At 38.0% G+C, this 72,089-nt stretch overlaps 1 protein-coding gene across 2 annotated transcripts; it reads left to right on the top strand.

Moving 5' to 3' along the window:
- The first annotated feature begins 48,619 nt into the window (after positions 1–48,619).
- On the top strand, positions 48,620–70,369 carry LOC140238083 (aspartate--tRNA ligase, cytoplasmic-like). Of its 2 annotated transcripts, none has more exons than XM_072318007.1 (14): positions 48,620–48,670; positions 57,659–57,746; positions 58,534–58,621; positions 59,113–59,205; positions 60,220–60,322; positions 61,523–61,625; positions 62,212–62,355; positions 63,289–63,400; positions 64,365–64,499; positions 65,677–65,768; positions 66,158–66,360; positions 67,169–67,292; positions 68,352–68,463; positions 69,197–70,369. In XM_072318007.1, exons 1-14 carry the CDS (start codon positions 48,642–48,644, stop codon positions 69,358–69,360), a joined length of 1,590 nt encoding a protein of 529 aa, XP_072174108.1. In that variant the 5' UTR covers positions 48,620–48,641; the 3' UTR covers positions 69,361–70,369. The 2 variants fall into 2 exon arrangements, with proteins under 2 accessions (XP_072174108.1, XP_072174109.1); XM_072318008.1 differs by lacking the exon at positions 48,620–48,670 and adding an exon at positions 53,908–54,123.
- Positions 70,370–72,089: the final 1,720 nt, after the last annotated feature.

The raw sequence follows: 72,089 nt of genomic DNA, 5'->3' as shown, positions 1-72,089 counted from the left end.
ACGTGTGCTCTTTTGTTCAAGTAATGTACTTCGTCAATGTTTTGTTTCCGTTGTTTCGTGTTTTTTTTTTCTTTCTTTGGTTGTTGTTTTTTGGTTACCCATAGATAAGATTTTTGCGTATCGTTGGGGTCGTTGCTAAGATGAATGATATAGGGGAAAGAATACAAGTTTCAAGTTTACTTTCCACATCTCATAAAAAGAAAAATGAAATCAATGTGATTTCATGTGAGCATAACAAAATGTACACACAGAAAAAACAATGCACTCGCGGGTCGTTAGAGTTAACCACCTTCATTGCCAAAACACCGTGGGGGTTCCGGGGGTAGAAATTATGACCCCGGTATAGCTAAAAATGGGGCAACTGATGTTGCGTATCGCAGCATTGTTTTCCATGTTCAGACTGTGACAGCGATATCGACGCTTTATTAATTACAGCTCAACGCTTCGTAAATTTTCGATCGACCACAAACGCATCACGTGCCCATCATAGAACATCAAGAGGACAATGTATCTAGCAGTTACAAATGATAAAAACGACAATAACGATAAAAATAGGATAATTTATTTTCGTTCTGAAACCGAAACCTGGGTGAGAATTTAGAGAACCTGCCAGAAGAAAAAGTGCGAATGCCTTCCGTGGGAAAGATTCCCACTGGGGAAAGATTTCATGACAAAGGGCGGATACGCGCACATTATGCTGATCCCTCATTTTTTCCCCGTTTATCATCTTTTCTTTTCTTTTTTCTTCTCTCTTTTTTTCCATCATGTTCCGACACAGTTAAAGCAAAATGCCAATCCTACAGAATGACTACATACGCAAGCGAACAAATAAATCACGGTTGACATGTGTGATTAGTTTCAAGAATTAGAAGTTTCATATTTCTATTTCTAATGATATTTTTGTTACGAAACCGTGATTTTTTTTTCCACAATCATGCTTACGCAACTTAGATGAAAGAATTATATGTCATATTGGCCTAACAGTCGCCTATTGCCCTGCACACAAACATATAGCAATTCATGCTAATCAATGAAACGACAAGAGGGGGGGGGGGATCCTTAGCATAAAAACTGTTGTAGAGGGGAGTTGTTTTATCTTAGTCATAAGATATTACATAGACTGAGGGTGAGGTGTTGTATGAAGGTGATAACATGACTAAAATACATGGTTTTCATATTTTCTTTACCAGCCAATAGTAGACATTTGAGGTGATGACGCCATTGCCTCATTGCCAAATTGAAATATGTGATCGTGACCGACGTCATTACTTTCTGAGTGGATGTGAACCTTTAAAATACTGGGTTTTTTCGTGATCGAGTATAATGGAACTCGTTTCTATACCACTATGTCTATTTCATCTTACTGCAGCTTTTTTCATGTCATTGTCAACCTCAGCACGCGAAGGTGTGTATTTCTACTTTTTTTTTTCTTGTTTGTGTTTTTTTTTTCTTTTCTAGACGGGAACGTTCCCACATGAGCCTATTCAGTCGAAACGTTTCTTGCATCAGAGGGGAAAAAATAAATGAATATCATAATAGGAGCTCTGATTTAACGACTTAATCTCTCATCATCGGACCCATCTTCTGTGCTTTTATGAGTGTGATGGTACTCCTATTCACTCTAACTGCGAAGGATTTTTTATTTCAATAGACGGATCATCTTTGGGCTCGGCGTATTTGTCTTTCTTCTTCTTCTTCTTCTTCAGCGCTTGAAAATAGAATTTGTACTTTTGTCGGGTATTTGACCTACTGACTCAAAAGACACACTCATGAAGGAGCGAAATCAATAGGGGCAGGGAGATTTTTAAAGAAAATAACATTACCCTTAAATAGTTTATAATCAAGGTGATAACGCAAACCTTTAAGATTCATAGAACGTGAAGAAATTGAATAATCACATTTTATGTTCAATTCTTACACTTTCAACAAAAAAAAAGAAAGAAAGAAAAGAGACAAGAAGCAATTATGTCAACGTCTTCACGAGATCAAAGAGCGCGCAAACAATATACCTCCTCCATTTATAGGGTATAGAACGAAGTAGGCCTACAGATGACTGCGACTTCTCATGGTTCAAATAAAAAAAGGAAGATAGTCTTCCAGCAACAAGGAAAGCAAGGCACTATAGCTTTTCACACCAACTTCGCCAGTAAAGTTCAAATTACATTGGTGTACATTAGCGTTGTGGGCGCCACAACGCTAGCACAAGACAGTTAAATTGTAAATTGCCCAATTTGTATGTTGATGTATTATCATGTTTCTTATTTACTCCTTGAGGCTGCCATCACCATCAAGCACTTGCATAACATGGCAGGCTCGTGCATTTTTTCCTTCCTCTTTACCTGGAAACAAGAGCATCGTCGATCCCTTTGATATCGTCGTCGATATGTTTAAACTTTAGTTGTGATTATTGATTACTATATGAATGCATGTAATACTACTTTTTTTTTTCTATTCTGTTGTCAGATACTCGTGTTGCCATTTTCCTGTCTGATTTCCTTGAAGAAAAAAAAAAACCCAGAAATATATCAAACTGAAACTGAAACTTTTGCTTGTGTCTTAAAAGTTAAAGTAAGACTTTGTCTGTTACCAGTATTACTAAGAAATGGATCTCCGTCTTAACGTACAGCTACGGTTGGAAGAGAGCCCAAAAGTTTGTTGATTTTATTTTCCTCGTGATCCATCATTGCCATCTGCAGCTATCTCATTTTTATTTCTTATGTTATGAGGATTCTTCAAAATTGTGATGTAGTTTCGTTTAAGTCCTTGCTGATGTGTCAGAATAATTGTTTTGCTTTGCTCAATTCCAAGTTTTTAGATTCCATGTAAGATATAAATCGATGAATATATTGATTGTTTAGGCGTATACTTGTAGATTCCGTATCTAGTCATTTTCTTTGATTGTTCATCATCTTACACATTTATCTATCTATCTTAAAGTTTATGTCTATTTATCATAGTGCTTCGTTTATGCATTTATGCATATTTTGATTTATCTAGTTATTCAACATATTTCTTTAAGGGAAGAGGAATATCATTATCTCGGCTTATCGAAATAGGAGCTTTTGCTCGAAGTTTTTAAAAAATCTTAACACAATATTCCCCAACATCTTCTTTCGTACACGATTGATCGATGTTGAATTAATTAGCCTTTTTGCAGTCAGATCAAAACTGGTATAGGCCTATATACTTGTATGTTGCTACATATTGACATTTGCAGCCAATGAAATTGGATAGTTTAAAACAGGCAAATAAAAAAAAAGAAATGTCACAATTGCAAAAGTCAATTAATTATCAGTAGCCGATTGACTACAATCGTGCACAGAGTATAATTATGTAAACATCGTTATTACAAGAAACGGATGCTGTAATCACAATGGAACGAACTGTGCCGTAATGTGAGTTTAAAAAAATCACAGAAAATTGAAAGCACTTTTGGATACAGTGTTGTTGGTGGGGGGTTTTTTTGTGCCTACTATCGTGATTTCTATTTTTGTATTGCCAGGCAACTGATCGCACAAATCTTTGCAAAACCAGCTCATGCATGGTTTAAGGAAAGAGAAAATGTGAACATTTCTTTGGAAAATGAGGTGTCCTTTTTTTTTTTTTTTCGTGTGAAACTAATTTGAAGGACCCTTTATCGGGAGACTCAATGAGGCATATCGTACGCTCAAAAGACTTCTAAATGGAGTCATGATTGATGCGTGGAAAATTGGTGTTCTCTGAATATTGTACAGTCCAACTTTTCCCCCTCCCCCTCCATCACAAAGTAATAAAGTAACCATTAAGTATATACTCATGATCGTCTGACATCTTCATTCTAATTCAAACAACATTTTACCCCCTGTATTTTTTTCTTGAGAAACGCAGGACACAATAGAAATTCAAACATGTTATACTTCCCAGGTGGTGAGAAGACGTTTGCAGTGTTTGTGTAAATACCAGAATACAGCGCCGTTTTCCATTGTCATTGTCACGCCTACGAGCTATTTTTAGGAACATGGTTGCGCGAATGTAAACGAATCGTCCTTTATTTCGCTTCCACTTCTGGCGCAGAGAGTGTAAACAAGTTCCGTTTATATTTCAGAGGAAGACAATGAACTGAATAGAATGATTAATGACATCTTCCTGAGAAACAATAATTGCTCCAAGAGAAAGGACAGCCAATAAAGATTTACATAAGGGAACGAGAAAGAGAGAGAGACGGAGAGAGAAAGGGGGGGGGGTCGGGTGAGAAAGGGAGAGGGAGAGACAGGAACCTAAGGATCAGCTAGGCTGCTATCTCTACTGCGACTACTAACATCAGGCGCACTTCACGAGTTCGACATCCACGAGTACTACAGCCCACGAATCATACTGCCCACGAGTCGTACATCCCACGAGTTACACTTCTTACGAGTAACACAGCCCAAAAGACCCACAAGCTCGGCATCAAGTATACTAGGCCCAAGAACTTACGGTTCACGAACAAGACACTAGGCAAAAAGGCCCATGAGCTCGACATTGCATCACGGGTCTGTTTTACTTTGTGTCTAGCTCGTGGGTCGTAATACTCGTGAGCGTCTAACTCGTTGGAAGACCCCCTGACGTCTTACACTCTGATACTATCACTGCTACAACAACAACAAATACTACTTCTACTTCTGCTGCTACTACTTCTACTACTACCATTACTACTTCTATTAACTACAGCTATTACGACTATTTTTACCACTATGCTACAGTACTACATGTACTACTACAGCTGCTGCTGCTGCTACTACTACTACTATTGAAATATCTCGCAAAAAGTTAAAAGCTGAATTCCCACCTCAAGTAATACTATACCATCCCTATAAAATACACTCAGGTTTACCTTTGATAATTTAAGGTACCTACTTTGTTTCGTTTGTGTGAGTCTTTTGATTTGTAACAGAATTCCGTTTCCAAGAGAAACTGTTAAAAAAAAAAAAAAAAACCAAAACAAACAAACTACCTGCTGCCAAATTCTAAACCTAACTTAACTGAGAATTCATCCCAAAAATATCCACGTGAATTCAATGAATGTAAAAATAATGGTAGTACAAATCAGAAAAATTTGAGGGAAAAAAGGTAAATATGTTATTAAAAGTTATACTTTTTTCTGTAATACTCATGTTTCTACATCAAGAATACTAAGTAGGCCCTATCTTTCTTTTTTTTTTTGTCACTCCGAATTGCCAGATACTTCATAATGTCAAGCACCTTTCAGATTCATTTCCTCTTCATTAGTAATCTTACGCATGGGAGAAAACCGCTACAATTTTAGAACTAGCTGACGAGGGAGTATTGTTCTGTTATATACGGAACAGACAGTTTTCGACTATAATCTTAGAAACTATCAATATTCAGGGCATTGTCATTGTAAGTAGATACTAAATTTAGTAGCAATGCGGTGTTATACCTAACTGGATTTTCTGTCACCTTTTCTGTATTTGGGGCGTTAAATCTATTTCGATTGACAGAGATTTGTTCTGATTGGCGTAGCACATTAACCTAAGACATATATTCCGGATCCCTTTTAACTGAGCGCCACAATGGCTTCAAGCTGATCTGATCCTACAAAGAGGACATTGCCTTCATTATGACGAAAATTTTATTAGTTAAACCTTTACCAGTCTCAAGATACTGTCATCAGAAATAAGTCATACAGAGTCCTTATGTATGAGTAAAGATATCAAGACGTGCCAATACGATTTCATTACGTTTTTATAGTGTTTAAGAATACCGACACACCGTAATGAGATTCTTACAATGCAACAGTGCATGTATACCAGAAGTACCGAGTGCCTCACACAAAGGATCGCACAGGGTTTCATTGAAAAGACGCCCTCTGACATCATACCAGTTTTTCCCCCTCACTCCTGCTACAAGCCACAGAAAGAGTTCTGTGCTACAAGCTCCTCCCCACACTAATCACAAAGACATTATGGCAGCTCTAAATAGATATTAAGTCATGGTGCCATAGTGAATGGTACATTAATGTGGCACTATATAGACATGTATATGTATATGTGATTTTATATTTGTTATTCACATTTTTCCCAATTTGAATTGAGACAGCAGCTTGGTCTCATTAATTTTGGCGGGATTGCCTCCTGAGTGGCAGCACTGACGTCATTGGAGAGTGAGACCAGTGTCCTGAGTATTTGTGTTAGTTGCTTCTTCTTTTTTTCTTTTTTTTTTTCGTAAAACACGAATAGGACATTGTACTTTTGAACGTACCGGGCACGGGATGGGAACTAAGAACCTCCTGTGAAAGCGTCAAGAGCATCAGACGTAGTATTCTAAACGCAAAAGTGTGAGAAGGTGAAGCGAAAGACATTTTGTGAGAAGATGAATCGAAAGGCATTTGTGAGAAGATGAATCGAAAGGCATTTCTGAGAAGATGAAACGAATGGCATTTCTGAGAAGATGAAACGAATGGCATTTCAACGCATCACGACACTATGGAAACTTTGCCTTGAATTGGGGTATTTCGAATTCATGTACATTGTATTAGCTTTACTGCTGGGAAAAAAATGGGAAAATGTGTAATATAGTATTTAATGTTTAAACACAATGCCTCGTTTCTATTTTTCTTTTGCATTCCAGCAGAGTGCGGGAGAGAATAATGAATTGATGTGAATGATGGGAATGATGATTTCACTCAGAGTTGACTTTTACAGCAAGAATGCCTTAGGCCAACAAACCAAACAGATTAAAAAATTTCCCCCTTTTTTTTTTGGTATAACTAACGTGAAAAAAAAAAATCATACGCACGCACGCACACATACACTTACTCACTCACTAAAATACAACAGCTTCAGGGCTCTTTTGAATGTTGATCATACATGCGTGGCGTATACAATTTGTAAAGATTATCATCACGAGGAAGATGATGTCATCGTAGCCATGGAGTCGATGGAGACATTATATTTTCAAGAAGAGGAGTTCTTATTTTGTTATTTTTTTCTTACCATAAAGACAACTGGTACCTTGCGGTACCATTTGAAGTTAGAGAATGGCTCTTTGAGCTAATCAGAACGATATAATTCTTCACCTTTCTTCCACGAGAGTGACATCGTGAAGACAGCATTCGTTGTGATGATGTTTGTATGATATTAAATCGATGACACAACTTTTGCTCCCGCGACTATTGCTTCGGTCTTTATTTTCTCCAAGGGCTTAGGGTTAGGGTTTTAGGTTTAGTTTGATAGGAGGATTAGGATTAGGGTTAGAGTTATGTTTGAGGGTAAAATGTATGTTTGGCTTACCGTGCAGATATTTTACGGGGGCAATCGTTGCAGGGGAAATTCTGATGGAATCTGATAATTATATCAATGATTTCTTTAACACATCGATTTACCGCTATCTTGTTGGGCAAATTTGATTTATTACTATAATATTTGAGAAGGCACAGACGGATGCACACATGCACACGCACTCGCATTATGTATATATACAGTGTATATACAGCCCCTATTTTCCAGCATTTTATTTTTTGATCGTCAGCTATGCTAGTTTTGAACAGCTTTCGGTAAAACTGAGCTATCAAAAATTAAAGAATGCGTGAAGATATTATTAATATGACCAGTTCCGTACGTACAGGTAACATTCGAGATTGCTGATCTTTGATAAAAAAAAAGTTTGAGTTCAACTTTAAACATCCAAGTAAATTACACATCATGGATGTTATCAAATCCATGCAGGGTCTCAAAGCAGCAAGCATCATCGCATTTCAAAGAATTTGTAGTTCATTCTGGTTGACTCTTCTCGCAGGGTCTCAAAGCAACAAGCATCATCGCATTTCAAAGAATTTGTAGTTCATTCTGGTTGACTCTTCTCTATAAAAAGACCAAGCTTACGTTGAAATGGTGATGTTGAATCAGCACAAACATATAAGTCTATTCATCAGCTGATGGTCATGAAGAGCGATACTTGCATTGTTCAAGGTTCAAATTGAACATAAAGATATAAATAACTTCCATTTCAAAATGATTTCTTTTTGAAAACATTGGTGTCAACTTTTCTAATTCTCCCTACTCGACATTTATTAACGAAAACGAAAATAAATTGTTGCGATAAGATGTAAACGATTTGACATTTTCTCTTTTCCTATGGTTTCCTGCTTGTCTAAATAATGTGCAAGTTCCCCTCTCCCAATCATCAAAGAGTCACCAAAACAATGTCACACGCCAAGTTTATCGCACTTCCGTGAGGCGGAAAAAAAAAAACCCAGCCGTCTCACAGGGAGCGAAGATTCGCCGCGGATGTAACGCCTCTCATCGCGGGTCTGTTGTTTCGTCTGCACGGCTTTGACTTTTGGTCGGTGTCACGCTTCGTTTACAGTCGGTCCGGGCTCATAAAACATTCTCCACATGTGGGCCTACCTTTTTTTTTCACTCTTTTTTTTTTTTTTTTTTTTTGTGATCACGCCCTAACATTGTTTTTTTTATGACCCTGATAAAAAGTTTCGTCGTCGATAAGAACATAACGCATTTGGCATTTTGCCTTCGTCACACGGATGTCTCTTCTTTGGTCTGCGCCTCTTTCTCACCGTCTATCAAGAATACATCGGTTTCCAGCTACGATGTCACATTGTCACATGTCGTTTCAGAGATACTTTTCTCTTTTTGCAGTTAGTCACCGATTGTATCTATATTCTACTAACATCTTAAATGTCTTTAATGAGCTGATCGACGAAGAGTTGTTCCCATGGTAACTAAGTTACTATCGCAGTAGAGGGCGTCACGACACAGACACTTCAAATCGATCGTGTCGATGAGATAAATTGCAGCTGCAATGAATGGGCCAACAATTTTACTGCTACTAGGCCACATTGTAATAGCAATGATAGAGGGACTATTTAAGCATCGAATCTCATTTCTTTCTTCTAAACATCCGATTATGCCCAATAGTTAGTTTTCTATCAAATAAATTAATCAGGTAGTCAACAGCAAGTAGCAAGTATAGGGTTATTTGTAAAATTATGTTCCTAAAAACCTCGTTATAATACTGTTTTACTTGATACAATGTATATAGTTTAGTGATTTGTAATCGACATTATATGCTGCCTTATCTTATTTTTTCTCTTCTTGTTTATTTTTATTTGTATAATCATGTCTTTGATTTCTGTAATTTTGTTTGATGTTGTTTAATAAAAATTGAAAGAAAAAAAAAACGTTTGATGTCACACAAACAAATTCAAACATATCTGATCCGTATAATGTCACGGTGCAAACAAGTTAAGTATGTGTCTCAAAATAGAACGCGCCGATCAGATGTCCCTATATATATATTTTTTTTCTTTCTGCCACAGCTAAAAAAAAAAAAAGAAGTGTCAATAATGTATAGACCTTCTTATATGTGATTTTATCTTAAATTTGACTCTGGAATCCTCCTCTCTCCCCCCCCCCCCCCCATCCTCCTCCTTATTTTCCATTTTCATCTGGAAGAACATTGCCGTCCATCTGTTCTGGGCTGCTCCAAGGGGGAGTAAAAACACTGGCCGACAGAGGGAGGTTGCGACCCCGTTGCTGCGATAAGATCGACATTTTGACATGGCACATCATTTGGAAGAGGAAACAGTGGTAAATATGTTAGCTGTGACATCCGAGCGCGGGGTATCTGTCAGCGGGTGACCGACTCCATATCGTGTTTCAACACTTTATTTCTCTCTGATGGGCTAAAAATAATCTCGACTATACGCGAGCTCTAATTTCATGGTAGGCACATGGCAATGGGCAAAGAAGAGAGAGAGAGAGAGAGAGAGAGAGAGAGAGAAACAACCACACCCAACATAATGAAATCACATTTCAGCAACCCTCCCCCTCCCACCCCCAACCGTCGTTGATCTACTGTACACTGAAGAAAGAAATATTGTGCCAACAAGGCAGAAAAAAAAATGAGGTTGCTTTACTGTGTCCGCAAGTTTTAAAGTTTTAAACCTGCAAAAGGAGTCAGTCCATTTTATTACTCTTGGTAACCATCTCAACTGGAATTGGCCGTGATAACTGATAACTACAATAGACGAGATTGAGGGACACATGAAGCTCCTGAGAGACATAGAAATTTCCATTTTTTTTTAAAAATAAAAATATACTTTTGAATGGAACACTTATGATGTACGGGCAGGCTATCGCGTCGATCAAACGCGTTCTTGAGCAGATGCAGAAGTTGTATTAGTCGTATATACGAAAGCATTCTACAGGTCATGCTCGTTGGACAGGTGTAAAAGAAGCTCAGTGGTTCATCTTCTGAGCTATACGTGATCGCTTTTCATTCGTGCACCCCAACATATTATTAAAGGCAAAATTTACCATTTGCAGATGAAACAAAAACCCAGCATTAGTGCTTTAAAATAGTTCTAAAATGTGAGTCGTGGATAGAAACAACCACTGTAAAAAATTGAATCCGTTTAATCGATGTTAAGTGTTGTTAAATACACAAGATGTGAACAATAGTTACAACAAGAATGTTTCCAGACTAAACCGTCTACAGTTACGGTTTATTGAAAAAGACACTGATATCTCCTTATATTTTAGGCTTTATTGCAAACATTTTATATGGCAGGATGTTTTGTGACACAACAGACCTACTCATATGCATCGAATGTGATATCTTGAACATTTTTTTAAATCACTGCTCCCAAAGGTATAAACAGGACCTTTAAGTGTCGGTGTATCTTTCAGCTATGTCAGCTTTCGTGTTTTCAACTGCACACTCACCTGCAAGTCTGGAGAAACAGCAGACAAAACTTTGCTGTTGCTCAATAGTCTGTGTTCTCTGTAAACTTCGCCAGAAGACGACCATTATGGAGCATTCAGAGAACATAGCAAGCAAAAGGGTCGTACTAAAGTTGCAGTGCTGAAAAAACCCCACGCCAAACAAACAGACACTCACACAAGCACAAACAAATACACTCAGAGCAGCCCTCGAAACAGTCTTATAAAATGGGAGATATTGCGGACCAGTTAAAATCAAGTCTGAAAAGAAACAGTCAAATTTTGTAAGCACAACAGTGAAAATATGATGCAAGTTGCGCTACCTTTTGCAAAACAGTCGATGTTTGATAAGCAAATGAATGAACTGATGATGTCATCCCTTCATAATCTTCCATTCTTGTCCTAATCTCGTTCACAACTGAATTATAATCATGTCCCTATTTCTGCGAATGATTGTGCTTTAAAATGGCCGTTTATAAAAGCTCTCGCGCTGTCGTTTTTTTAATGAATGGTAGTGTGAGTCACATATCGTGACAGTTGTGAGGGAATAGAACCAAATACAAACGCCACTTTGTGAGCGCTCGCTTCTCTTACAATTACTACAAAGTCATGAAGCCAGGGGCCATTGACAGAGGCGTAGCTGGGAGGAAGCCCGTAAGTGTACAAAATGAATGTGCCAGCACGACTCCTACCCAGGCTACGCAGGCACCTGACCTCAAGTTCAGAGGTCACCAGCGTTGCTTGACCCCATGACTTCAACGCGTTCTACCGTAACTCTACATTCGCACATTATTCTCGTGAAAATAAACCCGCTCACGACGAACTTCCCTCACATAAATGTGCACGCCAAATCAGTGATCACAGTGACCATTTTGTACCGGTATATTGATATAATAGAATATAACATTATACAATATTGATATTATATTTTAGAGGTTATGAATGATTCGATTACCTGCGAATGAGAAGTTCGTTGTACTACTCATTCGAAATGGAAAGAAACAAGAACAAAAGTGAGCGCGATGAATGCTACCGTATATACCACATTTAACAACATCGATAATCAAGGGTAGAGGTTATTTTTCGTTAATTTTCTCGAAATTCTCTTTAGGGTTATGTCTGTAGAATTTAACTAGAATCAATCTGTACTGGAATCCAGCTGTCTTTGTGACAGTGGTATCTGGCATTTTAGGAATGCGACGAATTTTCACATTCTTTGGAGTGATGTTGTTCAGCATGATCCTGACAATTCAAAGGTGAAGCTAATGTAGTCATGAAGTTAAGTGCTAGCATTTTTTCAAGGGCCCTCACGCTGTTGTTTGTTGTGTCAGGCGCGAGTGAAAGAGTCAAAGCGAAGAGCGAGGGCCTTTGGAGATCTGCGTACATGGTCATTACTCATGACCCGGGAGAAAGCCTAAACATGCAAAATCCACGCTATCCTTACTGAGCACTTCAGGTCCTGACTAATTCAGTTAGTCGCTTCGACTAACAAAATTGCTGGATTCGTCCATTGGTCGTCATTGCAGTGCGAACAAAGTTCCACGGAGGCTTGTGTCAGTGAGAAGACGTGGTATCCCTCCCCTTCCCGACCTTTCGTGTCCAAGAAGACTAGAAGGCGAGGTGTGAGATCTTGTCCACTCGACTTCTCCGAAAAGGCAAGAAGGTAGCATGTGACAATTGACTTTTGTCTTTTTGCTTCTCGGTGTCACTCATAAATATCGAAGAATTTTGCTGATTGGTCATGAGCTTCGCAACCAAACGCTGGTAACAAATCGGTAATGCAAAGGCGCAAGTTCAGAAATTCGGGCGAGTCTGGAAAGGCCATCTTGCTGATGGAGTGACTCTCTGTGACGAACCTCTGCTGGCCTCTCTTAAATTGCGATTGCTACAGTGAGACGGACTTTGACAAATGCTGCATCTTCACAGAAATCATGTCGACCTTGGACCCGTCCAGCCCAACATTCAAGGACGATTAACAAACTTGTCAGTTGGGTGAAGGTTACAGTCAACATTCCGGGTCATATATCTTAAGCAATAAATCTGAGGAACTTTAGTCTTGTAAGCATACCAAACATACAGAAGAGACAAATATACATACATACAGACAGACAGACAGACGCAGATACACACACAAACCTAGTTCACCACGCAAATTAAATAATATAGCCACTAATTGTCATAAACAGAGAATACGAGATTATAATCGCCTCCTTCCCTGCCCCGAGATTGACTCACAGACACAAACAAACACACACATATAGGCCTACCAGCGTACACATCACTGATCAGTGTAAACATGTAAAAATACAAACAAACAAAATAGAAACATATGATGACACACGGGATACACTTGCACCTACGCATAAAACACCTACGCACACACACACACACACACACTCAAGAAACATCGAATTGTACGACTGTGGTGGTGGGATACCCAACTCCACACAAAATATTCCTTTTTATGTGTTTATAAAGTGTGTCACGAAGAAGTCCTCGTTACTATGAATAGCTACATCATGCAAACAAGTGGAACATACCGTGCCCTATATCAATAAAAATCGGGATTAAGGGGTTGGGATCGAAGGGGGTGGGGGAACATTCGTAACTTTGAATTTGTTATTGGCTGCGGGTGGTAGGAAAAGCCGCGATCATGTTGTAATGACGACAGATTTACCGCTCCGACTGGAGCTTCTTCTCGATGGACATTATTCTGTATTCGGTTCAGTTCAGTTATATTTATTTTTGCGACTGTTCGTGACACAAAAACCCGCTGAGGCATATGGAAGCATCAGACGACAATGTCATGGTTACGGCTAAAAAAGAAGAATAAAAAAGATCATGGTAGTCTGTTAAGATGCGCCATCGAATGCCAATCGACTCATGAATGTACTACAAGAAGGCAGGAGCCGTCTTCTTTCAATGGGGAGGGGAGGAGTGTTTGTCAAGGTAAACAGCCCATGTTCGGCTTAACTTTGGAACTGTTATGCAATCATTTTCCACGTGGCAGTACATACAAACGCAATACACATTTTTGATAATTAATTTTTTTTTCCACTTAGCATTTAACATGTCTAAGTTATTCAGCTCCTTCTCTATTTCTATGTAGGTTGTCTACTGTGTGCCAATTTCCACTCACAAATTGTAAGGCCAATACGCCAAATGCCCTCCACGGTGGAAATGAAATGGCCAGTTGCGCCCCGAGTTACCGTTACTATACACACAAAAGTGTATTGAATCCATGCCGAAGTCCACGTGACATTTTTTCTTTTTAAATACCGTTTCGCGTCAAAAAAGGAATATCACAATTAATGGTTGTCACGAACTACAGACCGATAATGAAATGTGATTGTATCTGCTTTGTGGGTGACATTACAAGGCAATAGCGGAGACATAGCGTGTTCGCGACCTGCGGAGCATGACGCGGCTATTTTTTGACGATCCTCTGCGCTTTGGCAGGCAGCTTGGCGCCTCGGGGTATCGTCTCGCTGTTGGTATTCGTTTGTTTGTTGCTGTGTTCTGGAATATTCTCTTTTTTTTTCTTTTAGCTCTAGAGAGGAGACCCTTTGCATGGGTCGACTGAGGTGAATGGCCGTTCATCGCCTAGCTTCGACGACCCAGCGTAAGTCCGTCTGAATTATCAGATTATCCCACTACATGATTTCATTTTTTTTAAAGTCCCTTCTGCTGTCGTGAAAACACTCCCAGTCATCGCTGTTCCCCTTTCGTCTCACTCTCATCTAAATTCAGTGAAAATGGCAAATTTACAAGCAAGCAACCCATGTGGCAAAAAATAATTATGAAGGAGAGAGTTGGAGAGGGAGAGAAGGAGAGAGACATTGGGGTGAAAAGTCTATACGCCAGGAATGAAGAAAACGACTTGATTTTCTTGGATACATGACACGGACCCATATTTTCCAGTGGTAATTACTCACAGGTGTGAAGCCTGTACTCGTGATTCAAAGAAAGTAAAATAAGGATGAACAGGTCGACCTGGTGTCATGTGAGCTATTTGAGCTCAACGCTGTACAAGCAGCTACGCCACACTTCAAAAGAGAGAGAGAGAGAGCTGTTGAATTGCGGCTCATCTGAAACGAAATTACGGGTAGGCCTATACTCGGCTAGATGATTATTTTAAACAACAGTCCAAGAGATTAGAATGATATTCACTTTTTAGTGCCAACATAATTGATAGCCTTGCTTAAAAAGTGACTAACACAGGTTGATGCTTTAGATAATGATTTATGATGAGAAAAAAATTTGATCAAGTGGGATCCGCCATTTTGTACAAAGGGGTTTTCTTTGTTTCAGTCTCCATCCCACGAAATGGTGAAATTAATAACACTACAATCAGCTGCACCATCAGCTCGTCTTCCATGGAGTTTTCTTTTTCTTTTATTTACAAAAAAAAAATAAAAAACATTTGTAGAATTTACTTCTTTTGCTTACAATTCATTTCACTTGATTTGATTAAGTTACGTCAACGTATGTAACATTTTAATGTGATAAAACCAATAAAATGACTCTATTAAACACAAACGCTTATTTAAGATGCATATTATACTCATCCGGCATTCTCTGACCCTGTAATTTTAAGCAGTTATCGCCAGCGAACAATATCTTAATTATCTTAATCAATAATTGAGTAAACAACACTTTAAAGTTCGGACATGTTCCAGAAAGGTACTGACCTTTATCAATTATGCTTAATCTTAACAAACAGATCGTTTCAAAGTTTTCCTGAAAATTGACCTTTCGTTTTGTTTTGAATTGACTGACGCATCAAAAATGTTCTTCCCTTAGAATAGATCAAGAAATATTTTGCTTTATTATATAGATTTACAGATTTTCATTCAAACACGAAAAATGATTTTACCTAAAAACAATATTGTTTAATCTGATCCTTATACACATTAATTATATGTTAATACGTTGTGTTGATTTCTAAATTACTCATTTTTCCAGGCAAGACATGTCCTTTTTCTGAATTGTCCTGACAAAAAAAAAAAAAAAAATGAAGTTTACTTTATTTCAAGCCCAACCTGGAATTGAAAATTTGAATGAGAAGATTGAATTTGAGTTAGAAAAAGTTAATAGATGGTTTAAAAGTAATAAGTTAATTGTTAATTTTGACAAAACTAATTTTGTAATGCTTTACAATAAATTTAGTAAGGGCATTGACTTAATAGAAAATATGGAAATTTCGATGTGATTCACATTGTATAGAAAGACAGTTTTGAATTTCTTGGTGTTTACATTGATAAACATTTACAATGAAACCCACATGTAGATATAATGTTATTAGTAAAATTTCGAGGTGTGTCGGTATATTGTATAAAGTAAAGTTTTGTTTGCCGTTACGTGCTCTTATCATTTTGTATAATTCATTGATATTACCATATTTAACATTGTGTATAGTTGTTTGGGGAAACTGCAGTTAGTCTAAAGTAGATACGTTGATAAAGTTGCAGAAGAAAGCAGCACGTATTTGGGCTAGTAGTGGTATTTGTAGTGACACATGTTCATTGCTCATTCAGCCCATTTATTTTTAAAAAATGAATATTTTGAATTTTCATGATTTATTTTCATATCACACAGCAATAATTGCTTTTCTGCATTTCTAGAATATGTTACTCTCAATATTTCTCAAATGTTTTTCGTAAATAACAGCATCCATCATTAAGATACTCGTAACATTCATTTATTTCGTGTATGTTTAAAGTTAATACAACTTTCGGTAAAAAAAAAAGAAAGAAATCTGTCCGTTTTAATTTACCTGTTATTTGAAATTATTTATAAAATAATATGTGGTGTCATAAGTATCTAAAGATTTTCAAAAATTATCTTAAAAAGTGTTTTCTTACTAAATACTGAACCTTATTGTTTATGTCTGCATATTTTCATATGACTGTTACATTTCCATTGTTTTGGTGCTGTTGATGTTTAAAATTTCTATGTGCTGCTTGATATGCCAAATATATAAAATCTGATTTTTGTTTGTTAGAATCATGTGATTTTTTTTTGATTGATTTTTTGTGGTAAAAACTAATCTTGTAATGGAATGAATAAGCGAAACGAAACGAACTCATGAAATATTTTGTACTAAAAACTGGATGTACGTTTAATTTCAATACAAAATATGATTGTTTCATTAAAATGGGTTAATTCAGTCTTAATGAATATATAGGTTATATGTTAATATCTAAATTACTCATTCTCCAGTCAGAAAAAAATTCATAAGTCAAAATAGATTGCTGAGAAATTATGTATGATATGTAATTTGAGTTGATTTTACCAAATCAATACAACTTCATTTTATTTGAATATGATTGTATATTTGTTCTAACTTTAAAATATCACGAATATTCTAATACATTTATAGTTTGAGTTAGACTTAACTATATTGTGTAAGGGGAAAGGCTGCTCTTTCATTAGTAAGTAGTACTCAAGAAAAATGGGAACAATACCAATGGGTAGCTTATATATAGAATTGTGTTTTGCTTTGATTGTTGGAATATTATAAGGTAAGCTTTCGTTTTGGATTGGATTCCATCGCGTATTGTTCTTGTAGATATCATTGTTATTATACAAAACATTGAATAGAATATAATCCAGAAACTTTGCTGTCATTTCATGCTGAAAGCCAGAGTTTGACATTTTGTTTATATCAGAATCATATCTGTTCACTGACTGTGTATTTGATTTGAAAAGAAAGAATAACAAAGTGAAAATAAGCTCAACTCAATCTCCAAATCTTCACCTTGAAAATTCCTGTCAGTGCATGTAGAATATAATTGCTGGCACACAACAAACCACAAGAAGTAAACAAGTAAAATCGTCTTCTGGGATTCTTGGAGTGCAAGTCGATGATATACGACGCAGATTCGGAGTAGTTTGATTTGTTTGGATATTCCCTGTATTATCTATTGTCAGTCATCTGCGAACACTTTATGCGGAATCATTGGAGTGAATGGTCAGCGACTTGTAGAAAATTGCGCCAGACTCTTTCACTGACAATAAAAAAAAAAAAAAACCCTGAACTCCTGCCGTGGATTAATGCCCATTTTCGTTTTCGTCGCGAGCTTATAAAAGGGGCTCGATATTTTTAGACACTTTTATGGGCGAGTAATTGTGCAAAGCAAACCGTTAGAGACTCGCTTCGTCGGTTTTTTGAGAGCTGTGCAGAGCTGTGAAGGAATCACAAGCAAGTGAAAGATTCCACCGTCCCCGTCCTGTATAGAGACATGGGTAGAATGCATGCAGTAAGATTTTATGCAAGATTTCAGTAAGTATACTTACTGAAATATGCCTGCAGCAAAAGACATTTAACTTGACCATGGAAAGCAAACGATAGCAGGGGCCAAGGAATTCTTTCTTTTTTCTTTTTTTTTTAGTGTGCGTGTGTGTGTGTGGGGGAGGGGGGAGGGTTGTCGTGGTTAGTGGGTTAAGGGTTAATAGGCCCTAATCCTCTTCCTTTTCATCAACCCCTTCCCTTCATCTTGAAGAATCTCAGGGCAGAGCTAGCCCATCCCCAAAGTCATGAATTTTAACCTTTTTCCCGAGTTTTTTCCGCTTTTCATGCCCAAATTAACATATTATGCATAAATATGTACATACATGATTGCATGCATATCGACAGGAAGAAAGAGAGAGGTAGAGAGGGACAGACGGGAGGGCTTTTTTTTGACACTGGTTCCATTGTCAACATCAGGGGTCTCGATGTGCAAAGCAAGGGTCCAGGCTTTGGAACCAGAATTTATATGAGTGCATGCAAAGATAAGAGGATAATAAATTGGCATTTGCGTATGTGTCTTTTTCACTCAGAGTCACGTATTTTTATTTGTCGTGTGATTTACGAAATCTGTCCGTGGTGGCATTTTATCAGTGTTTCCCTGTTTTATGTCATGAGAAAACATGGTACAAAATATACCAGATATCTTTTTAGTCTCACATTATTGAACGAATGCACGAACTTTATACCAACATTTTGTTGTTGATTTCAAATCAGTATATGCGTTAAAAAGAGGCGCACTTGTGAATGAAATTTGCCCTTATCAACACACACACACACACACACACACACGCACATACACAAACCCAAACAAACCTTTGAAATGCGCAATCGTGGCGTCGACATCTGGGTCAGGTGCGTGATCAATGGTGATAGAGAGTATAAAAGAGATAAAGGGGGAAAAAAAAAAAACGCCACCGCGAAATGCTTTCCACTCTGGCACACCTCCAGTTGTATTCCCTGAAAAGCCGCAACTATTTATACCGACTTACTATTGTCTACCGTGTCAACGGGTTGAAAGGGGAACAAAAATCAATTTGGATCATGTCCAGCTTTTCATTCAAAGGAGGATGGCTTTCCCTGCGCAATGTTATTGCCTCGTGACGTGAAACGTGTGTGATCCCAACGGGAAAATCAAGATAGTGGTGATAAAATCAAAGACAAACAAAACAGAGAACATGCATGCTTTCCGTTATTTTGTAATTGCGAACGGCTCTGTTGCATATCAAGATTAGTGAAGCATTAAGTTATATTAGTGAAGTCCATTCTTTATTATGTAGACATTTACGACAAGGGATACACAACTGCACACAGCAACGGTTTGTTTCGTCACCCTTTGGAGGTGGTCTTCATCTTATTGTAAATAAACGTTACACGTGTGAATTTTTGGTTAATTAACCGTGAAACCGTGTATTATCAAGCGACGAGAGAGCATGTATTAGCATGGGACATTCTATAATGATTACACCATTCTCAAGAGTGTAAAACATAGTCCGAATTCATGGACAGGAAGGGGTGTAGCAACTTAATATTACGTAACCAAAACTAACTTCCGAAACAATCAATGGCGAAAAATTATTGGGAACTTTGATCAAACAAGCATGAAAAGGGATGAGAGTTGACCATGCTCACAAAGGTGTCATCAAGTAGCGACGTTCTTTGGAAAACTCTCCCAACATGCTCAGAATACGAATTCAGTTACGACAAATCTATTTACATGTGAAGTTTTTATAATGTTGGAAGCCTGCTGTTGTTACGTGAAGAAATTAATGTCAACTTGTATTTAAAGATGTATTTAAGGGTAGGATCTTATGCTGGGTTCAATTCATATTCGCAAGAAATGACAAAAACAATGCATATCTATACATTTTTGGCTATGACAAGTAATCAAGATTATCATAATAGATTTATATATATATATTTTTTTTTTTTTTTTTTTTTTGAACAGGAACAGTGCATCTGTTCCGGAATCCACCCGGAAGGAAAAGAAAAACAAGCAAGCAAGCAAGCAAACAAACAAACACACAAACAATAAATAAATCGACAAACCGACGAATAATCATGTATGGATCCTCAAGAATGGAAGAGTCAATTTTCAGTCAAAGAAATGCGAAACGATCGAGTTTTTGAGAATTGATTATGAGTCGCATCATAAGTTCCTTCGTCGTATTCTACACGTATATAGGAAAAAATCCTTCTCATTCCTTTCTTTTTAAGTCTAGGGTAATGAGTTTTTCCTGTGAAATCATGTACAACTATCTGGTGGTGGCTCATGACTAGAAATTTGAATTTCCGATTCAATGGAAAGAACAAACTTGTTCATATCTTGAGCTGCTTTCCTGTCATTATCAATTCCATCGTAACTAACATATTTCTATCTATATCATATAATTGCTGTTATGATAATGACTATAAGACAGAGAGGCAAATATCAGTGACAACCTTTACTTGCTGCATTATCAGAAGTACTCTTAATGAACTCATTCTACAATCACCATCACTAATATAGTTTCCCGTTTTCAGTTATTCTAAAAATATGACGATGATATTCGATAATCTTCTTCTCATTCACCTAATTCATAATGCCTCCGCCGGAGGCATTATGTTTTCGGGTTGTCCGTCCGTAATCGATTTGCAAACAGAGTATTAAACTTAAGAGTCGTGTCAAAGGTCAAATGAAAATGCTAAAATTTCCTGAATACTTGCTCTCTGAAGCAAACTAGCCATCCAAGTAGACACATTGGGGTTGTTATTATTATTGTTATTATTATTATTATTATTATTATTATTACTATTATTATAAAACATGTCATTTTAGTTTTATACCAATGTCGTCTCACACTGCCCAAGTGTCCTGTATACAGACCTTGTGGGAGAATGAGGCGATATAGCGGAGGCACATCAGTCGTCATGACAACATTTCTACTTTCATGTATGAATTATTTTTTTTCTGAATACTTCTACATGCTTTTGCTAGAATGACCAACAATGTTCGTTTAATCCTATAATGGAACTAAAATCTATTGCAATCATTGATATTTCATAATTGGTATTGAATAACTGATTACAATATGAACAGAAATCAAGTTTCAATCGTCGTTATTTATTTTTCGAGCTCTGAATTGAAAAATGAATTTTCGTTCAGTTCAGTTCAGTTCAGTTTTTATTTCTGCATTTCAAAATCAATACAAATCCACAAATCAACAAAATACTTACATAGTCATTTACACAGCTAATATTCGTAACGTTTGGATCTTACATACATTTTTTTTTTCAAAAACGAATATCATATATGAAAGGAAGCAATAGGAAATGATAAAAATGAAATGCAGGGGACCATCATCATAGAATATAATGCAAGTTTTCCGGCAAATTCAGACTTTTCACGTGATTATTCACTGAGAAATCAATAGGTATTTCCCAGGAAAACGAAGCCAAGTGAGGCGACTGTTTTGTTTTGTTTTGTTTTTTCCTGTGGACTATAGCGCGCTTTCAAGACTCATTAAGAGAGTGTTCATGTATACGTTCGATTAAAAACTACATTTACGTCATATCCGTTGGAACTTTTCCCTAAGGGAAACGAATGCATTAGCGATACGTTACGGTCGATCCGTCATGATTTCTTTAAGGTCTGTATCTCTTTGTTTATATCGAGGTCGTTACGGCAGCTATTGTTTACTGACCAAAGCACCAGAGAAAATTCAAGGAACAAGAGCGGTGGAAGCCATCTCTGACAATGTATACGTTACGCATGGGTTGTAGGTCCATGGTTACGTAAGACGTGCAAGAAGTAGCCCTGTTTATTTTCTGTGTTTACCTGTTGTTTTGATTCGTCTTGTTTCTGTTCCACTCTCATGTATACTGCAGACTGGTGTCATTTCCTTTTGACCGTTCAAAAATTGTCAGACTACAGGTTATCATTATTATTTGTTTTTAAATCAAATTGAACGAAGAAGTAATTCACTTTGTGGGCATTATTCCAGTATAGTTGAAATAATAAATAGCACCAGTGGAGTCGAAGCATAGTAGTTGTAAAGTAGTAGTATCAATAGTAGTTTATATATTAGTATAGTAGTAAAAGTAGTGGTAGACTAGTAGTAGCTGGGACTGTAGCAGTAATGGTAGACGTTGTTGTTGTGTTGTTGAAGTGGCAGTGAAAGTAGCGGGATAAAAGAAATGGAGTCAAAAGGGGCCGGGGGAAAAGAAAATAATGATGGTAAAGAATTATGTTCATACGAAAGTCGTTAAATCGTCAATCATAACTTGGAGACTGAACTGGTTATCTGGAGATTCTCTATAATTCATTATTCGTTTTTAACGTGTTCACGAAAGCAGGATATTATAGCGCCATAAACAGGGATATTTCCTGAACATCCCTGCGACTAATATCCTGACAAATTCGATAACAATGAAACAATTATTTTTCTGTCATGATAGTTATATGCGGCCACCAATATTCAGAGATTCGAGGGCACTTTATTCCTCCCGAAACTCAGTTATGTTGTTACAATGTACTTATCTTTGTGAACACAAAGTGGAAATAAGTTCAAATCAAATCATCTAAAATCATTAAACTTTTAAAAGAAAACGATGGAACGAGCTAAGTTTTGTGTTCTTTATATCGATTCTCTGCATGAAAGAAAAAAAAAGTTGTTTCTTGCTGGGTTTTTTTCCCTTAAGTAATTTTTACTGACTCTGATCAATATATCCAGCCTGTCATGATCTTACTCTTTGCTGAAACAGTTATGTCATATGTTCTTTGTTGATGAAGTTGTTAGGGGAAAAAGTGTTTTGAATGAACTCTGACGTAATGGTTATTGTTATGACCATGGCCTTCTGAATCTCAATTTCAATGTTTTCACAGAGGATGTTTTCCGAAGATTTCACGGATCCAAGCTTTGAGTCCGTTCTAAAAATTTTGCCTCCTATATTTTGATATTTCAATGTCAATATTCACTGCAAATGAATATTTTGTGTGTTTTTGTGTCTTGTTGAGGTGTTTGGTTGGTTGGTTGGTTCGTTGCGTGGTTTGCTTAGGGTAAAATGTGAAAGGGGAATTTTGCATCACTGAACACTAATTTTTTAAATACGTAATTACCTTAGTAACTACATCGCAAGAAATAAACAAACAAACAAAGGAAGAAAGAAAGAAAGAAAAGAAGGAAGAACGAGGGACTGCAAGAAATGAATGATGTTATTCATTTTATCTTTCTTTCCCTGAAGAGCAGGACTTACAAACTTCCTGCGGTGATGCAGTGAGGACCTTACAGCCTTGAACAGCGGGAGGACAAACACGATCATCAAACTTCATCGAGGTGTGACCGCCAGCGGAAAGTGTTGCATAAAACCTATATAGCAGTAAAAGTTATTCCGGTCAGGCAGCTCGTTACCAAACAAAATATACAAGAGCAATCACATTCTTTCACCTTTTTTATACGCCCGAATGAAAGAAAAAGCCAACGGATTGTCCTTTGTTGTAGTCTGTAAGGAATTCCGAATAAGACGATTTCTGTATTTATCGGATTTAAACTTTCTAAATATAGTCATTGCTCGTTCGTTTTACGTTAGTTGTGTTAAAGGTCGATCACCTTGTATACTATGCAATGCAGTATGCTTTTGATTCCATAAAAGTAAGCGACAGCTGTTCCCATTTTTCAAACCACGATGCTTTGCCATTTCAATTTTGATTCAATTGCAATTCTATGGACACCTCATGCAAGGCAAAATTGGATCTGCCAACAAATATTCCGCATGAACTCTCGAACTATAGAAGATTAATATTGCTATATGCTGAGGAATGATAGTTTGTTTATTTTTTTTTCATCTTTTGTCCTTGTGAATGTATTTTGTATGTATGTACGCATGTATGTTTTTTTTTAATTTTTAGTCGCTTTTATGTTGTATATTATATCATTATTTATGTTTATCATACAGTTGCAATAGGGTGCACCTTACCCGACAAGCGTTTGCTTCTTATAGGTGCCACCCAAATGAATCCTTGTAATATTTACCTTGTTTTATATCCGAAATAAATGTGAATTGAATTGAATTGAATTGAATTGAATCTTGTTATTGCACGTCTAATATGGAGACACATTAGGACAACGAAAATTGGGGATTGAGAGATACAAAAAATATCGATTTTTGGTCTTTCATTTTTGAGAGCGGAAAACAGAGATTGTTTTTCCTATGGGAATGACTTGGAAGTTTCAAGTAATACTGCGTGGACATCAGTATATGAGTATAAAGGACTTTAAGCACATGCAATCTAAACTATAATAAATAACATTATTCACAATACCATAACTGGATAATACTTTGGATGAAAGCATCCAAAATTTGAAAACTTATTTGCCTCTCTTATTTGTCTTCTGACTGGAATCTGTTCACAGGCACTGCTCAGCAGTGGAACATGGACAGGAACAATATTATTACGACTCTTCTGGTCAATTCTATCTTTTCGTGAGGCCCACAATTTTATCAAATTGGATTTGAAGCTGTTTAGAGTTGTACCATTACCACAGTGGAGAATATGGTGTTCCATTCATTAAAGCTTCTCTGTGAATAGGAGCCATGTGTGAGCGTTGGGTAGACATGCTTCTTCGTAATTCTGCACCGATGACCACGGGTTCTGTTCTCAACAGTTGGACAATACCTCAAGTTCATCTATAATAGTCCATTCATGGTATAAGCGTTCACAACACACAAACATGACAAAGAAGTTGTTACTCTTGACAATGTGGTATGACATCAATAGATTTTGGATTTCACTAATTATGAAAGATTGATGATAAATTATACATTTTTTATGAATCAAATTTACAGTTTTTGTTCATGTATACTTCATGTATGTTTTGATTTTTATTTTATATCAATGTGTAAAATCATTGGAGAACCATTCTCGAATCGGACTGTCTTGTGCTATCTTTTGGTTTCCCTTTTAACAACGTTTTTCCTAAACAATCAAGGTAAATGTTATATGCATATATTATGATTATGTATACATGTATCTAAACCTGTACATATAAATCGTTGTTTATTGTGTTCATATTTTCATACTCCCAAACCCATTCAAAATATGTGCCATATTCAAATTCTGACGTAAATATGTTTATTAATGGAAAAATGAGCAAAGAAAATGGGATTCCATCTGGATTCGAACCCGACACCTCCGGATTGCTATAGCCCGGTGCTCTACCGACTGAGTTATAGAAAGCCCTAGTTCAGTGTTCGTCCCAGAAACCCTGAATTCTCAATGCTCGAAATAATATGTAAATATGTTTAGTTGTTAATAAACTCAAACGCAAACAAACAAAGGTAACAGCTGCATTTGAGAGAGTAATGAGAGAGTCCGGGGAACAGCGCTTATATTTTGTTCACACGACAAACACTACTACTAGTGATATTTTTATTAATTCCATTTCCTTTGAAAAAAATTAAATGCACGCACACACACACACACACACACACACATCTATATATTTACATGCGTATCACATGCATTCAGTATATGATAATCAATATTCAAGTTTCTGGTTGCCATCAGGACCAAATTTTGTATTTTTATGTAAAAGTAATAGCACAATTAGAATTTAACGTTTGGAAGTTGTCCTGTTGTATTGTTATCAGTGTTGTTATCAGTTGCTATCGTCTTATTCATTTACCACTGTGAAACGATTCACCTTTTTGAGCGGTCTCTTGGACAGATTAGAAAGATGTATTCTTTGTTGTACCTCTTGAGTGTTATCTTAAGTTATGGTGATAACCTGCTTGAGTAGAAGAGCTGTCATTCCATGTACTGGACCACAACTGAGGCTATGGTGTTAAGTATACCAATATAAAGCATTTAGCTAAGTTTCATAATCAGGTAATTTATTTAAACCTCTGACACAGTCAAGTTTATTGATAATTTTTAATTGAATTTGTGTTTTCCTAGATTAAAAAAAAACATGTTCTATCAAACAAAATATATTGTTGATGCTGGATCGGACAAGAATTGACGCAGCATGCACTGAGCGAGTGTTGTTATGGGTGACCCTTGCTACGGAACTGTTATATTTATTTTGTTCAACAACAACTTGAGAAACCACATGGCAAGCCACAACAATGTCCGCGTAAGCTCTTTTAATGCACAAAAAGGGGGCTTATAACTGTTTTTAAAGACTGTCATGCGTTTTACAATCCATAACCAGCCTTCACAGTTCAAATGAGCTTCCCATTCACCACACCTAAGCATGTAATGGATTATTACGCAACTCCAACGCAGCCACGGTTCTCTTGAACTTGATTGTCCCGGTTACGTAAGCAACAGGTTCTCAACAAACGACTGAAGAACTATTAAAGTTTGTGGTTGTGTTTTATCCTGTCTTTTTCCGCACACACTCAATATATTGAATTCTCGGAGATTAACGTGGACACAAGAGAGATGGGGAGTTCGAACTCGAGCCTTGCAAAAGACTTAGGGCCTACGCCTGAATGGTAACTCTATGGAAGAGGAGGTTCAAGTTCTTTGACTGAAAGTCAACGCTTAGACAACCCTCCCCCCCCCAAAAAAAAAAAAAAAAAAACCATCAACAATTGTTCCCAAGTTGTGTACTACGGAGTCTTTTGTTAGAGCAGGGAGGTGGACTCCCTGGTTAGAGTAAACTGAGAGACCAGGAGGTCAATTTGTTATATGAATAATCCCCGTGTTTCCCGTTGAAAGAAAGAAAAAAAAAAACCAACAATATCTCACCATAAAGCAAAAGAGGAGAGAAAAAACAAGAAAGAAAAATTACCTGAGGGTATATACGCCATTACTTATTCCATCGTCAACAATCCTAGTAGCGAGCTTTAGATCTAAAATGACGCAGCCTCCCGGCTTGAACAATGGAAACAGCTCTTTTGCGCACGTGCAGAACACCATTTGTGCCTAATACCCGCGTCGTCTTTACCGTTCGCGTCGCAGATCTAAAGCTCGTTAATGTTACAGTATATGATGTTACTATTGACAGAGAGCGGAACACCTCTTACATTTTCTCTTTTCATATTGACATCTGTTATTCTATCTATAAACTACGGAACATTGCAATTTGCAATTCTGAATTGCATCGAATTACGCTCTTTTTAAATTTTGGTCGTAGAAATTGCAACGTCTTGAGACGTGACGTCAGTATCATGTGAATTTCAAGATTGATTTTAAATCGTCTGCTATACACAATGAAAATGTTGAAAATTGAATCATAAATAACAAAAAATTACAATCCATTGGTGCATTACATGTAATATGTTATTGTAATAATGATAATAATAATAATATACATAATATACATACATACAATATTATATATTTCATTCTGTTCATTTATATCATATCATATCATATCGTATATCATACCATATCATATCATATGCCTCCCTCGATGACATTTTACTCCCTTCAGCAGAATATTCTGTATATTCTCCTCCCCCCATCACTGGCCATCATTATGATACTTCATTCATTTCGCTGTGATCTCTTACTTGTCATTCAATAAATCTTGAGTATATACATGGATTCAAAAGAGATAGCCATAATGAAGATATCTATCTATATATCTCTATATCTATCTATCTATATATATATATATATATATATATATATATATATATATATATATATATATATATATATAGATAGATATAGATATAGATATATACATATATTCTGCTTCAGAAACGGATTTTTAATCTAACATCACATCGCATCCTGGTCGCTGATGAAGAATGCGATGACTAACCTGTTTGGTGTCTTGTTTCTAAAACATGCGCTTAATTTCCTCGCCAGGATAAAGCGTTTTAATGCCATTTTAGGTTTTAATCTCATATATACATATATATATATATATATATATATATATATATATTCTGATTCCATATTCCACATTTCGTACAAGTTTTATATTCCATTTCATTTAAAAAAATTAACACAACAGTCAATTCGAAACAAAATTGCACAAATGTATAAGGACACCAAGTGATGTGCAATATGAGAAACCTACTTAAAAGCAAAGCTTGTATGATGTATGTTCCATATAAACTAGCGTTTAGTACAATATGCCAATGATGAAAAATATCGAAACATGCAAGAATACAATACGTCGAGAATATAATGAAGTTTACGGAATATTATGATATTCATGATTTAACATTTAAGTATCAATGCTAAGTAAAGTAACGAATTGATCAAAATCACCCAAGGCATCGTTGTGAGTAAGTAGAGGGTCACGACAAAATAATTAAACGTATAGGATTAAAAGATTAATAAAAAATAATATATACATATATATATATATATATATACATATGTATAATTTTCGATTCAAACGAGTTATCGGTGATCATGATTCGACAAATAAAACCATTCGTCCAGTGACCCCCCCCCCCTCACTTTATCACAAGCCCTGTGTATTGATCGATGGGCTTCGACTGCGTTATGTCGATATCCGTAATTAAACCCTCGACGTTGTTCTGTTTGTGAGAAGACTTTTCCTTGAATCAGTATGGCCAAGTGAATGGAGATTATCATGCCTTGTTGCCCATGGACCCATTTGACAAACCAAGTGTATAATATATCTCCACCCCTCCCCCCTAAAAAGACAGTTACAGCAGATTCACATGTATACTTTCACATTCACAGTCATTGATCAAAGCCAAAGGCTCTCACTCTATTATTGAATTAGTCGAAGTTGAAAACTGGTAGGAAAAAAGTACCTGTAATATGAAGGAGGCTTAGATAGCTCCCCCCAAAAAACAAACAAACAAACAAACAAACAAACAAACAAACAAACAACAACAACAACAACAACAACAACAACAACCCAATAACAACAAAACAAAACAGAAAGAGAAAAAAAAAACAAGGTAAGAAAAAAATATAATTATCTGAGGATCGAATTAGTTAACAACACTGTGCAATCGGAAAATGGACGTATGACTATAGAAAGATCTACTTCAGCTCTTTTTACTCTAACACAAGATTATGATGTGGAAGATATGTTTATGATGTATGTAGTAGACGCGAACAAACATTAACCACCATATTTGTGTGTGTTTGCATCTGTGTGTGTGTGTGTGTGTGCGAGGGGGGTGGAGCGGGACTACTGTTATTCTTTTTTTTTGTGATGTAATGAAGGAGAAAGGGATGACAAAGAAACCATAATTATCTTGATCTGTCGCGGGATGTTCGTCGTCTTCTAAACGCGACTTGATTGACACTATTGACAGGTATTTTACTTGACAATGAACCTGAAGTGGGATGCTACCGCAGGAGGGGTCTCCCATTGTTGGCTAATAAAAGAAAAATCAAGAAAGTTCCAGGGAAGCACACCAGGGACGCCAATCGACCTCGAATGATCCCTGTAGTGTTTTCATGACATGGCGGGGTCTATTTTTAGTATAGGGCTTACTGATTAACATCAACTCGCAGAATTCGAAATAATTTCATTTGTGACGTCGTGCGCGATACCTCCAGACATAGAAACACAAAGCTTACAAACATATATTATATAACGATGTTGTCTCTCAAAAAAGCATAATTCATTTTTTCCTCTCTCTCAGTCCTCGCACCGCCCTTTTTTTTTTTTTTTTACATGCCAATCTCACTTTCATTATCTTCGTTCTTTAGGGGCCCTTCTATAGCCGTGGATTTACTACTGTAAATGAAATGTCCGCGTGCATTCTAATTTAGTCCGACGGTCAAATTTGAACTGTATTTATATTGTTGTGTACTATACACGTGCTTCAATCTTTAGTGTTTTCTTATAGTGTTAACATATACTTGTAGTCTCGTTCGATACCTCGTTTTGTTTTGTTTTATCTAATTTGTTTTGTGCCTGTTTTAGTGTATTCTGTGCTCCTTTCATATTGTCGGTAACTTTTATCATCTGATATTTCAGTGTTTAAGTTGCAATATGTGTATGGTTTGATTTTAAGGGTACATTCTATTTCAACAAGCCTCTGGCTTTCGCAGAATATTGTACCTGTTACATTCTGCAAACATTTCAGACTGTAAATCGAAACGATTTGTATAACTGAACATGCTGAATAAATGTATGAATTGAATTGAATTTCATTTCATTTCAAGAATTTCGAGAGTCAAGATTCCCGAAATTAAAATGCACGCGAAAGTTCTTATCTGCACTAAAGACTATGCATTGAATGTCAGAGGTAGTCTGCGAAAACTTCATGCCGCAAAATGAAAAATAATCATAATAATTAAAAATTGTAAAAAAAAAGTAATGCCGCTAGAATCTCTTGCTTTGACTGCGGCATCTCAATCCTGATGTCCTGGTTCGAGCTGCAGCTGCGGTTGTGTTTTTAGTCTATCATTTTATTTTTTATCCTCTTTTTCGGGACATATTTTCATTTGGCCACCGGTCCGTGTGGCTGCGACTATTGATCATAATGTATTCAAGTGCTTCCAGGCTATTTACCAGCAATTAGGGCCTAATCCAAACAACAGAAACAAATAAACAAAACGCAAGAAAGACAGCCGATTTAGAGTTATCACACTGCTCCGTCATGGACGTTAAAATGTTAGCCATGTTAGAGCAGCAGGAAATTAAGATATGATTGTATGACATGAAAATAATATCATCATGATAGATAATATTACAATAAATGACGACAGGAACAACAAGAAAATATTCAGGTACCAAGACCAAAGTGAGAAAAACAAACGGACGGATTAGATAAGTGAGGATTGATAAAGGCATCATCAGCTTTCATTTATGATCATAAATCTCTCAGTCTGTCCGCAAATGACTGCCTTTCTCTCCCCATATACGTCCTTATATAAATACACACACGCTCATGTGCATACACACACACACACACACACACACACATAAAAAAAACAACAACATACATATATAAAATCACAAGCACAATGTGACGCTCGCATGCTAAAAAGCGACGTAGGGATGACATTAAGTCTCTTGGGAAAAGACATCTTGATATTGAACCACATAAACCACGCCGGCTCCGCTTTCAACGATGGCGTCAAGTTTCCATCTTGGCGCGTAAGTGGACGAACATCGATTCGAATCGCAGAGGAGCGTCGTCAAAATAAGTTCTCTTCTGTCGTTCTGCTAGCCTTACATGTCGGAGTATTTCATTTCTTTGCAAGAATCTTGTATTTTCCTTCCTCTCTTGGCGAACCATATTGACCTAGGATTCACTATGAAAGTCTCTCCCCCCCCCCCCCCCTTTCCCTCTCTTTCTCTTTTATGTCTCTGTCCCTTCAAATTGGGTATTTTTAGCTCGGTAGCAGCTGGCAAATATTTGATTGAAACATGATTTGAGAGCAGCATTAGTGCGACACGACCTCCATGACCTTTCACCCCACACGAAGCTCCTCCCATGTTTTCTCCCTGTCAGTAGGTCTTGTAGTTGTACGAGAGGGCTAAACAACGGGGTAGAAAAGAAGAATGAGCTATGATCAATCGACGTACAAAATGTACCCGAAGCCTTAACGGTATTTGCTCTTTATCTTTGACGTATACGTTCGATGTGTTTTTAAGAATAATTTGATAAGACTTGCGACGGCTGTTATAACTTTTATGATAAACCAATTCAACTCAAACTCTACTATACTACCACAGAGTATTAGAGACTTTAGGGACAAATCACACACACAAACACACACATACACACACACAAAAATAACCTGTTTGAATGTTTGAAAGGAATGAGGCATCTAAAATACTGTCCCGTGTAGGTATTTACAGCAATGCCATCTCCTTTCGGTTCATTTCATGTCAACTCGTTTTTTTTTTTAATTTATCAATGAAAGAATGCATCAGATGTAATGAAATAAATTATACATAATATCAAGTTTGGATGTGTAATTAAACATTATTCCAGCTTAGGTGGTCAATCTATGAACATTTGAATCTATGTGAATATGTTGCAGAAAAGATGGAACCTATATATACTTGAAAAAGCGCAAGCTTTTCAGGCGAAACGGGTCCCAGTAGAAATTGAGTGTGAAAAAGATAAGGATATTTTCGGCGTAGGCCTACTAGTATACGAGCCCGCAACAAATGAACCGTTGATTAAATATAACCGTCGTATTGATCAGGTTTCTGAGTATAATTATCTTGGTACAATGACAGACAGTAAACTGAATTTCGATAGGAACTCAGAATTAATTTCTGGTAAGGCAAATCAGAGGTTGTACTCTTTGAGGAAATTTACAGAATTTCGCGTTAATTGCCGCATTCTCATCCTTATTTACCAGTCTCTCACACGGCACACAGAGCCTGGTTATATTCAATTTGCTATAGGCTTAATCATGACAACCTTGCAAAAAGATAATACACCGACGAAGAGCTCTCAGCGGCTGATAAATTCAGATCTTTCTCCAATTAATTCGCTTTTTTTAAAGCAAGCTCTCCTCAAAGTCCACAAAATAATGAATGACCCAACACACCCACTCTATACTACAGATTCAGTCACTGGTACAGTATTCGATCTCTTGTATTCGTCTTTAATCTCTGGTATTCGCCTTTGCGCAGTCCATAGCAATCGTTTCAGGTTGTCCTTTGTTCAAAACTCAACTCACTTTTTTTTTTTTAATAGTTAAAATTGCTACTCACTATTAAGATAACTAGTTTTCACTTCCACTGAGCGATCTTCCTTAGGGCGATTTATACATACACATACTATCCTATACCATGCATATATAGTTTTGCCTAAAATTGTCTTATTTGGTTTCTGAGTCCTGTTCTTTCCTCTTTTCCTATTTTTCCTAACTTATTCGTGATTCGTATTTCTCATTTTGATCGCTATGTATAAGTGTCCTAGTAGTTGGCGTTTTTGTTTTGTTATGGAAGATTTAAAATCTTAAACATTCAATGTAAGCATAGGTGCACCCACTTTCCTCTTTTATACGTTTCATTATTTCACCTGTCCATGCATGCTATGTTTTGTTTTCAATGATTTTTAGGAATTTGAGGCTAATTTTCCAAGTATATATATATATATATATATATATATATATATATATATATATATATATACATATATATATATATATATATATATATATATATATATATATATATATATATATATATATTATGTGTATATGCATACAGGTATAAATGTTGTCTGTTGATATGAGAGGAAAATGCATCTTGAAAAACTTGCAGCCACATTGGCTAAGATGGTCGGAAATGTTAGGGTATTTTTTTGTTTGTTTGTTTGATAGATACTTTATTTTCTGCAAATCAATATATACATAAATTACATAATCATGAACATGGGAAACATACAAAGTATATTTGAAACAGAGTCGTTTGACTTGCATAAACAACGATATAAAAGGAAATTAATGATCCCTTACAGTATGCATGTCTATGCAGCGGGGATTACAATAACAATATTACATTAAGATGCGATAATGCAGAGGGCCGCCATTGTAAGCATTGCTTGAAAAGATGGCCGGCCCGAGGAAAAGGTAGGGACGTATTAAATTCGCAACAATACAAATTCTGCTGCGAAGATAGCAGGGGAAAATAAACTCTGATGTGTGATGGTGGTGAATGTGCGTGCAGGTGCTTGAAAGCGCACAGGGGCAGATAGGCTGGAATTTAGAATAGTAAAATTGGTTTGCTGGAAGAGGGAACGACATACGATGTTGCTATCGGGAGACCAACATGAGCCATTTCAAAGAGTACCACAGAAATGTCGGAAACCAAATATTTAAAAGTTGAGTAAGTATCACTGAAATGGGTATTCTCCTTTTTTTCCCAAGAGGAAGTCAAAAAAGTTACTGACTCGTAGGATTATAACGGTCCTCAAAAGGGGCCTATTGAACAGGTGCCCACGAAGAAGAAGGAAAAAAAAAACCAAAGAAACAACGCATCGAACGTAAAGAATCAGTATTTATAAGATTTCGGAGTTTATTGTGTTAGTAGTAAAAGTAGGTGTTAGTAGTTAGAAGTAGGCGTGCTAGTATACGCCCTGCCTTCACGTGGAATTCCAGCTTCAACAAAGGAAATTATAATGTAACTGGTGGCATTTCATCCATTATCGTGCTGAGTGATCAGCATGCCGAACGAATTCATTAAGCCTGCTGATAGCAGTAAAGGCATTGCAAGTTAAAGCGTTATTATTGACTGTTGCCATCTGTATCAAACGCTCGTCTTCGTTAGATTGAAGTTTGTGGTAGTTCTTCAGTCCCGTAAACCACCATTCAGTAACCACAAAAAAAGCTACTCATTACACTTTACAGCAGAATGATGACACTGTTGGTGGTCAAAAGAGAGGGATAGAAATAGAAAGAGAGCAGAAAGATAGATAGGGAGAGAGATTCACATTATTATGTAAGATACGTTGACATAGGTAAGAACGCTGTCGAGAAAATGATATCACACCGACTCTTTCCTTCATAACCCGCAATCCCAAGCCCTGTCCAGCCTTCAAGGATTAGTAAGATCGATAAATGGTGACATAAAGGGTTTGCCAGTGCAGGACTTCAGGGAGATAGATACCCATGCAAAACCAGATTGAACTCCCCAATTAGACTTAAAGACCAGACTTTTATTGAAGATGGATGACTATTAAATCGCTTCACAATATTACACATAAATATATTTGTCTCTGTTCAGGTACAGCTGGGCTACAATCAACCATCAAAAAATTTTACACGTTACCAGAAGGGGGAATCGATTCTGATCACATTTCGGACTCTCGACTTTTTGATGCTTTGTTTTGATGTATTTTACGCGATAGCGCTGACGAGTAAACGACTCGCAGTGAGGCCATTCAGAGGCGAGTGCACTTCACTAAGAGCGTCGGCGGCGATTACGCATCACAACATAAGCGAAACCTCGGTAAGGAAAGACGTACTACCTGCATTCCGCTTGATTGACGCAATACTATGCCGCGTTTTGTGTGCAGCAGCAGACGGATAGAAGCTCCACTGCTATTTGAATTATAATTGGCCTACGCTACTCACAATGATGTGATATTTTGTGCGTGAAACCAAAGTGCCTTCAATCGGAATTACACACTTCTCGACATTGTTCTCATGTAACTAAAGTGCTGACTCGAGAGGAGATAAGTGCGTCCGCCAAGTGCACATGAATTTCTACGTAACATCGGGCGTTGGATCATTCTACGAATAGATGTGACACTTTCGTAGGATGCCTGGGGTTCGAGCCCCACAGCCGCCGTCGTCTGGCCCTCCAGCTAACTACAATCGTAGAAGGCGCCACTCACTACCCGCTCTGTCGTCTGCTCAACTCAACAGACTCTCGGCGAATGCTTCCAAGAATGAAGACAACTTGAGTAAGTCGCTGCCTGAGAAAACGACATCGCGAAAAGACGAAAAGAACGCGGAAGAGGGTAGCACGGTAAAAGGTGACAAAAGTGGGAAATCGGCAACCAAACCCACTAATTCTATCAATTCAAAGTCATCAAGGGAGAGTAATAACAACGAAAAGGACGTTAAACCAAACAGTGACTCTATCGACATTGCAGACAATTTAAATCGTTTGTCTGTCTGCAATGGCTCTTCTACATTGCAGAGTAAAATTCAGTCGAGCAAATCCAATGCAGTCTTTGTATTTCGCTTCGAAGAGGAAGACGATAAGTCCCCATCGCCCGACTCGAAGACGGATGCACCCGAGAAGCCGTCGTCAGTGTTTGCATCCACTCCTTCTGTGCATCCGACATCGCGGAAGGACGAGTCCTGGTCGGCGGATGCAATTGAATGCAGGAATGCTTACAACGTCCTGCTGCGCTCCTCCGAATTCGACGCGATGGGATTTTGCGGGGTCAAACACAAGCGATTTCGCGAGAGCGGAAAGTTGTACATGACAATGTCGCCAGTGTTGGAGCTCCAGACTCCCACGGACGAGACGGAATACGAGTCGGAAGATGAATGGTTGTCCGTTAGCAGCTCAGATTACTGGACGGATGCTCGCTCGTCGACGAGTACGAACTCTCCTAAGCTTTCTCGCGAGAAGGACCCGTCGGGGCGACTGAGGGTCACCGTTAACGGGCGACCCGCGGCAAGAGAGGTCGCAGATGGAAACTCTACTCACAGTCTACGAGCCGCGCTGTCCCTCTCGCCTCGTCGTAGCTCTGGCAGTCGAAACCCTCTCGTCTCTCTGAGACGAATGAGCCAACGAAGTCAGGAGAAACCGTCACCGCCGAGATCACCGCTGCGAGGTCGGCGGCAAATCCGAAGAGGCAGCTTGGACTCGGCTGTCGGACACATATTTCAAAGTTTGCAAAGTCCATCATCTCTCTCGCCATTATCTGCATCGACATCTAATTCAAAATTAGGATCATCATCATCATCATCATCATCAACATCATCGTCACATTCATCACTCTCTTCCTCGTCGTCAGTCTCATCGTCATCAACAACGTCGACAAGCACCACACGCAGTGGCGTTCAAAATGTGTCATCCGATCCAGCTATCTCTCGAAAGCCTCACATTTACGCGCGTCGCAGCAGTCTCGGCACCTTGCCCAACCTCGTCAACAACGCCAAGGACATCGATAACGGTGCGTCACGACGCAGGTCGCTCCTAGTACACAACCTCATTCACTGATATGCTCTGCTCTGGTCTGGTCATGGATTGCGCATCGGAACCATGTCGTCGTATATGATTATGTCAAATTTGAAGACCAGAGACATTTTTACAGCGATGATGACGGTATATCAACTAGAAATGTCGCCTCTTCAGTTGTTTTCTCAGGATTAAAATTGAAAGTAGTCAACTAGTGATCGGTGTCCGTCCAGTTGTACAAGGGTTTCTTTCATTTTATTTTGTCCGTCTAATATTGTTTTATTATAATTCGTGTTATTATAGTTAATGATTTGTTTTCTCACTTAATTTTAAAGGATGTGTGCTTGACGTGAAAAGGGCAAAAAGATTCTTATGATTCTATTCCGTTTTTATAAGATCTTTATTTGTTCCTTTATCGTTTTATTTTTTATGTTGCAATGGGTCTTAGCACTGGAACCAGTTCTCGTTTCATAATGGCAATATAATCGTATATTTAATTAATGCAACTGTTACGAACTTGACTTCTCTCGTTTTTTAAAACTCCTATGTATACTGTATCATGCACATTGGTCCTCTTCATGGTCACTCTGAAATATTTCATATTTGTGCTTAAATTGTCACTGTCTGTATGCAAAGTCTGCTGTGAACTACACTATTTTCTTTGATTCGGTACAACTCCCGATGTAACTCGAATCTTGCTCAGGTGCTATTATGATATTACATGTATGTGAATATCACGGTATGTATATAGTGCGTCAACCTGTACTTCCTAAAACGCGGTTTGTGATGTAAACGCGGTATGTAATATACCTAGATTTTTTTTTTTTTTTAACCGCAGCATTATTACATTCAAAAGTTTTATCAATCTTTTGAAACTGTTAAAATATCATGCATTACATTATCCCAACTGTAATTTCGTGCCATAAGAGAAAGACTCTGACAATATTTTAATGGAACATAATTAGTAATGGCAAAGCCCCGCCATTGTTTTTGTTCTTCTTTTTTTCTTTTGTTGAGGAGTTGGGGGGGGGGGGGAGAATTTAAACAACAAGTTGGAAAAACCACTGACAACTTCTCATAAAATTTTACAAAGTCAAGTTCATGGAAGCTGTGATGTTTTGCCCCTCCTGTAAGATGAACTACACGAAAGATAGGATGCTATGCGAGCTAATCCAAACACAGTCGAAATGAAGTCGTAATTATTGCACTTGCTTTAACGTTATATTGAATATTATAATGATCATGTTGATGATTAATGTGTATGTGTGCGTGTGATTGAACTACGCCATAGTTTACTGGCGAAATTCCTTTCTTGCATAGCACTGGAAATCAAATGAGCCACCTGTTTCTTTTTCTTCTTCTTCTTCTTCTTTTTTCGTTCTACTCGAAGTTTGGAAGTATTTGTCAGAATACGTGCATGCGGGGTGGATGCGTTAATCCGTGTTCATCGGAATTCATTCAGGTCTGAAATATCATGTAAATTTATCAAATCTGAGAAAGTGATTCGTGTATATAGGATGTACATGTATGTCTTTGTGCATTTGTGTAGATGAGGGGGAATATTCATACCAAGGCACACTGTGTGCGTCATGGAATGATTTGCGACGTTTCCATTATATACTTCCCTGATCTCTGCTTGTTACAGTGCAGACATGGTTATTTTAGTTATCTGGATTTGTGTGTGTGTGTGTGGGGGGGGGGGGGGGGTCCTCACTAAGAGTATAGTAAACTCCTCTTCAGAAGGGGAAAAAATCGTGTTTTCACGCAATGTTCTCATCGGTCATGGACTATGGAAGAACATCAATATCGTGCTGGGCTCTTTACTCTTTGTATATGTTTTAAGTGTCAATTGGCACAGAAAAAAAAACTCCATAGCGTTGTACACACTGACATAAGTCTCCGCAGGGAGGTCTCCTCCCTGGTTCCCGGTACAAAAAGGGTTAAAGAAGCAGTGGCGGATCCAGAGGAGGGCGCAACCGGCGCACGCCCCCCCCCTTTATTTTTCGTTAAAAACAAAAGAAATAAAAAGAAAAAAATGAAATGAAACCCGGAAGTGGCACCAGAAATAATTAGTCACGCTCCCCCTTTACAGAATTCCTGGATCCGCCCCTGAGAAGATCGTGTGTTGGGGGTACTGTCTGATGCATTCAGTAGAGGATTTTTTTTCGGTGTTTTTTTTTCTCTCTCTCTCTCAAACCATTGCCGTTTTTTTTTATACAGGTGCATATTTTGGAACTTAAAAATGTTTGGCTTTGATTATTGTATAACCCTTACTTACTGGGATGAACAGTGCTCAGGGCCGTAGCGTAGATTATCATCATCATCATCATCATCATCATTATTATCATCATTATCATCGTTGTTGCTAACAATACGTAGTGTGCTTGATTTCACCTTGACTCCCCTAAAACATGACACATTCACGTGCTTAGAAGTACCCTTAATGACCGAATGACCTAGAATTAATGTTATATACGATTTCTGATGCGATGATTTAAAGTGTGATCCTCAACATGTTAAACGACTGTTAGTTGCTCTCAGGATGGTTTGACATGTGGAAGAACTTTTTTTTCTTTTTTTTTTTCGAGTTAGCCATTTTTTTTTTTTGTTCGTTTAAAACCGTCGTACAAGTGGCATTTATGTTGATATGATATACGTGAGTTACCATTTAATGAAGTTGTAAAACAATCATCATGACATGAATGTCAGATGTCAGTAGATTTCAGCGAAATTATGCAGCTGAAATGATGTTATGACAAGATGATGTTTATCAACGAGAAGTGAGTTTCTTTAGGGACGCGTGCCACTTTTCGGGTTAATAAGGATGAATGCATTTCTTTCTTTTAGCAGAGTGCTAATAAGCTAGGAAATCGGAGAACTATACTCGAGGAAATGTAACGAATGAAAGCCGATTTGGCATCAGTGTAATCAATTATTTGGGTGGGGTATGGAACACAGCGTAATCAATTGTCAATCGTGAACTGACGTCATTGGGTGACTTTGAGGCAGTACAACCATGCATGCGTTACGGATTTGTCACGGACATGGTGTGTCCTGTACAAGTCTTAAAGTAAGTTGAAAGCAGGACATGTCTTATTTTCCTTATTCAGTCCCCCCCCCCCCACAAAAAAAAAAGAAAAAGTTAAAGGGTGTGTACAGTTCTGGTCGAGGTGAGGATTTAGCTTTTAACGTTTTGCGAGATATTCAGAAACCACTCTATGAGATGTCAAAGAGATTGCAGTTCTAAGGGGTATCAAAAGTTTATTCGATGAAAATCGGTTTTGAAATGGCTGAGATATCCAAAAACAAAGTGAAACAAAGAGATCCTAATAAAGTTGTGGCATGTCGCCTTTTATTATTAGCACTTTTTTGGATATCTCAGCCATTTGAAAACCAATTTTCATCAAATAAACGTTGAAACCTTCTTAAAAATTACATGCTCTTTCATATTTCATAAGAGGTTTCTCATTATCTCACTTAGGAATGTTCAAAACATGAATCCCCACCTCAACCAGTACTGTGCAGTCCCTTTAAAGTATGATTCACTTTGATAATGTAATTACCAAACAGCTCTTTGTGCATGCAATCATAATTATGTATGTGCTACATAATTGCACTATCACTGTATGCTCGTGTGAGCGTATAATCATTTCTGATGGATGGAGGAGATCTCTGGTCGACGAAAGACGAGTATAACGTGAGTGAATCCCATATTCACGGGGATGGGGTGGGGACGTTTTCGAATCAGCTCGCAAATATTATGTTCAGTCACGACTGCGAAAGAGGAGATTGTTACTACATGGGTGGTCTTTTTCATCATAGATATTTTTAATCTTACAGTGATGTCTTGTTTCATACATATATACATGTGGTATACACGAGACTGGCTGGACTTATTCTAATTTATTTTTTGTCCCTTGTTTTTCTATCTGTCGCCAGTGGCATGTGGAGGGACTCTTGTATGTAAAGAAGACTCTCGTGAGATATTTGAAGTTTGTTGAATTTGTCTGTCGACGGGCAATGCGAACAATCGCGTGCCACCTCTCTGGGTCTGTCTCTCGCACGTTTGATTCACCGTGAAAAAGTGCAAGCAAATGATTATAAACGTACATTGTACATATAAGTATATATATGAATAAACACCTACAATCGCTCACATTCGCAGGTATAGTCACATTGTCTTCTTTGGTTTGTATGTTTCTGTTTTGGGGTCTGTTTTAGGTGTGGGGAAGCATGTTAACTATACGGTATAGTACTTAGAACGTGGGTTCTGGTGCATGTGTGTGTGTGTGTGTGTGTGTGTGTGTGTGTGTGTGTGTGTGTGTGTGTGTGTGTGTGTGTGAATTGAATGGATGATCGTTTTATGCTTCCATGAAAACAAGGAGTGAAAGCAAGAAAAGACTAACGTCGTCTTGTTATGACACTGTGGAAAATCGAGCTTTTTAAAATGTGTTTGGCAAAGTCTACCAATATCCGGGCCTTGTCGAAGAGACAGCTACGATTTCAATACCGAGTCCTAAAATGCTCTATCCCAATGAATGATCAAAACGCGAAAGTATCATTACTATTATTATCATTATGTCATAGCTGTGCTCGATATCAAACTCAAAATCTGTACTACAATACTATGTGAAGAAACAAAGAGCGTCGTGGTATTAGTGGCAGGCTGGATAAATATAGGGCAGAACTTACCAGAGAGAGAGAGAGAGAATGAATCGTTTGCATAGTGAAAATTAGAGCGACAATTAATCAATTCTAAGCAGTTTGATGTCATTTTAAATGTCCAAAAGCATATAAAAGCGTCTTCATTAGCTTGTCTAGTAATCATACGACTCAGTATACTAATATTATTCATAGCGCCCACTTGTTACATAAACCTACACTCCCCGTATGTTTCGACACGTTCAGTGATGCACTGACAGTAATGCTATCAATATGTCCACATCTTTTTCCTGCCTATAAGTCTTGAAATTCCATCGATCAGTGACATTTATAGAGGATGTATAGTTACGTCCGAAAAGTACAGGTTAAATGTTGCTGGAAGGATTATAGTAAAATCCCACTCAGTGTGAATGTAATCAGTGTTAATAATACGATCAATTTCTCGTAGATTTTAATAGGTAGAATATTTTTTCGTAACTGTGGGTATTGATCTTGCGTGTTGGTCTTGATTATTTCAACCATTGACAACACCAAGTCCAACTTTATGCACCCAGGTCCACTCAGTGCAGGCTTGAACAAAAGCGTGTTGTGTAGTGACGCACCGGTGTGAATTATTCGTGCTCTTGTGTGCACGCTAAATATTTGTCTTGGGCACGCATGTTGCCATTGTTTATACCAGGCGATGCAAGGACTTGTTTTGATGTTGATTCTCCAGCGTATTGATTGACGTGTTCCATACAAAAGTCTATGGGGACTGCGCATCACGTGACTTTTGAGTATAACTTGCAGCCGTGAAATACATTCGACACCCCCCCCCCCGCGGCCATCTTTTCTTTTCACACGTTTCCGATATCTGCAACATTGACCACTTCTATATCAGTGATAAATAAGAAAACCTGAAGAAAACAATTTATGCATGAAGATAACAACCATTAAGTCCCAGTCCGCAATTGCCAGAGAATTGATCTATTTGGTGTGAAAATTTCCATAAAAAATACTATGAATATAATTCGGTTGCACATTTTTCACATCTTTGGCCAGCAGACAACAGAGGCATCCGTGAACTATGGATGAAGAAAAAAAAAAAGCTATAAAAGAACATTATCTCGGGGAACTCCCTAAATCCCGAGGCTCATAACTCTGATTGCCACATAGTCGAGTGCAAAAACATGTGTTTGCAATATGCTGGCATCGGATCTTTTTGGCGGGGGAAGACGAGGGGGTCTCCGGGAGCAAAAACACGTACCGCCCTTGAGTCATTGTCGAATGGCACAAAGGCCTGTAACCAAACAACGCCCTTCTCCAAGATGGGGAAGATGGAATTAAACGTGGCGTTCCTCGTGAGCTCACAGTAGTCACGTGACGCCCATTGCCTCCTCCTATGCTTTGGCCAAGATTCAAGATTGTAGGTATAGATGATGAAGAGGAGGAAACAGACAGGGTATTGATCGTTGTTTTAAAAGAACAAAAAACAAAATACAAAACAAAAGCATGGGAATGACCGTCAAGAAAATACGTGGCATAGTACGTGTTGCCGAGGGCACAGTGGACATTTCCTTTCACAGGAAGTTTTTAGACCGTTCAAGAATAGGGACGACTCTTAACGATCAAGCACGTGACCAGACTACACACGTCATAATCATCATCAGATTGCTGAAGAGAAGGAACGATTGCTTTTGGAGGAAGGACCAGTGGAAATCTAAATGTTGTAGGGAGGCGAGAGAAGTTTTCGATAAAATTGTGAAAGGAACCAACCTCGGAGAAGAAGAAGGGATGACAATCTGTGATGATGGTAGAATGGAGAGGCAGAAACATGACAAATTGTGTATAAAGTCGAGGCAAAATTATGATAAATAACTGAGAAGGTTCGGCAAAACAAAAACAAAAAACTAAAATGAGGCAACAAAAAGACGGAAGGAGCAGCTGCGATGAGAAATACGATAAGTAAAACAAGGTATTCGGAATGGTGCAGAGAAAATCACAGGATGAGAAAACCAAAAATCGGCGTCGCGCTTTTCAACATGTATACCTCCCTTCCTTTTCTTCCTAAGCCATCCCCTCTCTCTCTTTCTTCTCCTCCTTGCCTAATACTCTGAAGCCTCTCCCATAGACAGTCGATTTATCTTGTATCATTCTGGCTTGAACTGCCTCACATAGAAAACGCAATTAGCTAATGTGTTGAAGAATGGGTTTCCAAAGAAAACGGCTCATCTACGTGAGGGAAATGATATCGATTAGGTCGGGGCGATCGATAGCATCTGAAATGGATATATACTCCAGTCATCGCACATCGTAGTATACCACTCCACGCCATGCCCCTTTTGGTCATTGTCTAGATGCACCAGTCCGTTAGTTACGTGCTGTCGTCAGCAGAGAAGAAAAGAAACATTTCGTGACGAAGAACTGTCGGTGCGGATCGAATAAGTTACAGAGAGAGGAAAAAGCAAATACAGACATTATATAGAGTAGGCTACACCGTACTTCCGTATGAGTCATGTGTGTGTGTGGGCGTGTGCGTATGTGTGTGGGGGTACATTTTGCTTAAAACATATGCGTTATATAAATTTATTATGCAGTTTCGGCATCTGTAGTTCCAAAATGGCTCTTTGGTGAAATTCAAACGATTTGTTTTGATTTTATTTGGAAAAGAAATGATCGGGTTAATAGAGTTATTGGGATTATAAAGATGGTGGTTTGAGGACGGTGAATTTTCAAATTGATTTGATTTTGATTTGATTTATTGTTCCATATCTCAAAACACAAATAACATGACACAATCGATTTGACATAAGACTGGACATAGCGTCGTAATTACAAAGAATACAAGAGAAGACAATTTTACAAACATGAAATGTGGGGACCTACTAAAAAGCAAAGCTTGTAATGTTAAGGTCCCTGTATAGATGAAAATGTTAGTCTTCTTAAACAACCTAGTAACGAAAACTATGAAAGGAAGGAAAGGGACGTATAAAAGAAAAGAGAGCAAAAAGAGCAAGAGAAAGAAATAAAATATACGAGAGCATAGCGAAATACTAATTTGCCACCTGTATTGCGCTTACAAGATTCCATGTCACCCGAGCAACATAGTTACAAAAATTGAATTTAAATTAAAATTACAAAATTGTTTGTAAAAACTCGGCGAGCAATGCGGTGAAAAGACTCCTGTATGGAGAAGGAAATATGAGTTGGAAAGTATCATTTTGATTATAGTTTTAGGTCAGTAAGTGTAGAAGTGTTTTCCTTTGTAGTTATGAGGCCCAAAATATCAATTAAGACATCTTTGTTTTGTTTAGAAATGTTACAGGCTACGAGGCAGGATCTGCACAATTGCCGATATTTTGAGGAGGGGAAAATTAACCCAATTAAAGATATTTTTATTGAAGGGTAATGACATTTGATGCATGACAGGCAAAATATTTATCATCTGGAACATTTTGTTTCATGGGGAAAAAATGTATAAGACCGGTTGTTTATTTTCAAAGTATGGGTTTAACCAGTTATAATATTGCATATATCTGGAGTTTGTGTCAGTCTATTTTAAAAAGTGGAAGAAAATATGATGGTACTCTGCGCAATTGGTATGAAGCAGATATGTGTGATTACAGTAATATATTTTTAAAGATTGTGGGCAAATAAGTGCTCTGAAAGATGTGCATTCAAGGAAGATTTATGTACATTTTGTGTCTGGTTTAAAAAGAAATCATATTGCTTAGAAATTAGAGACGGCCATCTGAAAATTGATATTCCAGGGGGAAAAAAATGAGAGCTGTTTCTATGAGGCCTAGAATTTCAGCGCTTATTAGAGATCTTAGAAAATTTCAATTCAAATTACTTTATGGAGCGATTTATATTAAGGAGAACTTCAAATAAGATTTTTATTTGCTGCTGATAACTTATGTTCTTTCTAAGTAGTCAAATTTCAGAAACTTACTAGCAGTTATTTTGGAATTGCGTTGAAATTAAAGAATTTTGGCAGGATATCATTGCTGTGTGTGTGTGTGTGTGTGTGTGTGTGTGTGTGTGTGTGTGTGTGTGTGTGTACTGTGCGCTTCCGTTACTTAACATTTTTTTTTTCCCTTTAGAAGTCAATATAATTGAGCGGCACACATCTCTACAAGCCTGTCTCTTACATTACATTGATTTTTCGCAATTGTATCGGGAAAGTGTGATATTGGAAATAAAGTCTGATTCAAATTGTATTGGAAAGATTTGCTTGTCAATCCCCCCCCCCCCCAAAAAAAAAGAGGGGGGGGGGAGGGAGAAAGAAAACAGAGAGAAGAGAAATGCACAAATGTAGCCTTGTCGTAGATGGCGCTACACCACTCTGCCCAGAGCGGGTTATCTATCAACCCGCTCTGACTCTGCCAATCAACACCTGGCCATGCACAGGGCCCGTTTCATAAAACATGTTATAAGTGACAACTGCCACATTTCTATGACAAATTTGCTCTCAGCCAATCAGATGCAAGGATTTCAGTAGCTTGTCACATCTATGACTACCTGAAATGCACGTTCAGCTCTTCAGCATATATTTATTTTCCTCACTCTCCATACATAATCTTTTTGCTTTTCAGTGATGTTTCAAAATAGCCATTTGTTGAACTTCTCGCTAATAATGTTGAAATTTGCATAATAAAAATGATACAAATTGCTGGTCAGAATGAAATATGGTGGTAAATGTGGGATATTGGGGGAAGGAGTTTGACTCTTGTAGGTGGAACTCTCTTTTCCTTAAAGTTTATAAATGAAAACTCAAAACATACTTAATACGCAATAGCATATACACTGTAAGAAGGTATAGACAGTATCATTATACAAGAAAAGAGAGAAGAGCTAAAATCATCTGAAATAAACGTTAGAAATAATGGACAGATTTACATTTAAATATCAACACTGAAATTTTAGTACTTGCATGTCAATTAAACTCATCCAATATGGAATCTTTATGCAAAGATCCGCCCAAAAATATGTGAATAATGTGTGACACATTATTGGAGCCGGGAGCCTTTGATTGTTCTTTACAGATGAATGACATTATATACTGATGTTTTGTTCGTCATCGTAATCATCATCATCGTCGTCGTCATCATCATCACCATCGGCATCATTATTACCATCATCATCAAAATAACTAATTTTGCCAGTAGATAGTAACAGTTCATGTGGCTTATCACTTATCAGGACAACTAGGCACTGTGTTGAAATGTCTCTGACTGGCTAACACAATTTCCTTAAAGGGGATGACTAGTAACTGATCAGTGGGAGTCAGTGGGAATGCTGGGGGATGATTGTTCCAATTCTTGTGGGATTCATTTAAGAGTACATTATATATCTATTGTTGTGTGAAAATGATTTGCTTCAAAATGGTCTCAATGGTGACTGTACTTTGCAAAGTGATCGCAAAAGCTTGTTTGAGGAACCCATAGCACGCTTTTAAGCAAACATACAGTGTATAAAAAACTAAAACTTTGGCTTTGGATTTTGCACTAAGGTTTCTGCTTTACTCCGTTTAGTCGGTCCCTCTCAGGAGTTTGAAGGTCTTCTATTTATGCATGGTAGATTGTGAGTTTATACCGAACTTCCGAGAACTGCAGCAGCTAAGTAAGTCTGTGAAATTAACAAAAGACAAACGTCTTTTTAAATAAATAGTTTACCTTCGATTGCAGCCATGATTACCCAGAATCATGATCATTTTTTTAAAGGTGACACGAAGAAATATTCTTTCTATATGGGTACTGGTGTGAAAAATTGACACGTTCGCCTCTCCTAATTCGCCTGAAGAATTTGATATATTGTACATAGCGTTCGTAATCATAGGGATCAAAGTATAGTATATATATGTATATATTATGTTTAAAACAACAACAACAACAACATATATATATATATATATATATATATATATATATATATATATATATATATATATATATAACATATATATATATCAACTTACATTACTACAGTATTTGATCGTGTTGCCGCAACTGTTTTACAGGGGGATTCCATCCTAATATTATGTTACTTTGTATGAAAACAGAAAAATCAGAAAAGTAGACCAATGAAAATCTAAGAAAAGATTAGACACCACACAAAAAGTTATGAACCGTGTAAGTTTTTCAAGATAAACACAAATAGGCAACTATGTGTGACACATACTGTATGTTGATCAGCTTTCCATGTAAGGCACACAAACAAATTAAATAGGCACCCTATTTTCATCATTTTCTCTTGCGAAAAGTAATTTTCTCCAGATCTGTTCTTACTAAATAATATAGGCAGGGGCGGATCCAGGAATTCCGTAAAGGGGAGGCGCCTTTACAATTTTTTCTTTTTATTTCTTTTGTTTTAAAGGGTGTGTACAGTTCTGGTCGAGGTGAGGATTTAGCTTTTAACGTTTTGCGAGATATTCAGAAACCACTCTATGAGATGTCAAAGAGCATGCAGTTTTAAGGGGTATCAAAAGTTTATTCGATGGAAATTGGTTTTGAAATGGCTGAGATATCTAAAAACAAGGTGAAACAAAGAGATCCTAATAAAGTTGTGGCATGTCGCCTTTTATTATTAGCACTTTTTTTTTGATATCTCAGCCATTTGAAAACCAATTTTCATCAAATAAACATTGAATCCTTCTCAAAATTACATGCTCTTTCATATTTCATAAAAGGCTTTTCATTATCTCACTTACGAATGTTCAAAACATGAATCCCCGCCTCAACCAGTACTGTACAGTCCCTTTAAACCAAGAATGAAGAGGGGGCGCGCACCCGGCGCCCCCCCCCCCCCGAATCCGCCACTGATAAGACAATGTAGTACGTTTCATGCCGTCCTCATCAGCGAATAAGTTCTGTCTGTGCCAAAATGTCTTAAGAAAAGTGAAAATTAGTGGAATTTTCTGTACAAAACAAATGGAGAGGTGCTCAACACTTTCGTTACACAGTTATCGACCTTGTTATTAGATTAGCGCCAACACGACAGATTGAAGTTCCAATACAGTACTAGTATGATACGACCACTGATCTCCCCTAGATCAGTGGATACGACAGGAAAGGAACTTCCCCGCGCCAGCCACACCCACCCGATTGAGCACGTTCATGTCAAATGATGGCGCTACATGCACTACAACTTCGGCAGCCACGTGCCTAGTTGGGCAGGCATCAATGTGCGTGGGCCGTGCGAAATCGGAATGCTTTGGCTGATGCAACGTAGATCCGACAACCTCGCCTCCCGTGCTTGCGGTCTACTGGATTTGCTGTCACTGCTTTGCGTATGCTAGGTACTAGGTCTCGGTAGCCCGGTCGACGTACGTATCTTGCCAGCCAGCTGGCCGAGTGGCTCTGCATCCTTTACTGTCGGTACTATGTTTGTCTCTGTTCATTAACATAGATATCAAGAAAACTGTCTAACTGTTACACCACCATGTCAGAAGTTGCAGGCAAAGAACAAGGGTAAGTAAACTGCTGCCCCTTGGCCCCACGAAGGCAAGGGAAACCTGGTATTCATTATAGACAACCGTAAATATGATATAAACTCATGAGCTATGTCTAACCGCAGCAGCGACCCCATACGGACAAATACGTACCGTAAAGGTACTGTGTTACAGCGCCCCGCGACGGGGTTAGAGCTATGTCCTGCTATATGACTAACAGTACACTTTATAGTGTTTTAGATCTAGGCCTATAATTTCTATGTCATTAGTTTATGCGTATACTATAGGTCTAGTCCGCAGAGACTAGGCTAGTACTGGCAGTATTAAACCAATTTAGTTGACATGACGGCTAAGGTAAACTCGTTTCGCATATACTAGTCATTTGCTAGTGGTAGGCTATTTATTTTGTTTGTACTGTGGAATTTGCTCTCGCTACTACCACTAGTCCACAGTTCAGTGAGTTCATGGTGTAGGTCATTGAATTTGAGGTAGGGTAGGGTTGTCATACATGGTTATAATTAATACTGAAACATATTGAGAGACCAGTGCAGTGGCAGTGCTCCACGCTGTATCTGTGTCACTAATGTTACAGTGTACTTGTGTAATCACTTTTTGATAGTGTGGTGAAACATCATCATGATCACTGATACGTGATGATTTATGTTGGTGTTCTTGCAGGATGTTTCTGTCATTGTGCACTGTCTAACATGACATCCTAAATAAGAACTTTAATCATGTTACTGGTACTGGTAGTATAGTATACGGTAGTTCTGCAGCAGGGCAGCTACATGTAGCGCTAGGAAGGATGCTTTGCCTTTGAAGGATACTTTGGTTGTTACCTGGAGTCTGGACTGGATCGTGATCCTGGATGTGATACTGATAATGTAAATGACACTGTTGCCATTGGCAGATTCAGAGCTCAGCCCAGCATTCATTCTTTTCTTCTTCTTCTTCTTCTTCTTCTTCTTCTTCTTCTTCTTCTTCTGTTTATTCTGCCTTCTTCAGTCCTAGAAGGTTAATGCAGATGAGATGACCTGTGTGTGTGTGTGTGTGTGTGCATAAAGTTGCAGGGGCACAGTTCCGGTGTACACATTTGCCTGGATGCATGGAGGGTGCAAGTAAAAAAAACCTAATCTCATGCTCTATAAATTTGCTCCTTCCCACAGATGGCAAAGAAAGGCTCCCACCGTGGGTAGAAGTACAGCCTCTTTGGGTTGGTTGTTCCATATTGCACTCGCAGGACAGTGGGGGGGGGGGGGGGGAGGACTGCTTGTGTTGTTCTGTTCTAGAGTGACTGAGGGAGTTGGTAGCCATTAAGGTTGGCAGCCTGTAGGCACCTACGTGTCTGTCTTGTGATGGGTTGGATGTAGTGGTTCAGGTTGAAGTCCACCAGTGAGTTATGCATTTTGTATGTACAGCAGCTCGTCAGCCTCATGAATGTCTTCTCTCCTCTGCTGAAGCGATAGATCCAGCTAAGTTGCTGTCCAGCATTTCAGATACACTTGAAGTGTTATGGTAGCGATTTAGCACAAACCTTGCTGCTCTTCTTCATATCATTTCTAGCTGATGTATGCATCCATCCAGCTGTGTTAGGATCCCGCACCATATAGGCCTATGCATAAAATAATCTACGAGAGGGTGAACAAGTGTCTCTTGTCTTGAGTGTTGTGTGTACTTGCAGATTCCATTGTAGGGTTGGGGGTACCACGTATCGACACCCTAAGGATCTGTAGCTTGTTTATTCTAAAAATATAATACAAATCCGCCTAATTCTTACCTCAAATATGCCATAAATACTGCAGTTTTGAATGTCGTGACCGTCTCGTTGATTATGAATCTCCGTTTTAAAATAGCGCAATTTTAGTGCGTGCGTTCCGTTTTCTTCGCGCAGCTAAAAAGGGAACCTTGCGATCGGCACCCCCTCTCCTCCATAGGTATACACATGAATTTCACAGCATAGGTAATACACGTGAATTTCACAGGCCATAGGTAATACACGTGAATTTCACAGCCATGCGTCGTTACTGATCGGATGTGTAATTTTTAGCTTGGTTTGTTTGAGTTTGATTTTCGTTTCTTCGTTTTTATTGTTTTTATAGCTAATGACACTTAATCCCGCGCGTACTTTTTCGTTCTATACGCAAACAGCCATGATACGCAGGGTGTCGATGGGAAGGTGCCTTGTCGATAGGTGGTGCCCCAACCATACAAGTGTGGTCTTTCTTTTATGAATGTGAAAATGATATTTAAAAGGGAACATCAAATTGACCCCCCCCCCCCAACATTTCATGCCATGATTCTGCAACGCGCAAAGATTTTGCCACATTGTTTCATGACTAATTTCATTGAAGTCTCCCGCATAATTTGAGACCAAATTTGTGATGTCCGGGCACACCGTTCTGAAGTTACGTATTGTTTTGTCAACCTGAAGACAGCTCAAATTCATGATATCATGTGCAAATCCAATGCATTTTGTGTGTGTGTGTTAAATTGATATGAATTTGATTACCGTATTTCAACTTTTGACCATTGAAAATAATCAATTCTAATGTAGATAAGCTTGAAAAAGTGCCAACCACAAATTTTGGAGAAAAAATGGAAAACAAAACAATAAAATCCATAAAAAATTAACAAAACAATAAAAATTAAAATAAACTGAATTTGATCATGCTATTTTTTTATTACAAGAAAATTGTTTGATGTGTCTTGAGGAACTCTTACACCAAAATTTAGCAATCCTTCAGTCTTTTTAATGGAGATATAGGGGTCATTCCATGGGGTTGGGCCTTCTCTAGATTTTCATGTTGTGCAGGGAATAAAAGTCATATTCTGACAAATCTGTATGTGGTTTGTGGTTATTCTTGGAGAGAAATGTGTGAAAAATTATTTGATGAATAAAAAACAAGCCCGTGTACAAATTTATTTTGTCTGTGACTATACACTGTTGATGTCTCATGGTTTTTTGTGGTCCAAGTTGTGACATAAATATATGCCATTTTTATGGCAATGTAATACAGAAATATACATTGTACAACCTTTCAGCATTATGCCTATCATATTAGAGGCCAGGTGACTTCAACAAAGTCTCTAAGGCACATAGAACAGCATCTTGAAGCCACAGTCATAGCAATCGGTATTGCATGGTTTTACACACACTTCCGATCATATTACGATCAGGAACCTTATTTCTATAATGAGAATTATATTTCAGGAGTATTCTTATCCAAAAATTAGCATCAAAATCCTCCAAATAAACGAGAAAATACTTCCGTCCGAAGTCCGGCCTCTTCGTGTAACATCGGATAAGAAAGTCGCGTATCGCGGCAAAAAAACGAACATAAACAAACAAACAAACAAACAACAACAAAACTACTACTAAGTAACTTCAGCAATAGTATTCACGTACGTCACTACAGTTCTTCCCCCAACCATGGACCTGCCCCAACTAACGGCGGGAAAACCACTCACAACCCGGTACCCGTTTACACCTACGTGGACGGTGCAAGATCTGTTTTTCTGCCGATGTCCGTCACACTCCGTGTAACGCTGTGACGGGAGTTTTGATATTTCCGCTGTCAATCGGTAAGCTTTTGCGCTATTTTACGAAGTAAATAATATTAGTCATACTCTGTAACTGTATTGGAGGAAAAAAAGAACACATGTTACAGTGATCTAAACCTCGGCCAAAAATACGGCGGACGATGATACTGTAGTCCCACATACCGAGATATTTGTTAAAGGTTCATGTTCGTAATTTTGATCGCCAAATTTTCTTTTCCATGCACGTCTCTGCAAAAGAAGCATATGTTCCTCTCTTAGAAAACCGTACAAAGTATATGTAGAGTATCTTCACGGCAATATAACATTATTTTACCTCCCGATTATTGTGAATTTTGGACCTTTTGTCATTGGTATCTACCAAGGTAGACGTGCGTGCTAGAGTATGTAGGTTACAGCTCGTTATTCCGAAGGCTCTTTAGTCCGAAGATTTGTTTGTATGATCGTTATTCCGAAGGTTCGTTATTCCGAATTTCATTTTCGGATTAATGAATCTCCGGAATAGTGAACCTTCGGAATAACGCCACAAATGTTCGGATTAACAAACCCTTTTTCATTTTCGTATTAACGAACCTCTGGGTATAGCTAGGGAATTTGCGTGTTTCGGATTAACGAACCTTCGGAATTCGAATAGCGAACCTTCGAAATAACGAACAGCACCCGAGTATGTAGTATAGTAGTACCATTGTAGTTGTTCTACTAGTCGGAAATCGTAGTTTTACTAGTAATAGTAGCCTACTAGTAGTAGTAGACGTTGAGAAATTGAGTTTGCCTTATTTTGCTGGTGATATTTCGTTAACTAGGATCTGTGGAATTCTTTCTCTCAAACAGATTTACTTTGAAAATGTCAATGTTTTCCTACCAAGATTTCACTGACCTGTTAGTGTTAGATGCTCTGATGAAGTGACAATTTTGATGGGGGTTGAATTAAAAAAAAAAGGGGGGGGGGGCCTAGTATTTTGTATGGGGTCTATTTAGGGGCGGATCAATTGACCGAAACTGCAACCCTGACCCTAACCCTAAGTTGCCTAACATTTGAAAACAAGTTTTTAGCTTACAGTATGAAAATGATGTGTTCCTGTGTTTTACATGCTGTATTATTATTTACATCATTCTAAGTGTAACCCATATTTTTTTTTTTTTTTTTTCAATTTTGGTGGGGGGATACACGTCATGGAACTCTAGCCAGTGGGTATGCCAAGAGGGAGAAATGTAAACAAAATTGTTCAAATTGTTTACAATGTAATTCCATTTACAAAACACAGACACATCAACAGGAATATAAAGTCATCCATGGCATTCAAATTATTTAATTCCATTCATAAATACACACAGACACATCAGCAAGAATATAAAGTAAACCACAATACAAATTTAGATTTTAATTTTAATTTTAATTTTGATTTTGATTTTTATATTTTTCTTTACACCTTTTGTCCAGTTTGTTGATGAATCTGCCATGGCCCCTCCTCTGCCACTGCTATGTGTTAAACTACGTGAAAGAGTGAAAAGGACACTTCCACAGCACTTCACGAATCCTGATGAAGCAGTAAAGCCATTCAGCTGGAGACAGAAAAGGAAGGCAAGAGATCCACATGGGTATGAGGATATCAAAGCACGAGATGCGCTTTACAGCAAGATGAGGAGTGCTGCTATGACTGAAGAAGAAAAGCAAAGACAAAGAGACCGCACAAGGGAAAGAGTGCGGCTTTATAGACTGAGGAAAAAACAGAGAGAGGAAGCCGACAAAGCAACACTTGGGAAGAGCGAATGTAAAAAACTGGACAAGAAGAAGTTAATTGCACAGAGGAAAAAATGGGCAGAAGAAAAACAAAAACAGAGGGCTAAATGGACATTGGAGAAAAGAACAGAAGTTAACCTCAAACAAAGAGCACAGAGAAGAAGAAAAAACTTGTATGATTTCTCTTTATTAGTTTTCTTAGTTGAGTTGACAGTTGATGATGATGTTGTGTGCATAAGGTCAAATTGTGTAAGGCATGACTTTCATACCAGAGTTACAAAGAATTGAAGTCTGTGTAACAAGTATTGTTGTTGGAAATTACTCACAAACACAGCTTGTTTTTAGGAAATGTTTACCGAGGTAGTAAGAATAATGACCTATGTAACGTAGGTACTGCTGTAAGGAAAGGCTCACTACAAGCTTACTTTGAGGAAGATACTTGAGTACGACTGTTGGCACAAGAGAGCATGATTCATTGTTTAGAATTGCAATGACAGAATTGTTTGGACAGAAGTTTTGCTGCATGTTTTTTATGTGTGCAGCAATAATATTAGTGACCCGTTGCTTTCTCTAAATGAAACGGGCAAAATAATTTGAGGTTGGCTTAAGTTACAAATAAGGAAGCTAATTCATGGAGGTGTAGCATAATCTATTTTTAATAGATTATCCTAATTTTCACGATTTTGTTGACCTACTACAACATATACTGTTTCCTTGTAAATACGTTGTACAAGCAAAACTATGACCTGCACTCTTCCTCACCTATGGTGCACAGATGTGATGTCCGTGTAACAAAGGTGCTGATACTTTTGTAGGCTGCCATTTTATATTGTTGACGTTCAACACTTCACTCTTGAGATGATTCTTACAATTAAGGATGCAGCTTGCCAGTCATAATTGACGAAATGGGGATTGGTTCTTAACCCCTGACGTATGCAAATTTTCAGACGAACCATTTCCCTTTACTAAGAGAAATATTTTCCAAGGCCCTAAAATTGGCTAAAAATCACAAAGTAGCTCATTGCTTCCTGCTTGATATGAGTAATTCCAAAGAACTGTTACGTTGTATTTGTGGGAACATACATAATGTCTATATGTGTAGAGTTTTAACATCACAGACCACAACAAAGGAAATCAGTTGATATGTCGTAGTGTACCTGTGTTACGAAGACATACTGTCTGTGTAACATAGTAGTACACTGTGGGTGAGGTTGTTGTACAAAACCCCTGATGATAACAATAAAATCAAATTTCACTTTAATATCCATACAACTCACTTGCTTCAAGTGTAGTATTTTTAATAATATTGTTATTGTGTCACTCTTGAGGAAAAAGATAAACCTTTGGTTAAAATTGTATTAAATGGCTTTTAGAAATATACATGTTAATAAAAGTGTCTTGCAGTTGATATCAGAACATATAATCTTGCTAATATTGATCTCATGTGCCAGTTAGATAACATGTTGATGTGTTATGGTGGAAACCCCCCCCCCCAAAAAAAAAAAAAAAAAAAAAAAAAAACTTGGATGTGTTCATTATTATCATGTCAGAACACAAAATTATTGAGGATGTCAAAAAATGAAGTCCGTGTAACATAGGTATTTTTGTCATACCTGTTTAGCCTTGGTAACTGAAAGTGTGCGAAGTAATAGACAGATTTCTAGTGGAATAAGTTGAAGAATGAGAGTAACAAATCAGGGGGAAAAAGGAAATGTAAATGTACCTAACTTGAATTTTTAATTTATATGTCACAATTTCAGTTTCAACCCCATGGAATTACCCATTGGTGAAAATATGATTTCATGCGTAAATTTGCGTAATTAATTTATCAAAAATAGAAAACCAATATTTTTCTTTTGTATAACCATGTAATCTTATAGTTGACATCCGGCTCTATCTTCTGGCCAAATTTTGCAATGAACAACGGCGGCCGAGATCTGAAGGGGGGTCAAATCGACCCCGACCCCCCCAGTAAAAACTTGAAAACAAAGGGAAAAGAAAAGGGACTCACTTGAATACTTCAGTTGCTGAGGAATCAACATCGTACCTCAGTTTAAAGTATATCTAATTGAAATAGATATAAGCCTACAAAGGCTGTTTGTCACTGGCAAAATTTTGCTTTAGTCCCATGAATGTTGACTTTTGTCTGCCATGTTTAAGATAATAGTTTGAAACCTAGAATTCCAGTAAAAAATGTATGTAAGAGGAAACTCAATGGCTAAGGATTGCCTTTGGTTATAAGGATAGGATAATAAGGCAAGGAAAAACCAGTAAGAAAAGGATCAACGATTTGGAATAAGACACAAGTCTTGCTTGATGTAAATCTTAGAAGCAATCTTTTGAGGTGCTTGTAAGTTGTGAGGTGTTGAGTTCAGCTCAAGTCCACTGTTGTGCCTGACTGTAGTCAAGTACCTTATCCCTATTGCTTTGTCTTTTGCAGATGACTTAAAGCTGTTGGTTCCATGTTAAGTTGCTCTTAAGCTCTGAAGTGGTTCCTGAGTGGTCATATAAACCTAAGTGCACAGAAATTTATGATAATCGACAAAATGGAATTTTTGTCCCCGCCGAACGAGTTCGAGCAGGGGACTATGAAACGGGCTCCGTACGTGTGTGTGTCCGTGTGTCCGTCCGTGTGTCCGTGTGTGCGTCCGTGTGTGATCAAAATCTTCAATTTGCTACTTCTCTGTCATTTATGAGCCAATTTTGATTCTGTTTCTTTTATATGATAGCACTATGTGGGAGCTTTGAAACTTCTACACAGAATTTCAGTTGTGGCCTTTGACCTTGACCTTTGACCTATATTGTACATTTTGCTACAAAATGCTACTCCTTCGCCATTTCTAACCCGATTTCGATTCCGTTTGCTTTATGTGATGGCACTAGTTGAGGGCTTCAAAACTTCTACACAGAATTTTGACCTTTGACTTCTTTGACCTTTGACCTTGATTTTTTTTTGACCTGTATTGTACATTTTGCTACAAAATGCTACTCCTTCACCATTTCTAACCCGATATCGTTTGCTTTATGTGATGGCACTAGGTGAGGGCTTCAAAACTTCTACACAGAATTTTGACCTTTGACTTCTTTGACCTTTGACCTTTGACCTTGATTTTTTACCTATATTATACATTGGCTACAAAATGCTACTTCTTCACCATTTCTAACCCGATTTTGATTCTGTTTGCTTTATGTGATGGTAATAGGTAAGGGCTTCAAAACTTCTTCACAGAATTTTGACCTTTGACTTCTTTGACCTTTGACCTTGATTTTTGACCTGTATTGTACATTTTGCTACAAAATGCTACTCCTTCGCCATTTCTAACCCGATTTCGATTCCGTTTGCTTTATGTGATGGCACTAGGTGAGGGCTTCAAAACTTCTACACAGAATTTTGACCTTTGACTTCTTTGACCTTTGACCTTGATTTTTGACCTATATTGTACAATGGCTACAAAATGCTACTCCTTCGCCATTTCTAACCCGATTTTGATTCCGTTTGCTTTATGTGATGGCAGCTGGTGAGGGCTTCAAAACTTCTACTCAGAATTTTGACCTTTGATTTCTTTGACCTTTGACCTTGATTTGTGACCTGTATTGTACATTTTGCTACAAAATGCTACTTCCGGCGGGGACATATATTACGCACCGCATAAATTCTACTTTTCCTTGTTATGATTGCGACAGATCTTTCCTTTTTTCCCCCCACAGGGAAGGGCAGCTGTCCAAGAATGCCTTGAAGAAACAGCAGAAGGAGGCAGAGAAGGCTGCCAAGAGAGCTGAGAGAAAAGCACAGCAGGTGTGTTGTTAAATTTCAATTGGGCATTGCCAAAAATATATGCCCCACTTGCCCAAATGGGTACATAGGCAAGCGTCCGGCGTGTTACACCCAAGCCCAAGGATCCATTTATTTGACTTGTCCACATCAACAGAGCTCTGTATTCAAATTGCCGACAACAAGCAGCCGCTTTGGCTGTAGCACCCTTGTGGCCTTGTCTCCTTTGTTGTCTTCAAACACGAGAGTCTTATTTTTGGTGTCATGTTACCCTAGATGATGGTGTGATTACCCGACTGGACACCTTGGCCAAGAAAGTTTAAACTAACTTGCCCCCCCCTCCCCCATCCCTCTTGAGAACAGCAATATGAATGACTCTGCGTATGATAAAAGTGTAGTCAAATGAATGCATTGCATTTATGTGTTTGACAACAAATAGTATATTGGACATATTTCGAGAAAATTTGACCACCTGAAAGCCTTCTCTCATGTGATGTAATGTCATGAAGGTACTTTTAAAGTAACCCTGTGGTCATTGTTGTAGTTGTGGTATTTCTTGTGTTTGACTTCCCAATAATATGTACCATGGTACACAAAATGACCTTAAATATGATGTTGAGCACCTTGTCAGAATGTTAAACTAATGAAATACTCAAACTTTTTGAAATATTTGTTCCAACATTTATCAAATTCAGAGTTGCTGGCATTTCTTTCTGTTTTTGCCATAATGATGGTAGTGTGAAATATAAATGGTCAGTCAGAGGAAATGGACTTCTTCGAGTAATTCATAAATGATTTTTCCTTTCCCCAGGCTGCTGCAGCGGATGCTGCAGAAGGGGATGACTTTGCCAAGGATCGCTATGGCAACCTACCGCTGATTCAGTCGCAACACAAGATAGGCATGTATCACTGAATTTGTAGTTGTCCCACTCGCTTCTAAAAAGTAGTAGAAGGAACCTCTTCATAGCAAGCCATAACAATTTCATAGAGTGATATCATCCATTATTCATCACTTGGGGATTATATTAACATGTCAGGTTGAGTCCATGCTGTTTTAAAGTTTGTGAGTGCAAAAGCAGAGCCTTCCTATAAATTAACTGTTCGTTTTGAATCCTCAAGAAGCCCTCAGACAAAGTAGAATAAATTTTTGAGTGTAATGCTTCATTTTGACCCTGAATAAAAGTTTGCACATGCACTTCTGTATTCCCATTTGTTAAATGAGTGAATTAGTACATTCCTGTTCATGAGAAGGTGAATTTCATTTTTGAGACCTTAACTACCTTGTTTTCAAGTGGTGTAGCCAAACAGATGGCACAAGATTGCTGCAAATTTTTGTGCTTTGTTTCTCTAATAGCGTCACATGACCCATCTGCCATTTTTGTGCTTTCAGAGCGAGAGATCACCCGTGTTGAGGGGTTGACGGCCGACAGAGTGGACCAGAAGGTGTGGGTGAGAGCCAGGCTGCACACCAGTAGGAGCAAAGGTAGGCACAAAATCCGCCAATTTTGCCTGAAGACTGATTTAATACTTGGTACTTGATGTGAGATAATTAGCAACACAGGAGATACTAAATCATGTATTCCTGTACCTTGGAAAAAGTGTGAAATGATATTTACTATCTCTTGATGCAGAAAGCTAGCCAGTCAAATACAAAGATGCCAGTTGTTACTTTTATGCAGTATTTTGTACCAATATATTTGTACATTGTGTGTGTTGTTGTATTATTGTATTATTTTTCTGCCAAAACACTTCAGGTTTTACTCTATATGTGTATTGCAGGAAACATAATCACACTATTTTTTCCTGCCAAAATAAGCCTTTAAAGCAGCCCTTGCTGCATTGTCATTAACAAGGCTGGCATCCCTGCAAATATAAAAGATGGTTGGAACTCTAATATATGTTGTGAAATATCTCATGCTTTTAAAGAATTGATCAAGTTAAAGTGTCCTTTAAGAGAGATGATTTTAATTGGGTTTTTTTTTGTTGTTGTTGTTCACTTTGAGGTATTTATCAATGCAGTCATGAACAAGAGTCATGCCATGAACACTTAGCTCTGGCATGTGCCAAACATTGTTGCTCTAATTGGGATTCATAGTTATTGATTCACCTTGTATAATATTGACCTATAAATTCTAATTTCTGCTTCTATGCAGTTGATGTCTAGAGCTATGAAATATTTATTCTAATCTAAAATTCTCATGATATGATTGCAGTGGATGGATTGTACAGGTAAATGATATAAATAACCCCCAATCAGTATAAAAATGAACCCAAAATTAATGCTGTTACCAACTGAAACACCTCAGATTCAGGTACCACACTGAAGTAAACAAACACACACACAAAAAAAAAAGAACAAGGAAAAAAAAAGCTGAAGCATAACAGAAATAATGCTAAATATTGTGCAAAGTGATGCAAAATGCCAACTCACAAATAAACAATGTTTAATATTCAGTGTTATGCCAATATCCCCCCCCCCCCATATCTTTTGTTGCAGGCAAACAGTGCTTTATCGTCCTCAGGCAGCAGCAGTTCAATGCCCAGGGTCTTCTGTGCGTCAGTGACAAGGTCAGCAAACAGATGGTCAAGTTTGCTTCCAAGTGAGTCACAGAAGTGAACCATAATTTACATCTTTTTGATCATTTACCTTCTTAATGCTGTATATTTTTAGAATTTGTGTAAATTTGCACTTACAGTATTCCAGTTTCTGCCTCAAATGTTTTTCCTTTCTATGTATATTTTAAGCATATTTGATATCAGTTGGACTCTACAATATTTTTTTTTCCCTTTTTCTAAGAAATATATACTGTATACGCTATATATTTCGCGTGGGTTTTATTTTCGCGAATTTCGCGATTCGGGAGCTATTCGCGAAATTAACAACACGCGAAAATATTACCTTCCAAAATGAATCCCTTGCCTTGACGATACGATCATTTTACGGCTTACCGAACAGACCATACTGGCTAAGCTTGTTTACGTACATATAGCATGTCCACGTCTAACTAATTTACTGGAATCTCTAGTATACACAGCCCAGTCGCTGTGGTAGCATTCGTTCCCTAGTAAGGTGAAAATTCACACTTTCTTTGCCACTTCATATTTTCTCCGGTCCCCAAATCGCGAATTTAACCACTCGCGAAAATGTGTGACATCGGCAATTCGCGAAAATTTATGCACGCGAAAATTATAGCGTATACAGTACATCGTACCCCTCATAATATCTGAAGAGCATGACTGGTATCTTTATTTATTTATTCATTCTGTGTTCTTTATACAGGGTAATATCTTCCATACAATTTTGGAACATTTACAATCCATGACAATACAGTTGAAAGAATAGATTAAATAGATTAGCTAGTGAAAATTATTTGCTTCAGAATGGTCTCATATTCAAGTAATGTACAGTTTAATGTTTCCAGGTTAGCATGCCTGTACAGTGACGGGGCATTAAACTGCACATTACATTTTTGTACTTGAATATGAGACCGTTCTGAAGCAAATAATTGTCACAGAACAATAGATATATAATGTACTCTTAAATGAATCCCACAAGGGTTGGAACAATCATCCCCCAGCATTCCCACTGATTCTCATTGATCAGTTACTAGCCATCCCCTTTAACAGTAAGCTTTGATAAAGATATTAAAGGTAAAGGTACAAATATATTTCTGTCACAGTATTTGTTCCCTTCTTTTTTTTTTTTGTCCGCCCGTCCTTGAAGAGAATTGCCGTTGGTCTATTGTAATGGCAGAATGATGTCACTTTGATATTAGTATGTGATTGTTTTTTCCATATAGCATCACAAAAGAATCAATCGTGGACGTTGAGGGAGTGATTGCCCGCGTACCTCAACCTATCGAGAGCTGTACACAGAAAGATGTAGAACTCCACATTGAACAGGTAAAATTATCATGGTGCTTCAAAAGCTGTATCTACAGTCATGATGATTAAACAGTGGCCAAAAAGCCAGATTCCTTTTTTGTGTGTGTGTGTGAAGCCGTTAAGCGATCACATCATCATCGATATTTATCGTGAAACTGCAGTTGTTAAGCGAGCACATCACCATTGATGATTATCGTAAAACTGCATTGTTTATGCATTGTTTTCATACTTGTCTTTTCATTACAAGTTCAGGTCGAAAAACAGTCAAGATAGCAATTTGTTTGCAGGTTTCTGGAGTGTACAGCTGCCTGAGAATGGTCTTTGTATCATATAATGTGTGTGTGTGTGTTTCTGTCTGTCTGTCATTTTGTCAGTCAGTGTTCCTACTGATAACACTGCTGCTGAATGAGAGCTGATGTATCTCACTGTGATGTTCAGATACATGTATACATAATATTGAAAATTCAGCTGTGAATCTTACCTTCGAATGTCAGGTTTTGCTTTCCATGAAAGCTTGCAGTAGCAGGCTATGATCTGTAATGTACTCAGTTAAGAACTCACCAGGAACCATGAGGTAATACTGACTTACATTTGATATCGGCAGATCTTTGTTGTGAGTGCAGCAGAGCCCAGGCTGCCCCTGCAGATCGAAGATGCCTCTCGACCCGAGGCACATGGTGATGATGAGGTTGCCCTGGCAACAGTTGGCCAAGATGTCCGCCTCGACAATCGGGTTCTTGACCTCAGGGTGAGTTACCATTGGGTCTTCGGAGATATCTATGTGCCTGTTGGTATTGCAATTTTGATATGGTCTTAATTCAAAGAGACATTGACTCTCAATCTTGGGGTCCCTTGGTAAGTCCAAGGGCAGCAGCGGTTGTGTCCATAGGAATGGCACTTTTTCTCATTACCTTCAATGTCCTTTAGAAAGGACTTAAAGCCATTGGTTCCATGGTTGCTTTACTTGCCTTCTTAGCAACCACGTAAAGTAAATCAAAAACTCTGTCCAATTTACCAGTCACAGAATAATAAGTTGCAATGATCTAATGTAGTCAGTTTGTGAAGTCACACATGTTATGTAATCATTTAATTATCTGACTTGAGATAAAGTCGTGATGTACCATACATTTGTGAAGACACAATTAAAATCTACTGACCTAAAAAAAAAAAGTGCCTTAGACATGAAACCATCACAAGTATTTCACCACAATCATAATTGTCAATTTTGTAAAATTGAGAATGTATTGAGGATGGTTGATTGTGGCTGTTGTGCTTTTTCTACTTTTTAGTGTCACAGAAAATGCTCAAGTGGTGCTCCTTTAAGCTAAACACATTCTTTGCGCATTTGAACCTTTTATTGTACTGTGGGTATGTTCAAGAAAGAAAAGTAACTTGTTTCTCTGAGTTAACTTAACATGTATGATGTGAATGATGACCAATATATCAGATTTTTCATTTTTTCCAACTATCGGGTGAGTGATTGTAGTTAAATAATGGGAATGGATGATGACAGATTTAAATCTCAGATGGATTGAAGATGAAGAAAGTCACGCTGACATGTTTACAGGATATTGTGCAACATTTCTTTATGGGAGCATCAATCCTGATCAAAGTGTACATCAAGAAAGTTCATTCATTTTACACAAACTTCTGCTTCCATTTGTCTTGTGAATATATGTAGACTACTACGAACCAAGCAATCTTCCGCTTTGAGGCTGGTGTTGTTGCAGAGTTCCGCAAAGCGATGCAGAAGCGCGACTTTGTAGAGCTGCAAATGCCCAAAATCATCTCAGGTATGCATGAAGAGTGTTTGTGTTCTGATACCCCATTCATACAGGGCATTTTAGAGCGCACCAGAACGACTCCTGAAGTGCTCTAAACATGAGTGTATGAGTGGACAAAGTAGCTCTGAAGTGCTCCAAAGTCATGCCCTTTTCCAGAGTAGGTTCAGGAGTGCCACTGCAGCGCTCCAACTTGTGTATAAATGGTTACCAATGTTTAGAGCAATCCAGAAGTGTTATGGGGCGCATGTTATGTTCAAAGTTCCCGTAAGCTCCAATTTTACTTTGACAGTTGTACTTCTCTCAGCTACTTTTTTTTGTGTGTGTTGTCCCAAGCTCTGGTGACTCCGTGTATGAACAAACTCAAAGGAACACCAGCTGATATGTTACAGTAATGCTCCTGTGCCTGCGTTTGTGTCTAAATGGGGTATTGTATTGAAGCACATCTGCGTAGGTTGATCCAGTTTGTTTTCTTACCGGTATTTTCCAGCTGACAAAACTCCACTAGAATTCAGGCATTGGACAGTCTGATACGGGTTTTTCTGTAGGCAGGAGTAGCAAAGGAACATCACTTGTATGGAAATCCTCACTATGTTTTATGACCTTAGTTAAAGATTTTTGTCAAAGTTTAGGAAGGAAAGATCTTCTCTTTTTGAGATGATGCTGATCTTTGCTATATGTCTTGGAGACAGCTATGAAGAAAAAATATGTATGAAATTTATTATGAGGAAAGATATTAATGCACGATATGAATGACAAGTTAGTAGTTGTGCGTGGACATACTCATGTGACTACTGTAACAGTGACCGGAAGAGGGACCTACTGTATGCCATAGTCAATGATGCACCAACAGTCAAATTGAAACAAAGTTCCCCACTATGTATGTTGTTGACTGACCAATATCATTTAAAGGCATTTGTATATACTTTTTGATTTTGCATGCCTCTTTCAACGACTTTTTCTTTGACCTCTGCAGCTGCCAGTGAGGGCGGGGCCAACGTGTTCACTGTGTCCTATTTCAAGAACAATGCCTACCTGGCCCAGAGTCCCCAGCTCTACAAGCAGATGGGGATTGCAGCTGACTTCGAGAGAGTCTACACTATTGGAGCAGGTATGCCTTTCAACCACTGATCTTCATAGCAAGTGTCGGGATATCTCATTGGCCCATTCACGTTGTAGGAACAATTGGAGCCGCTGCACTGCCATGTTACCAGACACACTCCATGGGGACTTGCTTGTATTTTCCAGCAGAGCCTATCACCAAGATCATGTGATGTTGTGAGCTACATACACAAGTGGATAGGCTGTATGCATGGCAAGATGATGGCATGGTAGCTTCAAAGCGATTGGCTAATGAGATATCCAGTTACTTCCCATAGAGATCACTGGTTAAAATCCATCAAGCCCCAGAAATGACATTTTATCTGGTTAGATAGTGTAATTTCTTATATTGATGTTCATTGTTTGTTGCAAATATTCCATAAGTTAAAATGCAACGTGACAAAAGCTTTTCTTTCATGTGAGTCCTCTTTTAGTCAAATACCAAATATTATTTCAGTGCAGAAATCACTGAAATCCTCTATATTGCTATATTTAAAACTGATCCTGAAATTGGAAATTGGAAGTTTTGGCCTGAGTGTGTACATTGTTCACATTTCGACTGGTTACATGTTTTGATAGCATGTCTAAAATACAGTATGATATAATTTTGATTATCTACTGGTACACACATATGGGCTGTACACAATGATAGGATATAAGTATTTATTTTATTGACAAATTGTTGACAAAATCATGGTATTGAAGCGAGCTCTTCATGCATTACCGTGTCTGTTTCCATACAGTATACAATGTACCAACAGGGAGCTTGAGCTAAAAAGCACAGCACCTACAAATTGCACATTGTGCCTGCAGTAATAGAAAGGGTGGCACACCTAACTTTCATATGAACCTGGAAGGCGTTTTACTAGATGATGTCATTTAAATATGTATATATGTGATTTTGCATTTACATGTATTCTTCCCCATGAAATGCGATTAGGCAGAGTCATCGATCATAAACCCACTTTTTGTGCATTTTGAAAAGGCGATTATATCAAAATGAGCAAGGATGCCACCGCCTTTTTGTACTATTCATGTTTCAAAATGCTGATGGCCCCAAAAGGTTGAACATAAACACATCCTTTGTTTCACATGATGTAATTTCTGTATGAATAATGTTGTGATGCATTCTGCAGTACATTGCAATGTGTGAAACTCTAGGATTTTCTTTCAATCCCCCCTTACAGTTTTCAGAGCCGAGGACTCCAACACTCATCGGCATCTGTGTGAATTTGTTGGCCTGGACTGTGAGATGGCCTTCAAGTATCACTACCATGAGGTGAGGATGTAGGAGACTACGATTGGGTTGGCCATTCTCTCCCCCTGTGTCGTGTTGAAAAGGAGCTTTAGGTTACGCGGAGACACAACATACAGAAAATAAAATGGTACCCCCGTATATGATCAGTGCATCAAGTAGCTCTCTGCATATTGAATTGAGCGGATGTAGCAATAGCACAGAACGTGTAGTGAAGACTCAGACGATGCCAGCGTAGATCAATTTTGATAAGCAGTTTTGCGCATGCTCAGAACATGTTTTTTCCTCTGAACGTCCGCGTCGCAAAAATCTAAAGCTCCCTATTGTTCACAAGAGAAGTCAATTCCTGTAGTTGTCTTTGCAAACCCTGCTCTTTTTGAAGAGGGTTTTGTGATCTATCTGCTTTTTGGCAGGCCCTGGACACCATTGGCAACATCTTCAACGACATCTTCTGGGGTCTCCGCGACAACTACCAGACGGAGATCAACACCATCCGGCGCCAGTTCCCGTCGGAGGACTTCAAGTTCCTGGACCCGCCCCTGCGCCTGGAGTGGCCCGAGGCCATCAAGATGCTGCGAGAGGCGGGAGTGGAGATTGACGACTTGGAGGATCTCAGGTAAGATATGCCCTCCAGGTTCTTTCCATTGCAGGCTTATTGACTGATATTGTGACAGTAATTGGGGTTATAAGTTCTCAGAGTAACTCCATGGGTGTTTTCACTGCTCTTCCATACGGACGGGCAATTACTGTAAAGCAAGATAGTTTTTGGCAGCATGAAATTTTCGCAAATCGGAGCCGACGGCCTTTTCTTGTGGCATAAAATTTTTTGTGAATTGTCACTGGCATTCCATGCATATTGTGTAAACTAGAACTTTAGCATGCATTTTTATTTCACGAATTTTGGCTCGCAAAATTCATGAAATTAATATGTATGTGAACATTCCTTGCTTTACAGTATTATTTTTACCCCAGGAATCCTTTGCTCAGGCAGTGTTCATAGATGAACAGGGGAGTAGATGAATCGGCAGTGAAACAGATCCTTATCAACCCAGCCATTCTATACTGCCCTTTGAATTCAGTGTGAAGTGGAATTTCAATTCATATGACTTTATATATATCTACCTGTAGTGAGCATTGCAAGATATTATGTATCTGTGGTATATAGGCAGGAATGTTATCATATGACATGGACGGTGCATTGGGGAAAAATATGTCATTTGAATATTGATACCCTTATCCGCCCAACAGATTTTGCAAATTCATTCTTACCTTCTAAGTTGTTACACAGGATTTTTTTTTTTCACTTGGACCTTGACCCTAAAATGGTCAAAATTAGAAGATTTGATTACTGTCCTACATTGAATTCTATGAGATCATCATTTCAGAATTCTATGTTTGTCTAATATCGTGTATTTTTTCACCAGCACACCAAACGAAAAGTTCTTGGGCCGGCTAGTGAGGGAGAAGTATGATACTGACTTCTACATCCTGGACAAATTTCCCCTCTGCATCAGACCATTCTACACAATGCCTGACCCCAACAATCCAGTAAGTGAAAGGGCACAAAGTGTATGTATTATATCACATGTCCTTGTTTTATAGTTATATACAACTAGAAAAGCACTCTGAGAGGGCAGACCTCCGCCACGCATGCAGCTCATTTCCACCACTGATCTTCCATTAGAGATATCAGTGATTTCCACCCATACGTACTTATAGCATGTGCTGAAAGTCGCCCGATTTCCCAATATAGAAGCCTTTGTTACTTCATAAACCCTCAGCTGCACGGCGCGCCTCGCCCTAGCAGAAACTAGAGCACGCACTTCAGTGCGCGCATGCAAACCTCAAATACGCGCAGCCTGAACTCTCAAGTTCATTGACCCTACCTGCCAAAATATCAAAAATCCTTCATAAATTCCCCCAAAATTGTTGGATCACTACCCAAATTTAATCATCTGTTACTTGTATCATTCTAAACCTTTCCTGCAAGTTTCATCCAAATTCGTTAACTACTTTTTGAGTTATTTTGCACACGGACAAACTAGCTAACAAACAAACCAACGAACAAACCAACGATACGGAAAACATAACCTCCTCCCTTGGCAGAGGTATTTAAGATATCTGCTTGTAAGTGTTATAATTTTCCCCTCCTATACAGCATTGTAGTTCTCAGTTTCAGTCTCAAAACTTAAATTGCAGAGTTATTCCACTGGAATCTCTTCAGTTTTCGTGAATGCCCCTCACGTTTTCAGTCACCTCATGATGATAGTTTTGCTTTGAAAAGAACCATTACATTCTGACCTTGAATCAGATGTTTTGATATGTTTATTATGTTTTTCATCATCCAGAACCCCCTTCCCAGTCCCTGAGTCTGTGTGATGATTTCTTGGTAACGGGTACTATCAAAAAGAGTCACATGAACTCAACTTCCTTGACGCATTTGATGTTTGAGGGCATACACCCTGTATTAGCATAAACACTGCCTATTAGCTGTCTGTGATTAAGCATTCAATTATTGAAAATATCACAAATCTTTCTGTCTGAATGTCATTGCACCTTTATCCTGTATCTTCTGTCCCCCCTCTCCCTCCCCCATCCCCTTTGCAGGAGTACTCCAATTCCTATGACTGCTTCATGCGGGGAGAAGAAATCATGTCCGGTGCTCAGCGAATCCACGACCCAACCTTCTTGATGGAGAGAGCCAAGCATCATGATGTTGGTAAGAATATCCCCCCCCCCCCCCCGAACAAACCAACAAACAAACAAGCAAGCAAGCAATCAATCAATCAATCAATCAATCAATCAATCAATCAATCAATCGGTCGATCGAGCAATCAATCAATCAATCAATCAATCAATCAATCAATCAATCAATCAATCAATCAATCAATCAATCAAACAAACAGTCAATCAATCAATCAAAACAAAAAGATGAAATTGTATCTTGTAGGTACTATGTTTAGAGGACTCAATGATAATCAAACTTTCTTTATGACAGAGGAATTTTTTGTGCTCCAGAATTTATTTGAATGCCATTGTTTTTCTAACCCTGATATAAAAGTACATATTATCACAGACCTACTTGGAGAAAATTGTATTTGGTGTATTCGTTTTAAACACTAATGAAATATTTCGAAGTACATGACCAAGACAGCTGTGTCAACATTCAACGTAATTAATTTTGATTACCAGTTATAACATTTTATGGCTTTCTTTATGCATGCCTAACTTTTGTATGCTATTGAATATATGATGACAGATATAGTAAGAGATGTGGTATTACCTGATGCATCCAAACTATATTGAACAGTATCGAAATATATGCAACAAGCAAAAATGAATTTAAAAGGTCACCACTGGGTTCTCAAGAAAGAAAAGCCCATTGAGTTAAGCACACTTCTAGATAGACCTGTCGATTGTAACTAGTGTTTAAATTTTTTTCCCCTCTTCAGACACTTCAAAGATCAAGGCCTACATCGACGCCTTCCGCTACGGAGTGGCCCCCCACGCTGGGGGTGGCATCGGCTTGGAGAGGGTGACCATGCTCTACCTTGGGCTTGACAACATCCGAAAAACATCGCTCTTCCCCCGCGACCCCAAGCGCCTCACGCCATAGTGATACAGGAAAGAAAGAAAGAAAGAAAGCAAATATTGGAACAGGGGAGTCCCTCATTGATAAGATAGGCCACTTTGTGACATCCTAAGACCATTCCCTGCACTTGGAACTGACATTTTCTGCTGATGTCACGTTCAGAGTTTAGAAGATTGCATGGTGCATAGGTTCTCTAATAGTATTGATGGCTAATGAAGGAGGCAGCGTTATTTCCCTGTGACGTGGATAGGAAATAACCAAACCTGCCAGTCACATTAGAATGGTAGAATTATAGAAGAAAAAGGGGATTAAGAGATAGGATGGCATATATTTGTGTGCGAAGTGCATGCCTTAGTACCAATTTTCTTCTCTTTCTTTTTGATAGCGTTATTTTCCCCATGAGTTCAAGATTTTAGAGGAAACCTTGTATGTAGAAGTTAGTTCAAATTTTCTTCAACTATCAGCTAGGGGAAAGTGGTTATTTAGATCATTTTAGGTAAATTCAGGGGAAGTTCTTCATATTATAATGAGGACATTTATAGGGGAGAAATATTACTTTGTTGGAGGACGATCTAGTCTCTGGGATGCGCTTTATAGTAGCTGACCAAATTTGGGAGCTGCAAAGCAGCTGGTCCAAATGATGCCATTGTATAAAAGGAAATGCTCTCAGAGCCAATCATATGCTAGTAAAAATTTGCATTTATTTTCAGCCATAGAATAGGTATTGCCAATTTGATAAACCTTCTGAGAGACTCAATTGAGGTGGAAGAAAAAGTACTGAGCAGATTCACATGTGTTAAGCAGCTCAAAAGTCTCATATGTTTTATAATATAAAAGAGTCATTGTCAATGGCAAGTATAGATCATTTTCCAAGTGGTCACCTTTTCTAATTTGTCGTTACATTAAAATTCTGAAAGGGAAAAAAATGTTTGTTTCATGCAGAATAAAATATAACTTACTATCACCATGCCTACATATCCATTTACATTTATACATAGCAATATTTTGTATGTACATTGTTGAACTTTTTTTTTTTTTTTTTTTTTTTGGTGATGGTGGATGAATCAATACATAATATTACCATTTTAAAGCTTCCATTGGGCTTTTTTGTTATTGTTTGTAGAATTACAACGCATAATACAATGTATCTTACTGCCTTGGTTTCTTTAGAGGCAGTTTTTAAATCGTGTAATACTGTAAAACGAATGTTCCCGTGCGTTTTAATTTCGTGAATTTCGCGAGAGCCAATATTCACAAAATTGAAATGCACATGAAAGTTCTTGTCTACACTATATGCATTGAATGTTAAAGGCAACTCATGAAAATTTTGTGCTGCGAAAAAGGCCGTTGGCTCCAATTCGTGAAAATTTCATGAAAATACCGTGTTTTACAGTATGTGGCAATTTTCTGAATTAGATTCCCCCCACCCCCCCCCCCCAACACACACACACATACATCCACCCAGGCAGTGTGTTTAAACCATGGTTTCAATTGTACCACCTTTGTGAATTCGGGCCAAAGGGTTAATAGGAAGAGCAGGCAAGGCATGTTCTTGAGGGAGAGTGTGGCCTAATTTTGAGACTTGCATGCACCCACTGCCGAGTCGTCTGATAGTTGTTAAGAGGTGTTAGAGGTGGCCAAAGGCTTTAGTCAAGACCTTAAATTTGTAAATTTGTTAGAATCAGAAGGGCCTCTCAAAACCAGCATCATAAAATGTCATAGACATTGTGCATTTAATAGGTTGCCAGTAGCACTGACATGGTTAATGCCACAATTATATGTGAGGTCTTTTCTCTTCTGGGTCCCATTTCATAGAACTTGTTATCAGTACAACTGCCACACTTCTATGACAAATTTGCTCTCAGCCAATCAGATGCAAAGATTTTAGTAGCTTATGATAACTATCATACCTTTTTTTTAAAACTATACCATTTTTTTATTTATATGTTTTATTGATTTGTTTGTATGCCAACTATCGTATCTTTTTTTTTAACTATACAATTTTTTTTAATTTATATGTTTTATTGATTTAAGTTTGTATGCCAACTATCGTAACTTGTTATTGATAACAAGTTTTATGAAACAGGGCGCCAGTCTTTGCTTTGTACTTATTAAAATTGGAGATGTACCACAGTCACTGCATTGGTATTCTTTCCTTTGAATGGAATGAGTTTGTAGAAACTTTAGAAGCTAAGTTCTCGCAAAAGTGCCTTCAACTTTGGATGAAATGATGTAATTATCACCCAATGATACATAATATAGTGTATTATCGTGGATATCAGGAATTGTAGACAAAATATACAAGCATACATTTTGCCACAAGGCTTGTCTGTGTCCCATTTTTAAGAAAGACCAATGTCGCTGGATATCATCATCAATCCCAACCCCCCCCCCCCCCCCCCCCCCCCCCCATAGTGAGCTGTCATGATGTAGGTGCAATATCAGAAGATGTTTGCCTGGTTTTAGGTCACATGGGCAGAAGTGACCTAATTTGCCAGGTAGATCACATTGCAGCTATCACTGCTAGACACTGGTTTTGCACGGGAAAAATCTAGTAAAGATTTGTGTTCAGTGTGCAAACTAACAGCATGACCTGAAAGGTGCTACATCTACTGTTGAGTGTCCAGTGTGAATACAGACCCACCATTATAAATATTCAGACTACACTGGAATGGGGCTCAAACAACATGGAGGCCAAATACATGTACTGCCAGATCTGAGCATGTGAGTGAAATATTAATTGTGCGTTTGTG

Source organism: Diadema setosum, chromosome 14, assembly GCF_964275005.1.
Source record: "Diadema setosum chromosome 14, eeDiaSeto1, whole genome shotgun sequence".
NCBI classification, from domain to species: Eukaryota; Metazoa; Echinodermata; class Echinoidea; order Diadematoida; family Diadematidae; genus Diadema; species Diadema setosum.
This window is presented reverse-complemented; position numbering and strand designations above follow the sequence as displayed.

What these genes read in the sequence shown, in the direction of transcription:
- LOC140238083 (XM_072318007.1), top strand. Translation starts at nt 48,642, where the DNA reads ATGTCAGAAGTTGCAGGCAAAGAACAAGG. An exon ending in AATGCCCAAAATCATCTCAG is followed by an intron (nt 63,401 to 64,364) that starts GTATGCATGAAG and finishes TGACCTCTGCAG; the next exon opens with CTGCCAGTGAGGGCGGGGCC. An exon ending in GACGACTTGGAGGATCTCAG is followed by an intron (nt 66,361 to 67,168) that starts GTAAGATATGCC and finishes TTTTTTCACCAG; the next exon opens with CACACCAAACGAAAAGTTCT.